The 71,697-nt window shown below is 49.1% G+C and overlaps 2 protein-coding genes across 3 annotated transcripts in view; both read right to left on the reverse strand.

Annotated features, from left to right (window-relative positions):
• Nucleotides 1–7,259, reverse strand: part of LOC119977879 (inosine-uridine preferring nucleoside hydrolase-like) — a 27,265-nt gene extending 20,006 nt beyond the window's left edge. The window contains exons 1-3 of the mRNA XM_038819139.1: nucleotides 7,223–7,259; nucleotides 3,257–3,447; nucleotides 1,341–1,520 (exon numbers count right to left, since the gene is read on the reverse strand). Of these exons, the coding sequence (XP_038675067.1) occupies nucleotides 1,341–1,520; nucleotides 3,257–3,439 (363 nt within the window). The 5' untranslated portion in view covers nucleotides 3,440–3,447; nucleotides 7,223–7,259. The remainder of the gene's footprint in view (nucleotides 1–1,340; nucleotides 1,521–3,256; nucleotides 3,448–7,222) is intronic.
• Nucleotides 7,260–20,998: 13,739 nt separating this feature from the next.
• Nucleotides 20,999–59,681, reverse strand: LOC119977547 (inosine-uridine preferring nucleoside hydrolase-like). 2 transcript variants are annotated; one of them, XM_038818601.1, is made up of 6 exons: nucleotides 59,422–59,681; nucleotides 50,049–50,245; nucleotides 38,912–39,091; nucleotides 37,399–37,510; nucleotides 30,297–30,433; nucleotides 20,999–23,242 (listed from the first exon to the last, which is right to left on the reverse strand). In XM_038818601.1, exons 2-6 carry the CDS (start codon nucleotides 50,229–50,231, stop codon nucleotides 22,895–22,897), a joined length of 960 nt encoding a protein of 319 aa, XP_038674529.1. In that variant the 5' UTR covers nucleotides 50,232–50,245; nucleotides 59,422–59,681; the 3' UTR covers nucleotides 20,999–22,894. The 2 variants fall into 2 exon arrangements, with proteins under 2 accessions (XP_038674529.1, XP_038674528.1); XM_038818600.1 differs by having other exon boundaries at nucleotides 59,052–59,677.
• Between the last annotated feature and the right edge of the window lie 12,016 nt (nucleotides 59,682–71,697).

Genomic DNA, 71,697 nt, shown 5'->3' on the forward strand with positions numbered 1-71,697 from the left:
CAACACGGTTTTGTGAAGGGTAGGTCATGTCTCACAAACCTTATTGAGTTTTTTGAGAAGGTGACCAAACAGGTGGATCAGGGTAAAGCTGTTGATGTGGTGTATATGGATTTCAGTAAGGCGTTTGATAAGGTTCCCCACGGTAGGCTATTGCAGAAAATAAGGAAGTATGGAATTGAAGGTGATTTAGCGGTTTGGATCAGTAATTGGCTAGCTGAAAGAAGACAGAGGGTGGTGGTTGATGGCAAATGTTCATCCTGGAGTTCAGTTACTAGTGGTGTACCGCAAGGATCTGTTTTGGGGCCACTGCTGTTTGTCATTTTTATAAATGACCTGGAAGAGGGTGTAGAAGGATGGGTTAGTAAATTTGCAGATGACACGAAGGTCGGTGGAGTTGTGGATAGTGCTGAAGGATGTTATAGGATACAGAGGGACATAGATAAGCTGCAGAGCTGGGCTGAGAGGTGGCAGATGGAGTTTAATGCGGAAAAGTGTGAGGTGGTTCACTTTGGAAGGAGTAACAGGAATGCAGAGTACTGGGCTAATGGCAAGATTCTTGGTAGTGTAGATGAACAGAGAGATCTCGGCATCCAGGTACATAAATCCTTGAAAGTTGCCACCCAGGTTAATAGGGCTGTTAAGAAGGCATATGGTGTGCTAGCCTTTATAAGCAGGGGGATTGAGTTTCGGAACCACAGGGTCATGCTGCAGCTGTACATAACTCTGGTGCGGCCACATCTGGAGTACTGCGTGCAGTTCTGGTCACCACATTATAGGAAGGATGTGGAAGCTTTGGAAAGGGTTCAGAGGAAATTTACTAGGATGTTGCCTGGTATGGAGGGAAGGTCTTACGAGGAAAGGCTCAGGGAATTGAGGTTGTTTTCGTTAGAGAGGAGAAGGCTGAGAGGTGACTTAATAGAGACATATAAGATAGTCAGAGGGTTAGATAGGGTGGACAGTGAGAGTCTTTTTCCTCGGATGGTGATGACCAACACGAGGGGACATAGCTTTAAATTGAGGGGTGAGAGATATAGGACAGATGTCAGAGGCAGTTTCTTTACTCAGAGAGTAGTAGGGGTGTGGAACGCCCTGCCTGCAACAGTAGTAGACTCGCCAACTTTAAGGGCATTTAAGTGGTCACTGGATAGACATATGGATGAAAATGGAATAGTGTAGGTCAGATAGGCTTCAGATGGTTTCACAGGTCGGCGCAACATCGAGGGCCGAAGGGCCCGTACTGCGCTGTAGTGTTCTATGTTCTATGTACCATTGTGCCTGCTGAATGATCTACTCCTGTTCCTCTATTCCACTAATTATTTCCTGTTAAACATACATCTCACCTGACCAGCTTGTTCATTGGCTATTCTTATCAAGGCATTCACTGCATGTTCAGCTTGTATGTGTTCCAACCCTGGAGCACTCGGGTCTGGAGCATCACCCAGACCATCCTCTCCATGGTAATGATCAGCATTTAGCTGACTTCCAAGAAGAGAGTTACCTTCACCTCGGAACACAGGAATCTGCAATTATAAGGAAAATAATTAATAGGTCTTATGGGAATGAACTGCAATGATTGCTATATGTAATGACATTGTATAAACACAGGGGGCAGAATATTTTAGATGGCGGGGTTTCTCACTCGTTCCCAAAGTATTGAAGGGGAATCCGTGTCCACTGCTCCCGGCTGGCCTGAAGGCATTTTATGCTCTACTGGGCATTAATTCCCTACGGTCAAGAGTTCTGCCTCCTTCTGGGGTGTAAGTCCTGGCCTGTAGTGGCCACAGTTGGGCTACAGGCAGTCCCTGAGGAAGAGGAATTTATGGATGCTAGACTTTAGGTAAGCCTGTGGCATCAGCAGAGCCTGGCTGGCAGGCCCATCCAAGGGAGTGAGGAGTGGAGAGGAGGGGGCAGGCAGGAGCTGGGATTGAAAGCCAGTGGAGGGAAGGGTGAAGGGGGAGTATGAATTTGTAGGGTGATGCCGCCGATGGGCACAGGGGAACCCCAAAAGGTGTTTCCTCCGCCAAATACCAGCCCCCAAAAAGCAACCGGGCTGTCCACCTGGCGTAGACCTTCCCCTACCACGAGTAATATAGCAGCGGCGGTGGGATGTTATATTTAAGCAGCCATTAATTGGCAACTTAAGAACGTCAATAGGACTAAAGGTGAGTGAATTACCTGATGCCTCCATCAACCCCCCCCCCCTCCCCCCCCACCCCGTAAGATGGGAGAGAGGTCAGGTGGGCAGGTGAATGGCATGCAAACCATGTGCTGTATTTTACAAGTCCCCTGCCTTCAAACCCACAGCCAGGGGATTGTAAAATTTCATCCATATACTCTGCTCTGTAGGGGATGTGCCATCAGGCAGAATTTCTGGTCACCAGGCTTGCCCGATGCTGACATTATCGCAAATTGCAGGTAGAAAGTCACTTTCAAAGAACAGATAGATGTCTGTACTGTCATTCACACTGCCTGACTATTGGTCTTTCCAGACTCTTGCTGCTATTTAGGGTGGGAGGAAGAAACAGGCCTTAGAAAGAAATCTCCTTCCCTCCTTTCTCCTCCAGTCGCCTTCCTAAAGTCAATCATTCACTCAGAGATTAACTGATAGTGAGAAATATATATCGGACCCCATCTTCTACATTGTGCAGTATTTTTTATGTTGGCCAGAGGAATGGCAGGATGATTGAGATTTTTAATGGGGCACATATTCTCACCGGTAATGCATCTTTTATTGAGGTCATGGTGGGAGGGGGTGTGTACAAGAAACATTGGCTTCATCAGAGTTTTTGACCCTTGGAATGTAGTTCTATATCAAATGATCACCCCTTACCTCTCTTCCCCTATTCCTATCATGATGTCTACACTGGTTCTGTCTTCCTAGGGCCCGATATTTCAATGCAATTTTTCATTTACATTGTTACACGAGGCAAGCAGAGAAAATCTTACTCTTTCGTACTGAATCTTTAATTCTGAATTTCTGATCGAACAAAAATATGTACACATTTGAAAAGTAAAAAGCATTTTAAAGTACTGTAATGCAGTCTGAACCTCGATCTTTTTAAAATAACGATTCATGAGGGTTGTCAAGATTTAGAAACAGCTGTTCCACAGTTTGTGAAATTCATGTGCATAATTGAATTATATTCAGATATTATGGAGACATTAGAATGAACCAATATGATGTATCTATTTCCCTTGGTAATTCTAGTAATAGTCAAAGAACTTGGCACCTTTATCCATAGCTTTCATCACGTACCTCTGTCCTCTGGCAAACCTTTAGCACCCGAAGTACATTTTTGCACACATTTTCAATTTTTGTGTTTCCATGAGTACATGTTATACCCAGAATCTGCACATTAGGAGCAGCAAGAGCCATCATCAACGCTTGGGCATCATCCACTCCACAGTCGAGATCTACAAGCAACAGTTTCTTTGCCATCTCAGAATCTGTGGCCATAAAAAAAGTATGGGATTGAGCATAAAATGGTACCTTGTGGCTGATTCGACCGTACATACATACGGACATATGAATTAGGATTGAGTATGATATCCAACCTCTCAAGTCTGTTCTGCCATTTAATAAGATCTGATTGATCTGATTGTGGCCTCAAGTCTTCTTTCCTGTTTGCCCTCTATATACTTTCACTTTCTGGTCAGTCAAGAATCTATCTAATTCAGCACTAGAAATGACCAATGACCCTGCTCCCACTAGTCTCTGAGGGAGAGAAATCCCCAGATCAACTACCCTTTGAGAGAAAAAATTATTTTCATCTCCATCTTAAATGGAGATTCCTTGGGCGGGATTCTCTGTTTCTGAGACTAAGTGTTGACGCCAACGCAGAATTCGTTGACTTTCACGATAGCCAAACCTGCGCCACACCTGGACCGATTCCTTTACTGTTAAGGTGCGAGCACCGGAGCCACGTGGAACACAATCGATTCCAATGAAAAATGGTGCAGGTTTCCCCAGGTCCGTGATTGACACTTGGGAAGCTGACGAGCTGCAGCCAATATACACATTACAATCCCCACACACACTTATCCCAGCCAACAAGATGGCACAGGTTGTGCTGGGGTGCGTCCATGCAGCTGATGGGTCAGCTGGGGCCAGGGGGCACCCGGGGGTGGCCTGGGAAGACACCTATACGACCCGTGGCACTAAGTTCACAGTGGGCTGGTAGCGATGTGCGCAGTTGCATGCTGCCTTACCGGCTGTGACAATAGTGTTCCGTGCCTGTCCACCCCGATACCGCAGCTCACCTCCTGGCTACCCCCTGCTACTCCCCACGGCCAGCAGCAAAAATGACAGCAAACCATGGTGATGTTGGACACTTTCCATACCCCCGCTCCCTCAGCAACCAAGACGCTGGTTTCAGGATTTTTAAAAGCACAAGTCAACCGCGCTGTTGGGAACTCGTCCCATTGGAGGCGGAGAATCGCGGAGGCCCCAGAGAACACCGGACGGCCCCCTCCTGCAGCACGATAGCACCGCGCCAGGGACCCGGGTTTGATTCATGACTGGGTCACTGTCTGTGCGGAGTTTGCACGTTCTCTCCGTATCTGCGTGGGTTTCTTCCGGTTGCTCCGGTTTCCTCCTACAAGTTCCAAAAGATGTGCTATTAGGTGAATTGGGCATTCAGAATTCTCCATCAGTGTACACGAACAAGCCCCATAGTGTGGTAACTAGGGGATTTTCACAGTAACTTCATTGCAGTGTAAATGTAAGCTTGCTTGTGACAATAATAAAGATTTTTATTATTATTAATGATATGCAAACAGTGTTTACTGTGCGTGCGTTACGGCACGCATTAAGGCAGCGATTTGGAGTCAAATTAGCGCCCACTGCGATTTTTGCGTCGGAATCTATTCTCTGCCCAATCACCTTTCCCAATTTTGGTGTCGGCCAATGGATAATCCCGCCCCTTATTTTTAAACAGGTCCTCTCGTTCTAGTATCTCTCATAAGGAAACATCCTTTCGCACTGTCAGGTACCCTCAGGATCTTATATGTTTCAAGAAGATCACCTCCCATTCTTCTAAACATTGGATACAACTGTAAACTGTCCAGTCTTTCCTCAGCCTTTCCCCTTCATCCCAGGAACCATTTGAGTGAACTGCTTCTAATGCGATCATACCTTTTCTTAAGTAAGGAGATCAAAATTGCACACAGTACTCCTGAGATGGTTTCACATAATGTTCTGGAGTTAATACTTCCACTTTGCTGAACATTAGTGAATGTAGGCAGCTGTAAATGTATGAACAGCAAACATTTTTATTTGCTGCTGACAGCAAAGTCCGGCCATTACATGTGTGAAAATTTGTTGCTGTAGTTTTATATTACTTGACCCTAATGTGCTTGGTTAGCTGAACAATAACGAGGCAGGTTGTACTGTTTCATTCCTTTGCTCTTCAGATCCAGTGTTTTCTAGACCTCACTCCCACTTTCCAATAGATTTGCTAATATGTACTTCTTCTTCTTTAAAATCAAGAATTCACTGCAAAAATGATCAAACGTAAAGCAAATAAACAAGAAACTCAGAACAAAATGTCTCAATATGAATCAGTTGGATGGGGTTGGGAAATGTGCCATTTCCATCTTTTTTAAAAACTTGCCTCTCAATAATCTCAACTGTAACAAGTAGGAGAAACTTGCCTTCAGTAGAAGTTGAAAATGGGCAAATGCAAATTGGCAGCCTGCTTTAAACTCTGGTAGGTTTTCTCTTCGAGAATGACAAACAGTTTGTTAGCATACCTGCAATTGACAGGTCGCTGAGTAATTTAATTTCTCGATGGAATCATTCAAACATTAAGCATCCAATTTAAATATTCAAGGCAGCTGTTTTTGACATTCCAGAAAGAGACCCTGAATTTAACAGTGGGACCAACAAATGCTTAGATAGACCACCCGCTGTCCCACTGAAAAATTGCTATGCTTTGCACCTCTGTGAACCCGAGGATCAACTCCATTTCTCTGCTCTTAGAACAAAGAACAAAGAAAAGTATAGCACAGGAACAGACCCTTAGGCCCTCCAAGCCCGTGCCGTCCATGCTGCCCGTCTAAACTAAAATCTTCTACACGTCCTGGGTCCGTATCCCTCTATTCTCATCCTATTCATGTATTTGTCAAGATACCCCTTAAATGTCACTATCGTCCCTGCTTCCACCACCTCCTCCAACAGCGAGTTCCAGGCACCCACTACCTTCTGTGTAAAAACCTTGCCTCGTACATCTCATCTAAACCTTGCCCCTCGCACCTTAAACCTATGCCCCCTAGTAATTGACCCCTCTACCCTGGGGAAAAGCCTCTGACTATCCACTCTGTCTATGCCCCTCATAATTTTGTAGACCTCTATCAGGTCGCCCCTCAACCTCCGTTGTTCCAGTGAGAACAAACCAAGTTTATTCAACCACTTTTCATAGCTAATGCCCTCCATACCAGTCAACATCCTAGTAAATCTCTTCTGCACCCTCTCTAAAGCCTCCACATCCTTCTGGTAGTGTGGCGACCAGAATTATACACGATACTCCAAGTGTGGCCTAACTAAGGTTCTATACAGCTGCAACATGACTTGCCAATTCTTATACTCAATGCCCCGGCCAGTGAAGGCAAGCATGCCGTATGCCTTCTTGACTACCTTCTCCACCTGTGTTGCCCCTTTCAGTGACCTGTGGTCCTGTACACCTAGATCTCTCTGACTTTCAATACTCTTAAGGGTTTTACCATTCACTGTATATTCCCTACCTGCATTAGACCTTCCAAAATGCATTACCTCACATTTGTCCGGATTAAACTCCATCTGCCATCTCTTCGCTCAAGTCTCCAAATGATCTAAATCCTGCTGTATCCTCTGACAGTCCTCATCGCTATCCACCAACCTTTGTGCCGTCTGCAAACTTAATAATCAGACTAGTTACATTTTCCTCCAAATCATTTATATGTACTACGAACAGCAAAGGTCCCAGCACTGATCCCTGCGAAACACCACGAGTCACAGCCCTCCTCTTCCAGCACAGCACAGCCTAACTCAGTCACCCGAGTCCCTGATTTTACTCTCTATAGGTGGTCAGGCGTTCAGCAATCAGATTGTTTCATCCAACAATGTACTTTCAATCTCCCTGACTGCCAGTTTACTTCTGTTATTTTACATTACATTGTAATCATTCAAAACAGTTGAGCCAAAATTATGAACCGTTTAAGAATGAGGCACCAACACAGCACAAACCTTATTTGGTAGAGACGGTTGTAAAGTTAGTGAGTCCAAACACAAGGTATCAAACAAAAGTGTTCTGTTGTTTTTTTTTGTCTCCTTAGAGATCAGCAGATACTTAACTTTCAACATTGCTCAATTGTTGATCTTGCACAAATATTTGCAATAGATTTCCTCACAAGGTAGGTGTGAACACATTTTTTCTGGGTATTATACTTTGATGGATTTATCCAGCAGTTTTGTACTTAACTAATTTAAAGCTTTGTAAAAAAAAATGTTTTCAAGGTTCCTCATGGCAGAGTAAAGTCACACGGGATCAGAGGTGAGCTGGCAAGGTGGATACAGAACTGGCTCGGTCATAGAAGACAGAGCGTAGCAGTGGAAGGGTGCTTTTCTGAATGGAGGGCTGTGACAAGTAATGTTCCACAGGGATCAGTGCTGGGACCAGTGCTGTTTGTAGTATATATAAATGATTTGGAGGAAAATGTAACTGGTCTGATTCGTAAGTTTGCGGATGACACAAAGGTTGGTGGAGTTGCAGATAGTGATGAGGATTGTCAGAGGATACAGCAGGATGTAGGTGGGTTGGAGAACTGGGTGGAGAAATGGCAGATGGAGTTTAACCCAGACAAATATGAGGTAATGCATTTTGGAAGGCCTAATACAGGTGGGAAGTATACAGTAAATGACAGAACCCTTAGGAGCATTGACAGGCAGATAGATCTGGGTGTACAGGCACACAGATCACTGAAAGTGGCATCGCAGGTGGATAAGGTAGTCAAGAAGGTATACTGCATGCTTGCCTTTATCGATCGGGACATTGAGTTTAACAATTGGCAAGTCATGCTGTAGCTGTCCAGAACCTTAGTTCGGCAACTTAGTTGGGAATATTGCATATAATTCTGGTTGCCACACTACCAGAAGGATGGCTTGCCACACTACCAGAAGGCTTTGGAGAGAGAACAGATGAGGTTTACCAGAATGTTGCCTGCTCTGGAGGCTATTAGCTATGAGGACATATTGGATAAACTCGGATTGTTTTCACTGGAGCAACGGAGGTTGAAGGGCGACCTGATAGAAATCTTCAAGATTATGAGTGGCATGGACAGAGTGAATAGTTAGAAGCATTTTCCCAGGGTGGAAACGTCAATTACATGGGAACTTAGGTTTAAGGTGCAAGGGGCAAACTTTAGAGAAGATGAGCGAGGCAAGTTTTTTTACACAGAGGGTGGTGAGTGTCTGGCACTCGTTCCGGGGGGAGGTGTGGAAGCAGGTACGATAGCGACGTTTAAGAAGCATCTTGACAAATACATGAGTAGGATAAGAATAGAGGGATACGGACCCCGGAAGTGCAGAAGGTTATGGTTTAGACAGGCATCATGATTGGTGCAGGCTTGGAGGTCATAAGGGCCTGTTCCAGTGCTGTACTGTTCTTTGTATGCTAATTGTTTCGGATTCCCTTTTGCATAAAAAAATCCAAGGGTAGCAAAATTCTAATTGCACTTCATGAAATTAGACAATGTGAGGGAATTGAATTTACTTTTTCGAATTTTGATGTTCACAAAGCTCATCTGGGACATAATTTTTCACACACGACCCTTCCTTGCTGAAGGAAAAAAATTCTTTATTTCTGGATGCTAACCATACTCTGACATGTAGGAAGGGAAATAATTAATCATTAAGTTTTAATTGTAGACCATCAATTAAAACAAAGGTTTTTGGGGGGAAAAAACATAAGCCTTCAAGTAGTGAAAGAAACACAATGGCCATCCATGAAAATTTAAATTTGACAGTCAAATGCTTGACTCTTGAGATTTGAGAGGCAAATATGAGAAAATGGAGGACAAATAAGATGGAGAACAAGATTACCCAACTTTTCCTCACCTGGTTTTATCATGGGTGCTGTCACAAGTTGATCTGAAACTAATTATTACACTGCATCCTTTCCCCAAACAGATTATTTAATTTACCCCAGGTAAAATGGTGTCAACTAGAAGGGACAATCAAATTAAAATTATTTGCAAATGTCATTCCTGTGGTCTGCCTCATTCTCACATGAAACTGAATATAAGATAGGCATCCAGCGTTGCTAGGCAGTGTCATAAAGACAGGAATATGTTTAAATGTCCACAATATAATAATCATGTTCCAGTGGGACATAAACACTGATATGAAAAATAACTTTGCTTTATCCCCTGATGTCCCATTTAATGAATTTTAAGCTTAGTAAGACTTGAGTTCTTCTCCTGTCACCTTCAGCTCTGTGCTCACTTCTTTGGCTCTGCATTCATGACTCTTCTCATATCCTCTGTCACTTTAACTTTTTTCAGTTTCTTAGCTCTAACAGTCTCCTCTTTACCCTGGACATACAATGTCTCTACACCTCTGATGTGCCATCAATTGTACGAGAGACGAGTTGCTTTACAAAAGTTAGGCTTTAATAAACTAGAACTTAGCCCTGCGGTCGTCTACAATAAAATGGACGACCGCCGGACGTTTGACTATTTATACCTCGGCAAGGAGGCGCGGTTAACTCAGCCTCTCGACCAATCGGTCGAGAGGCACATGACCGACCAGGGCCAATGGTAAGCCGGTGTTCTGCCCCAATGGCAGACAGGTATGCAAATCATATCACCACATTCACCCCTTGCGGAGAAAGAAGTCGGGGGGGGGGGTATGAACGAGAGCCGGGGTGGGGGGGGGGGAAGAGAACTGGGGGGAGAGAACTGGTGATATGAGTAGCAGCCAGGTGGACAAAAATTTTCTCTCCTTTCTTTTATCGAATTTGGGGGCTTCCCACTGGCCCAGACAATAAGCGATATTACACAAAAGTCCATGGAGCTGTCGAAATTTAGAACGATTCGATCAGTCTTTTTGTGGCCCGTGACGTTCTGGCAGACCGCCGCAGTGGAGGAGGTGACGTCAGGTCGGCCAATGGTGGTGGTTCCGCTGACGTCCTGGAGTCCGGGAGCGATGGTCCTTGAACAGTCTCCGTCACCCGAGCTGGCTGTGAAGACGCCATGGATGGGGAAGGGGGAACCTGAGTGGGGCGCTGGGGGGAAAAAAACAGGGGGGCGGTCTGTGGTGGAGGGGGGGAAGGCCGCACGCCTGTGGGTGCCAGGTCCCGGAGGGAGACGGTGTCCTGTCGACCGTCGGGGTACTCCACATACGCATACTGCGGGTTAGCGTGGAGTAACTGGACTTGTTCCACCAACGGGTCTGACTTGTGCACCCGCACATGCTTCCGGAGCAAGATGGGTCCGGGGGTGACCAGCCACGTCGGGAGAGGGGATCCGGAGGATGACTTCCTGGGGAAAACAAGAAGACGTTCATGAGGTGTCTGATTAGTTGCGGTACAGAGGAGTGAGCAGATTGAATGTAGGGCATCGGGGATCACCTCTTGCCATCGGGAAATAGGGAGATCTCTGGACCGGAGGGCCAGTAGTATGGTCTTCCAGATGGTACCATTCTCCGGCTCGACCTGTCCGTTACCCCGGGGGTTATAGCTGGTCGTCTTGCTAGAGGCAATGCCCCTGTTGAGCAGGAATTGACGCAGCTCGTCGCTCATAAAGGAGGACCCCCGATCACTGTGTATGTACGTGAGGTAGCCGAACAGGGAGAAGACGGAGAGGAGTGCCTTAATGACGGTCGATGTGGTCATGTCGGGGCAGGGAATGGCGAAGGGGAAGCGGGAGAATTCGTCAATTACCGCCAGGAAATAAATGTTGCGATTGTTAGAGGGAAGGGGCCCCTTGAAGTCAATGCTGAGACGTTCGAAGGGGCGGGATGCTTTGATCAGGTGTGCGAACTCGGGGCGGTAGAAGTGCGGTTTGCACTCTGCGCAGATGTGCGCAGATCAGGGTTACTGACCTGACTTCCGCGATGGAGAAAGGCAGGTTGCAGGCCTTAATGAAATGGTAGAGGCGGGTCACCCCTGGATGGCAGAGGTCCGCGTGGAGGGAGCGGAGGCAGTCTATCTGCGCGCTGGCGCAGGTACTCAGGACAGGGCATCAGGAGGTTCATTGAGCTTCCCAGGACGATACAAGATCCCATAGTTGTACGTGGACAACTCGATCCTCCACCGTAAGATCTTGTCATTCTTGATCTTGCCCCTTTGTGCATTATCAAACATGAAGGCTACTGACCGTTGGTCTGTGAGGAGGGTAAACCTCCTGCTGGCCAAATAGTGCCTCCAATGTCGCACCGCTTCGACTATGGCCTGGGCTTCCTTTTCCACAGAGGGGTGGCGGAGTTCGGAAGCCTGGAGAGTTCTGGAGAAGAAGGCCACGGGTCTGCCCGCATGGTTCAGGGTGGCCGCCAGAGCAACTTCTGATGCGTCGCTCTCGACCTGGAAGGGGAGGGACTCGTCGATGGCGCGCATCGTGGCCTTTGCGATGTCCGCTTTGATGTGGCTAAAGGCCTGGCAGGCCTCTGTCGACGGCGGGAAGATCGTGGTTTGAATGAGGGGACGGGCCTTGTTAGCGTAGTTGCGAACCCATTGGGCGTAGTATGCAAAGAACCCCAGGCAGCGTTTGAGGGATTTGGGGGTACTGGGGAGAGGGAGTTCCATTAGGGGGCGCATGCGTTCGGGGTCGGGGCCTATCACTCCTTTACGCACTACGTAGCCGAGGATGGCTATACGGTCGGTGCTAAACACGCACTTATCCTTATTGTATGTGAGGTTAAGGAGTTTTGCGGTTTGGAGGAATTGCTGGAGGTTGGCGTCATGGTCCTGCTGATCGTGGCCGCAGATGGTGACATTATCAAGATACGGGAAGGTAGCCTGTAATCCGTACTTGTCGACTATTCGGTCCATCTCCCGTTGGAAGACCGAGACCCCATTTGTGACACCAAATGGAACCCTAAGGAAGTGGTAGAGGCGCCATCTGCCTCAAACGCGGTGTATTTGCGGTCACTCACGCGGATGGGGAGCTGGTGATAAGCGGACTTAAGGTCCACAGTGGAGAAGACCTTGTATTTAGCGATATCGTTTACCATGGTGGAAATACGGGGGAGAGGATACGCGTCCAGTTGCGTAAACCGGTTGATGGTCTGGCTATAGTCGATGACCATCTGTTTTTTCTCCCCAGTCCGGACCACCAGCACTTAGGCTCGCCAGGAACCGTTGCTGGCCTCGATGACCCCTTCCGTCAGCAGCATCTGGACCTCGGACCTGATGAAGGACCGATCCTGGGCGCTGTACCGTCTGCTCCGGGTTCGCGATGGGTTTGCAATCGGGGGTCAGATTAGTAAACAAGGAGGGGGGGTCCACTTTGAGGGACGCGAGGCTGCAGACAGTGAGGGGGGGAATCGGGCCGCCGAATTGAAAGGTCAAGCTCTGCAGGTTGCATTGGAAGTCCAGTCCTAGGAGTGCCGGTGCGCAAAGGTCAGGGAGTGCAAGGAATTTATAATTTTTAAAAACCTTCCCTTGGGCCGTGAGGTCCGCGATGCAGCACCCGGTGATGTGGACGGAGTGCGAACCTGAGGCTAATCCGATTTTATGTTTTACCGGATGGACAGTGAGCGCGCAGCATCTTACCGTGGCAGGGTGAACGAAGCTTTCCGTGCTCCCGGAGTCCAGCAGGCAGCCCGTCTCGTGGCCGTTGAGGTCGTTGTCGTTTTGGCGAGTGTGCGTGGATGTGACTGGTCGAGCTCAATGGCCGCGAGCCGTGGAGAAAATCCGTATTCGTCGTCGCCATCCGAGTAGATGCTGGAAGAACCTTGCGTGCCAGTCCTGGAAGGCGGTGGCCAGGATCCGCACGTGGAGTCGGGATCCCAAGATGGCAGCGCCCAGGACCCGCACGTGGAGTCGGGGCCCCAAGATGGCAGCGCCCAGGACCCGCACGTAGAGTCGGCGTCCCAAGGTGGCGGCGCCCAGGACCCGCACGTGGAGTCGGCGCCCCAAGATGGTGGCGCCCAGGACCCGCACGTGGAGTCGGCGCCCCAAGATGGTGGCGCCCGTGGGGCCCTCGTGGTTGCTGGGCGCGGCGGGTAGGAAGGGACCGGGAGGGCCCGGAGAGGCGTGCAGGCCGGGCGCCAGGGCCCGGGGGGGGAAGACTTACGCGGCGGTCAGGAAGGGACCGGGAGGGCCCGGAGAAGCGAGCAGGCCAGGCGCGGGAGCCCGGGGGCGGGGGGGGGGGGGGGGGGGGGGGGAAGAGTTGCGTGGCGTCCAGAAGAACCGCAGCCACCGTTTTGGCCTGGCAGACCACGGAGAAGTGGCCCTTCTTCCCACAGCTCTTACAGAGGGCGGAGCGGGCTGGGCAGCGCGGGCGAGGGTGTTTCGCGAAGCCACAAAAGTAGCAGCAGGGCCCCGTGGACTTGTCGGGGCCGTCCCGCGGCACAGGCCTGAGGGAGGTGGGGAGCGGCGGATGGCGGTGGGGAAGCGTGCCAGGAGGCCTGGCTGGGGTCATAGGCGCGGGCGTTTTGATCGGCGACCTCCAGGGAGGAGGAGAGAGTCCGTGCCTCAGTTAAGCTGAGGTCGTCTTTCTCCAGCATCCGCTGGCGGATAGCGGGGGACTGCATTCCAGCCACGTAAGCGTCTCTGATCAGTAGCTCCGTAGCTGAGACTGCGACGCAGGAGCAATTCCTCCCCAGGATAGCGAGGGCCTGGTAAAATTGGTTTAGTGACTCACCGGGGAGCTGCCGTCTGGTGGCCAGCAGATGTCGGGCGAATACCCTGTTGACTGGTTTAATGAATTGTCCCTTTAGCTTTAGTATTGCTGAATCATAATCCGTTTCTTCTTTGATTATTGCGTAGGCGTCGATACCCACGCTGGAGTGGAGGACGTGCAGCTTCTGTGCCACGGTGGCGGGGGGGGGGGGGGGGGGGGGGGGTGGAGGGGTGGTTGTAGATGCCAGGTATCCTTCGAGGCATGTCAGCCAAAGTTGAAAAAGTTCTGCAGAGTTCAGAGTTTGCGGGCTGATGCGGAGGCATTCGGGCTTGAACCGGAACTCCATCTTCAAAATTGTAGTTTATTAAATTGATGTGCCATCAATTGTATGAGAGACGAGTTGCTTTACAAAAGTTAGGCTTTAATAAACTAGAACTTAGCCCTGCGGTCGTCTACAATAAAATGGGCGACCGCCGGACATTTGACTATTTATACCTCGGCAAGGAGGCGCGGTTAACTCAGCCTCTCGACCAATCGGTCGAGAGGCACATGACCGACCAGGGCCAATGGTAAGCCGGTGTTCTGCCCCAATGGCAGACAGATATGCAAATCATATCACCACAACCTCCATCCCCAGCCAGAGTGGATTGAGGGATCTTCCCTTCTCCCTTGAACAGCAGCTCAACCAGTTTGAAGAAAGGGGCAGCACATTGGCACAGTGGTTAGCACTATTGTCTCACAGCACCAGGAATCCGAGTTCAACTTCGGCCTTGGGTGATTGTGTGGAGTTTGCACATTCTCCCCATGTCTGCGTGGGTTTTCTCTGGGTGCTCCTGTTTTCACCCACTGTCCAAAGATGTGCAGGTTAGGTGTAACCCGCTCAGTAGACCCTTTTACCCATCTGTGATATTCCATCTCCAGACGAAGCACTCCCTCTGACCTCATCCTGTCTTGATCTTTTCATTGAAAACTGCCAGTGTGTCATTAATTGTCACAATTTCTCTGCTCCCTGCACTCACTCCCTAACCTGTCTCCCTTTGAACTTTCTGCACTCCGTTCTCTCAGGTCTAGCCCTGACATTATTAAACCTGCTGACAAACCTGCTCTTGTCTGACATGCCGACTTCTACCTAGCACAGGCTTAACTCTCCCACATTCTCTCCTATCTCCCCATGGACCTTGACCCCATTAACCCCTTGCTTCCAAGACAGTTACTGACCTCATCTCTGTGGTGATATGCATCACTGTATATACACAAGGGGTTAATGTAAATACACTACAACTAAGTAACCACTAGAGGGAGCACCAGAGATGTCATGACATGCAGACATATAGCCAATGGGTCATTACAACAGGACACAACCAATGGGTAATCAGGATTTCCAGAGATGGCATTACCACAAGGGGGCACTTCACAACCCATATAAAAGGACAGGGCGCACATGCTCTGCCTCTTTCCACAAACAGACATCTAGAGAGTACATCAGGATTGATCAACAGCATCATACCCAGCACGTGGCTTAGAGCAGACTGGTAAAGATAGACTGAGTTACTACACCTAGATTAGCAGAGAATCGAACTCATTTAAGAACTGTGTTAATAGTTCAATAAACAAGTTGAACTCATTTGATAGTCTGGAGCTTCCTTTGTCAAAGCATGCATCAAGGAAGCAGCTTATGCTACACGAAGCAGCATAACACAGCATGATACCAGAAGCAGCATAGCACAACAATCTCCTCCAGAGATGGTCCCTCCACACCACAGTGTCCCCCATTCCAAACAGCCCATTAAATAGCCTTTAAACAGAAGACCAACCAGTTTCTATTGACTACCAACCTTCCCCACCTGGCTGAATTGGTTCTCTCATTGAATAACTTACCTTTTAACTCATTTATTTGCTCCAAATAAAATATGTTGCTGTGGATATTCACATGCGTCATATCTATGCCTGTCTTTTTATGGGACATGTGTAATCTTCCTTCTTCCAGTCATACTCAGGCCCTCTCTCTCAACTCTTTCTCTGGTACATTGATGACTATATTGGAGCTGTTTTCTGTTCTTGTCCTAAATTGGAAAGCTTCATCAACTTTGCTTCCAATTTTCCCCTTTCTCTCACTCTCACATGTTCCCCAGACTCTCCCTTTGTTGATGTCTTTATCTCCATTTATGACGATAGGCTGTCAATAAGCTTTCATTATAAGCCCACTGACTTCCAAAGCTATTTCGACTACAATTCATCCTGCAGTACTGGGGGGCAGCGTCAGGGGGCAGTGCCTGGACAATGGCAATGTGCTGCCTGGGTATAACCTCCCCCCTGGGGGAATTCTCTACATGGGGAGATGACACAGCGGGGAGCCCATTAATGACATGTAAATGTATGTTAATGGCGTTCCCGTTAGTGCATGAGGGGATTCTAGTTACATCACTGGCAGGGGGAAGGAACAATCGAGTGGGAATATCGCACCAGCGTGAAAGCCGTTTTTGGAATTCCCCCTCAATTCTTCACCCTTCTGCCATTTCTGCGTGCCGAAAACAAAGGTGGAAAATCCCCCCCCCCCCAATGATTCTGCTGTTATTTTCATTATTTAAGTATTTCCATTTTGTTCTGATTCAGAAAATACAGGGAAAGTATATGAATCACAAATGATCCCCACAATGGTGTAGATTTAGATCAAGTAGGAAGAATTTAAAAAAAATTAAGTCAGACGTCCTCCAGTATAGACTTCCAGTTTTAATAGAGGTGATTTGAGGGAAATGACGACCAATCAACGGTCAGGAGACAGATGGGTCCGTGAAACTTTTTAAGGAGACTGCATATCTCTAATTATATAGGTCTTGTATTTTTAACTAAAGTTGACTGAATTGCCCAGGACTTGGCAATCCATCAGGCAAAAGAAGACAGGAAGGGCTGGATCCATTCAAAACAATTCTTGTGATTTATGAGGAACAGGAGGTTGAACAAGGTCCAGCAAGCTTATCCCTGTACCACCACCATGACCTCTGACTCCCCCATGATCTCAAGCCCCATTTCCCTGTGATCTTGATACCTCAATGATCTCCCACCCACAACTGATATTTAACTCTCTTGCAATCTCCAGTCTGTCACCCCGGAAACCTCTGCCGTGATTTTTAACTCCTAATCCTGGTATCACACCAAAATGTCCCACCGTTCACCAGCAATCTCAGACTTAACTGACAACTGTTCCAACAGCTTTCTACTAGTTAGGCAGCCAGCCTGTCAATCAACCTGGCTGGCTTAGATGCGGAGAAGGCCTTTGATAGGGTAGAGTGGGTACCTGTTCGCGGAGTTGGAGTGGTTCAGGATTGGGCCTAAGTTTGTGATGTGGGTTAAGGTATTGTACAAGGAATCAAAGGGCAGCATTCGGGCGAACACTGTAAGGTCTGATTATTTTTGTTTTCTAGGGAAAGGATCGAGGCAATGGTGTCCTATGTCCTCTCTCCTATTTGCGTTGGCGATTGATCCTTGAGGAAGTCAGGCAAATGGAAGGGGATAATGAGTGGGGCATGTTGGAGCAAAGGATATTGTTGTATGCTGATGACCTGTTGTTGTACATCACTGACCTAGCTCCCACAATGGGGGACATAATGGGGCTACTACAGTAGTTTGGGGCTTTCTCCGGATACAAATAGAATTTTGAGAAAAGTGAATGTTTTCCAGTCACTCCACCGAGGAAGGAAGATAACTTGGGGGTGTTACCATGCAGCCTGATGAGTTCTCATTTTAGATAATTTGGCTAGGGAAACTGAACTTTACGAGTTTGATAGGTAAGGTTAAGGCGGATCTGCAGAGTTGGGACAGTCTCCCCCTGTCTCTGGCTGAGCGAGTGCAGTCGGTAAAGATGAATATCCTGCCAAGCTTTGGTTTTTATTTCCGTGACATCTGGTGTTTCTGCCTGAGGCATTCTTTGTGGGGGCGGAACAGCTTATTTCATTGTTCATTTGGGCGGGTAAGGTGGCAAAGATTCGGAAGGTGGTTCTGCAGGGGGACCGGCAGTCAGGGGTTTTGTTGCTGCCAAACCTGATTTATTATGACTGGGTGAACACAGAGGAGGTATTGAGTTGCTTTGGGGGTCAGGAGGAAGTCTAGGCTAGATCGAGCCTAGGTCATGCAAAGGGACAGGGCTGTGGGCACTAGTGACTGCCCCGCCTCTGTTCTCTCCAGGAAGATTTTCAGGGAATCTGGTGGCGGTGGCCACATTAAAAATATGGAGGCAATCACGGCAGCATTTTAAATTGGGAACTGGGTCGAAGATGGCTCCAATTCGGGACAATCACCTGTTCGAGCCTGCAAGATTGGACACCAGGTTTTAAACATTGGGAGGATGGAGGGGTGGGTATAATGGGGGATTTATTGCTGGAGAGGCTGTTTGCGTGTTTGGAGGAGCTAGCGGAGAGATATGGTTTTGCACAGTCTGAAACATTTAGATACCTGCAGGTTAGGGATTTTGCTAAGAGGGTTTTTCCAACCTTTCTGGTGATGCCACCATTATCATTGTTGGAGAGGGTCCTGTCGTTGGTGGGGGTGGAGTAGGGGGAGTACTTCAGGAATTTCCAGGAGGATTCTGACGGAGGATGTTGCGCCGCTTGGGAGCTTAAGGTCAAATGTGAGGACGAGTTGGGAGGGGATGTAGAGGCGGGCGTGTGAAGCCCTACGCAGGGTGAATGCCACATCGTCCTGTGCGAGGCTCGGGCTGATACAGTTAAAAGTAGTTCATCGGGTACACTTAACAAGGGTAAGATGAGCCGGTTGTTTGAAGGGGTTGAGGATAGGTGTGAGAGGGGCCTAGCGAATCATGTGCATATGTTCTGATCATGTCCTAAGCTGGCAAACTTCTGGGGCTCTTTCTTCAGCACCGTGTCGATGATCTTACAAATGGTATTAGAGCCTGGTCACGTAAAGGCCATTTTCAGGGTGTCGGACCTATTATAAATGCCTCAAAGACTTCCTGCAGTTAAATCCTGCTGGAGATCTGGGAAATCCATATGGGAACTCTCCGCCTGTCAATATACACAACTGCAAGTAAATATCGAGACCAACGTACAACTTTTTTTTGTCAGTTTCCCACCCTATCTGGAAATGCCAGCCTAAAATTGAGGCTGGGTGGGAAAAGGCCCTTAAGTGGCTTATTAAGTGGTCTACTTAAGGGCCTTAATAGATGAAAGAGTGGGATTTCCATCCAAAGCTCTGCCCGTCCAAGCATGAAGTCGTCCAAGCATGAAGTTATGTCTGGATTTGCAGGTGGGTTTCCGGGGTTGAATCCTGTTCATTCAATTTTACTCTCCCCCTGTCGTCTCAGAACTGGCGACAGAAAGCGTAAGATTCTGCCCAATGATAAGTGTGGGCTGGAAATTTCAGCTAGAATGGCAACTTATAATTGATGGCATTAAGGCATTTCGGGGTTAAACAAGGCAACATAGACCAACCTTTGCCAAAATGGACAATTGAATATCAATGAATTAGGCAAGGCCAATTGTTTGATTTTTATTCAACCAGAATTAGCCACTGAACCTGGCCTGCACAACCCTGGAACCATTTGGGCCTGAATGGGTTTAAGAATATTGTCAGTTTTGTGGCTGTTTGTTTGTGGTTTGTAAACACGACACGCCACCCAGCAAGTTGCATTTCCAGTTGTTAAATTCGGTTACCAGAGTGACAATGTTTTAAAAGCCATCAAGAGCTCAATTGTGTTCTATGTAACAAGCTACTCAGTCCTAATTGGAAATGGTTTTGTCAGAAGTTTGGCAACAAAAATGTGTGATAACATCCATTAGGTCAATGTTACTTTAACATCCTCCATAGAATGACTTATTCTTGTATTGTTCAAATTTGGTGGTTAAATGAATCTATATTTGTGAATATGGGGTTAATTGTGTGTGTATAATTCAGCATTTGAATCAAGCAATTACTGTGGACGTTAACCATCACTGCTGCAATTGGGAATGTTTGTGGAACTTTGGACCAGATTGAACATGTCAGCTGGTAGACGTTGCTATTCAAATAGAACCTGACAACTCCTGCTTGATGAATGCAATGATATCCCCAGTTCTTATTATGGTGCTGTTTCAATTCATGGTGCTAGTAACTTTCTCAGGTAATTTCTAAATTCATGGATGACGTCAAATTGGGGCAGGGGATGAGGGGGGATAATAGTTAATATTAAGCACTGTGATAAATTACAGGAAGACATTAATAAGCCTGCAAATAAATGGCAAATAAAGTTCAACTCAGATTAATATGAGGCAGTATATTTTGATGGGAAGCATTGTGTCATGGGAGTGTCCCTTTAAGAAATGTTTTTGTCTTGTCACATGGCTTCAGTGATGTCATTGGGGGGTGGAACTGGGCTGTGGCTCTGGGAGTTGATTTTACTTTTGCTTTGAGTTTGACCTGGTTTTGTTCTGCACAGGTCGAAGTAAGGTTTTTTTCTCTATCTGCATTTTAAAAGCTGTTTCCAGACTGCTCGATAACTTGAAAAGAACAACTGTTTTCTGGAAGAAATTCAAACCTGCTGTTTTGGAAAGGAAACAGGAGCGTCCATACCAGGTCTTGAGTGCTGTGTGCTGGGCCAGCCCTTTGAAAAGGGTTTTCTGGTTTATGGGATCGTGTTGTTAAATTGGAACAGCTAAAGGGGAAATTTATTAAGGGTTATACATAATAATACTGTAGTTGTGTGGGGTATTTATGTTGGTTGTTGATAAAAAATACTGTGTGTGTTTATAAAAATGTTATCTAAATTCGTAGAATAAACTTTGTTTTTGATTAAAAGTGCTTAAGGCCTCTGTTGAATAACAGCTGAAAGGCAGACCCTGGCAGGCCCTTGTGCTCATCGTAACCAAAATCAATAAACAGGTGAACTCCATTATATACTTTGGAGTTTTCTGAACCCTGGTCCATAGCAATTGGGAGGTCACTTATTACTAGAATTTGCAAGTTCATGTGGAATAGAGGAACAAAGGGATCTCGGAGTACAAATACATCAATCATTAAAAGCTGTACCACAGGTCAGCAAGGCCATAAGAAAGCAAAACAAGCACTAGTTTTTAGTTCAAGAGAAATAGAATTGAGAAGTATGGAAATTTTGCCTTGGTTAGGCCACATTTAGAGTACTGTGTGTAGTGCTGGTCAGCATGTATTGAAAAGGATACACGGGAGCCATGGAGAAGGTGCTGAAAAGATTTACAAGGTTATGACACTAGAAATTAATGGGCATACATATCAGGAAAGGATTAACAGATTTAAAAAAACAGGAACTCAGCAATAGAACACCCAGGGCGGAAGAAGAGGATACCAAGGAGGGGAAAAAGATATACCAAGGAAGATGTATGTAAATAGGAAACTGTATGAATTGTAAATATCGGACTCAAAAGTTTCACTCTGTAAAATTGAAAAATGGCAATGGAAATATTTTTTTAAAAGTAATTTATCGTAACAAGTGCAAGAGACAAAATGCAGGTGCAGAAATACAAGCTCCTAAGTAGATTTTCAAGTTTTTGATAAATGTAAGAGACAGTAGTGTAGTGGTAATGTTGCTGGGCTAGTAATCAAGAGGCCCAGGTTAATGTTCTGGGTACGTGGGTTTAAATCCCACCATAGGAACTGGTGGAATTTGAATTCAATTGATAAATTTGGAACATAAAGTTAGTCTAAATAATGTTGACCATGACAACTATGATTGATTGTTGTTAACAATCCATCTGATTCACTAATGTCCTTTAGGGAAGGAAACTACCTTCCTCACCTGTCTAGCCCATATGTGACTCCAGATCCACAGCAATGTCTTAACTGCCCTCTGAAATTGCCATTAGTTCAGGGCAATTAGGGATGGACAATAAATGTTGATCTTGACAGTAATACTCACATTCTATGAAATAATAAAGAAAAGGAAATGCAAAAAAAAAAAAGGTCTCTAATCTAGTAACTAGAAGCTGCTCTTTTAAGTGGGTGTAGTTTAATTCCATTTCTGAAACATTCAAAGCACCTGGACTGTCAGAACTTGCACTGTATCTTTCAGCCAGATGGAGAGTCGGTATTGCAACGCTCTTACTACCAAATGCCCAGTATCGCATGTCACAGGTCGCATTGCTAACTATAAACAAAACTATGCACATGCATATTACCACAACGCCCATGTGACGTCCCACTTTTGGGGGGGGGGGGGACTGGGCTGCCATTGCATTTGCCTTTATCCGCTAATGAGATTAAAATGAATGCCCTTTCTGGGCGAGATCCTGATCACATCAGCTTGTGTAGGCCGGGAGAATGTCAAACTGTTTGGTGCCCAGTGCGATTCCTGTTTTAGGGCTCACCCGCTATCCTCCCAACATAGCAGAATCGATGCCAGGTGCAACATGGCCAGAGAATTTGTCTGTTTTCACCATTGACCAGAGCTCTGCCCTAGAAATGTAAAGGGTGTATTCATTTGGAATTTGATTGTCAGCTGCCACATGGGGCATTAGCCCCTCTTCGAAGATATTAAGGTCTCTGCTGGTTTCTGAAGGTTAGAAATACCTCTGGTTAGAGTCATGTCCAGTTAGGGTAAAGCTGTGGTTAATTTTGAAAGTAAAATAATAATTTTATGGTGTAGCCAGGTTGACGCGTTTAGGCTGTCTTCCTTCCTGATTTCTGGCTGGGACATAATTAAGGTGTCTATAAAGGCTTTGCTCTCATGGTGACTGGGTTTTCAGTTAACCTGCAGGCAGACCACATTGGCCTGGAACACTCCTTGTGACTATCCAGTGGTCCTGGCTAGAATGTACATGTAGAGATTCAACTAGGTTAGGATCAGATTTGGCTGTGAATACATAAGCAATAGTCTACTAATATTCAATATCCGCACTCAAAGATGAAAATTAATAGCTTGGATGAGAGACACGAGGACACTGAGTCCCACCCTATACCTTCAGGTGAAAATGAGAAGGGGAGGAGTAAAAATATGAAGAAATTAAGTAAACATTCTAATAAATCTATAAGAAACAGGAAAATTAACTTGTTACCAAAAGCAAACCATCATGACACACAAAATGTTCAAAAGCTGGTGTTCAGCTAATAAAATCTGTTATTTCAGAGCAGACATCATGAGCTTCTTAATCTTCACAAGATCACATTCTTTCATAATAAAAGCTTGATTTTCTTTTTGCAGCAGGTTAAGTGTATCCACGATCATCATCCCTCTGGTCAGTGATCCTTGCAACTCCACGCTCACTCCATGTCGTATATATTCAGTGACAACACTCTCATCAATAGCAGCCGCCATTGCAAAAGAATCACAAGACACAAAACCGGGTCCAAAGTACATCTCTTTCTTGTCTTGCTTGGCTTTGGAAAATTTTTCACTATGTGCAGTTATCTTCTTCATGAAGCAAGCTTTCCCAGTGGCTTGATTTACCCATTCTTTAAAAAATACCTGTAATGGACACAACAAAAGAACTTCAATTTTACACAACTTCTAAGTCATCATTATCAAAACCAAAAGAATAAGCCATCAAAGCTTTAAATTATTTGTAACACATGGAACCTCTAATTTTAAGAGTGACTGTCGAAATATACAGGCTTTACATTTAAAGCAAAATAGACTAATGATCTGCAAATACAGATCGACAATATTATACTGGAAATTTTTGGATTCATTTCTGTCATTTATAGCCTCATTTTAATTACTATTTCATGAATAACTTTTCCCCTACGTTTGTGGAATGGTTTAAGCTGCAAGTGTAATGACTGGATAAATACTTGATGAGAATAATATTACAGGGCTGTGGCAAAATGAACAAAGGAATGGGATTAATTGGATAGAGCAGGTGAAGGCACAATGGACCAAATGTGTCTCATGAATCACACAAAGTTAGTACAAAGGTACAGTAAATGATCAGCAATGAAAATGGAATGTTGCCATTTATTGGAAGAGGAATGGAATATAAAAGTAGGTTTTGCTGAACTGTACAGGAACTTTTCTATGGGGTTCTTTGGTGGCATGCTGGAGGATGAGTGCACTTTTTGTTTCCTCCTTACTGTTATTGTTTGCACTATGGAAGAGCGCGAGCGGTGGGGAAGGGTTATCAGTGGATGGTAGGTGCCATGGGCGGGGCTGCCAGGCTAGCTGGGTTCACAGGAGCGCAGCGGGGGGTGAGCAGGTGGTCAGAGTGTTAGAGGCAGATGGAATTGTTGTTTCGTTTTGGGGAGAACTGCTGATGGGGGTGTGGCTGTTGATGTGTAATAAGGAGGGAGTTGGTGACGGTGGTCATCCGAAGGCGGGTCTGGAGGGAGGCGGACCGGGGGCTGGCCCAGGAAGGATTACAGCAGATCGGCGGGGGTGGGGGGGTGGCCACATGGAACATGAGAGGGCTGAATGGGCCGGTCAAGCGGGTATCTGTGCACCCAAGGAGCGTGAAGGCAGATGTGGCATTTTTACAGGAAACACATTTGAAGATCGGGGATCAGACTAGGCTAAGGAAAGGGTGGGTAGGGCAAGTTTTTCCATTCAGGGTTGGATATGAAGACAAGGGGGTGGCGGTGCTGATAAATAAGTGGAGAGCGTTTGAGGCGGGGAATATAGAAGCAGACACAGGGTGAGGGACATTTTGTGATGGTGAGCATGTAATTGGACGGGATGTCAGTGGTCCTGGTGAACGTTTGTGCCCCAAATTGCGATGACGTCGAATTCATGAGGCAGGTGTTGGGGAAGATCCCAGACCTGGACTTGCACCAGTTGATTATGGAGTGGCGAGTTTAAAATGGTTATCGAGCCGAAATTGAACCGGTCGAGTCCACGGTCCTAGAGGGTGGCAGCAGTGGCGAAGGAGTTGGAAGGGTTCATGGAGCGTATGGGGCGGGGGTAGACCGATGGAGGCTGAGGATGAAAGAATTTTTGTGCTTCTCCCATGTGCACAGTGATTGGTTATTTTGTGGTGGATAAGACTTTGCTGGCGGGGGTGGCCGACTTGGGGCATTCGGCGATGTGGTCTCTGACCATATGGGGATCAGCACTTGTAATGGAGATTAGACGTGGGGTTGCAAGCAGATGAGGAGGTTTGCAAGCAGGTGAAGGCCGCCATTCGGGGGTATGTGGAGCTGAATGAGGTGAGGTTTCGGCCGCCACGTTATGGGAGACGCTTAAGGCAGTGGTCAGGGGGGAGTTTATAGCGATCAGGGCGCATAGGGATAGGACAGAGCGGGCAGAGATGGCTAGACTGGTGGAGGAGATTGTGCAGGTGGATAGGAGGTACTCATAGGCACCGGATGCAGGGCTGTTGAAGGAGTGGCTGAAGCTCCAGATGGATTTTGGGTTGATGTCCACAGGGAAGGCAGTGGGGCAGTTATGGAGGGCCAGGGAGGCAGTGTACGAAAATGGAGAGAAGGCGAATATGATGCTGGCCCATCAACTTAGGAGCAGGAGGCGGTGAGGTGATCGGAAAGGTGAGAATTTGAGGGGAAGGGTGGACTTGGACCAGGTGGGGGTGAATAGGTATTTGAGGAATTCTGTAAGAGATTTGGCGGAATTCTCCGAGCCTCCGCGCCGAAATCGTGATCAGCGCGGGGGCAGAGAATGGGTGTTGATACTGAAAACCAGCGCAACGCCGCCCCCGCGATTCTCCGGTCATAGAGAGCATCAACTCCATGCAGTCGGGGAAGGCTCTGGGACCCAATGAGTTCCCGGTGGACATCTACAAAATATTTGCACCGCCTCTCGCCCCGCACCTGCAGGAGATGTTCTCAGTCGCAAGCGAGGGCACCCTGGCACCATATCGCTGAAACCCAAAAAAGGTAAAGCCCAACAGAATGCAGGTCATACAGACCCATTTCGCTGCTCAATACGGACGGGAAAATACTCGCAAAAGTCGTGGCCAAGAGACTGGAGAACTGCACACTAGAGGTGGTCGCAGAGGACCAGATAAGCTTTGTTAAGGGTAGATAGCTAACTGCGAACATTGGACGGCTGCTGAATATGGTACTTTAAAAAATAAATTTAGAGCACCCAATTCATTTTTCCAATTAAGGGGCAATTTAGTGTGGCTAATCCACTCACCCTACACATCTTTGGGTTGTGGGAGCAAAACCCACGTCAATACGGCGAGCATGTCCAAACTCCACACGGACAGTGACCCAGAGCTGGGAACGAAGCTGGGACCTCGGCGCGTGATGCAGCAGTGCTAACCACTGCGCTGCCATGGTGCCTGATGAATGTGATACTGACCCCACCCGGGGAGAGAGCACCAGAGGTGATCGTCTCCCAGGAAGCAGAAAAGGTCTTTGGCAGAGTTGTGTGGAAGTACCTCATTGAGGTACTTGAGGGAATAAGGTGTGTTCACCTCATGGGTGAAACTCCTATACAGCACCGTCAAGGCGAGTGCTCAGACCAACACCACCAGCTCTGAATACTTCCAGTTGCACCAAGGCACCAGGCAGGGACGCCCGCTGTCCCCGCTCCTGTTCGCTTTGGCAATTTAGCCGTTGTGAGATGCGAGAGGATGGAGGGGAATCCAAAGAGGAGGCAGAGAGCACAGAATATGCAAATGTTCTGCTCCTCTACATCTCGGACCCGCAAACCGGTGTGAACAAAATCACAAAGCTTCTGGGAGAGTTTGGAGCCTTCCCAGGCAACAAACTCAAACTGGGCAAAAGTGACGTTTTCCCGGTGAACCCAAGGGGGGGGGGGGGGGGGGGGGGAGAGGGCAGAGCTGGAGGGTCTACCATTTAAAATAACCTAAAACAAATTCCACTACCTGGGAATCTTGATAGCCCACGACTGGACACGGATCCACAAGTGAAATCTGACCAGCCTGGCAGAAAGTTAAAAAGGACCTACAGAGATGGGAAGCACTCCTGCTTTCTCTGGACTTTTACACAGGGAACAGACTGGCAACTCTAGAAGAGCTGACAGAGAAACTGCAACTACCGAATGGACAGGAATTCAGACATCTGCAAATCAAACATTTTCTCTGCAAGGAGACGGCAAGGTACACAAGGATCGCGAGAGACACAATGTGGGAGGAGTTACTGGACACGGACAGTCTGGGAAAGGTGACCTGGTGGTACATATAGGGACGTCTTTTGGAAAGGACACCCTCCCCACTGGACAAAACAAGGGAAAAATGGGAGGACGAGATAGGGACGGACGCAGGGTGGGGAAGCACTGAACAGGGACAACTCCACCTCCTGCACAAGGCTAAGCCCCAGGCAGGTAAAAGTGGTGCACAGAGCACACCTGACAAGAACCCGAATGAACAAATTCTTCCAGGAGGTGGAGGACAAATGTAAACAGTGCCAGGGAGGCCCGGCCAACCACGCCCACATGTTTTGGGCATGTCCCAGACTTGTTGGGTTCTGGACAGCCTTCTTTGAGGCAATGTCCAAGATTGTGGGGGTGAGGGCCTTGCTCGAGAGTGAAAGTCTTCAGGGTATTGGACCAGCCAGAACTTCATATGGGGAAGACGGCTGACAGCACTTGTCTTTGCTTCCCTAATCGCTCGCCGAAGAATCCTGCTCGGCTGGCGATCAGCAGCACCACCCACAGCTGCAGACTGGCTGGCAGGCCTATCAGAATTTCTCTGCCTGGAGTAGATCAAGTGACCATCTGAGGATCCGAAGATGGCTTCCACCAAGCGTGGGGGCCATTCACCAACCTGTTCCAAGACCTGTTCAAAGCCAACAACTGATAGAACAGGGGGGAAGGGCAGGTGGATGATGCATGGGGACCACAGAAAGCAGACAGGAGCGAGAGTGGGGGTGAGGGGGAGGGGGGAGAGAGAGACTAGAGGAAACACCAAGGGAGAGACCAGAGAGAGACAGACACAGGGATCAGAGGGCCCAACATAAAGCCATAAGAAAAAGACAAAAAAAACCCACCTACAGTGAAAGAAAGGTGTTATACCGTCAATTCACTGTGAGACCGTGAGAACGCGTGAACATTAGGCTTTATTATCCATGAACTCGCCTGCCAGAGTTGGCAAATGAGTGCCACCCACAGGTGGCCGGACTATATATCGCCCCGGTGAGGGCGGAGCCAGAGGCGGAGCCCACCATCGTTCCTGTACAGTACCTGGAAGTAGCCCGTATCATCACTTCCAGGTCATGGGTCACATCATTACACAGACAGTACAGACAGCTCATGCATTAGGTGAAATACATTCACCGCAAAAGGGCCTGAGATAAGACTTGGAAACAGCAGAAGGGGGAAGGAGGATGGGGTGACAAAGTTGGGGGGGGGGAGGTGTGGAGGAGAGTGTCGAAAAGGAACAACATGTAAACTGTTACCATATCATCTATATATATATATGTACGGTGTAAAAATGTAAACTATAATTAAAAGATTTTTTAAAAAGATTTAGTATCAGGAAGAGCAAAGCACTGCTCACAATATGGAAATATTGATGACCTTTTATAATTGCTGTGATTTTTCTCAGGAAGAATGCGGAATATCTAATAAACAATTAAGAATACATAATTAGATTTGATCTAATTAAGTCGGTATTTCATGATGTTCCTGTAAGTTTAAAAACACTTTCACTTCAACTAGGGGCTTTTCACAGTAACTTCATTTGAAGCCTACTTGCGACAATAAGCGATTCTCATTTCATTTCATTTCACTTCCACTTACCGATTATTGAGGAACTAGAATAAAGGTTGAAAGTGAAAAGAATATAAAAAGATTAAGTAAAAGATCAGGAAGTCTTGGCTTGGTAACATCAAGCTTGGGATTTTAAATTATTCATGTTGCAAGAAAAAGGAAAGATAGCTCAGAAACCTATGTACAACTTCTTTAATGTCTTAAGAACAAAGAACAGTACAACACAGGAACAAGCCCTTCGGTCCTCCAAGCCCCCCTCCAAGCTCACCTAAACTAAAACCTTCTGCACTTCTGGATCCCTCTATTCCCATCCTATTCATGCATTCGTCAAGATGCCTCTTAAACATCGCTACTGTATTTGCTTCCTCAGAAAAGTGGGGGGGGGGGGGGGGGGGGGGGGGGGGGGGGGAGGAGATGCAATGGGCTATGCGCCAGGCTAATCCATGCCTCAATGTGACTATATGTAAATAAAGAACAAAGAACAGTGCAGTTCAGGAACAGGCCCTTGGGCCCTCCAAGCCTGCGCCGATCACGTGTCCTATCTAGACCAACCGTCTGTATCCTTCTATACCCCGTCTGTTCATGCGCCTATCAAGATAATTCTCAACGGTCGCTAACGCACTTCAACCCACCTCACTTGGCACTGCATTCCAGGTCACCACCACCCTCTGTGTAAAAAATCTTCCCCCCGCACATCTTCACTGAACCTATCCCCCCTCAACTTGAACTTGTGCCCCTTGCAATGGTCATTTCTGCCACGGAAAAAAGCCTCCAACTGTTCACCCTGTCTATACCCCTCATAATTTTATTAGTTTCTATCAGATCGCCCCTCAGCTTCCGTCTCTGTAGGGAGAACAATCCCAGTTTATTCAATCTCCTCATAGCTGATACCCTTCATACCAGGCAACACCCTGGTAAACATTTTCTGTACTCCCTCCAAAGCCTCCACATCCTTCTGGATTTTTCGACGGCCTCGGGCCATATGAGGTTTAACAGGGTAAAAGACTGTACTTTTATTGACTTGCCAGAGAGTGCAGCACTAAAATAAATACTGGAATATTTCCTATCCGTGATATTTTTATCAAAAATGAATGGTTCGATGTGGCAAAGTCCTTGTGCCATACTGCAAACTCCTGACACCATGTAGAATGTTATGGGATCCTCAAATTATTGACATCAAGGACTTCCAACAAAGTTAGTTTATTCCTAAGCTTGACAGCTACATCCATTACTTGTGCTCTGCCGAACATCCTCGGGATAACTCCTATGCTCCTGCCACGTGATCTCTTATGTATCCGCGTAATGACATTCTCGCGTGATCACTCAGCCTTATTTAATTAACTTCTCAGGATCAACCGTTAAAGCACTTCAAAAAACAAGGGCCACAAATTAAAGTTTGTTCGTTGTTGAAAAGTGCAGTGTCTCTCTGCAGGTTCATTGGACAAAAGGCACTAATCCTCCCTATTCTGATCCTTTGATGGTTTGCTTGGTAAAGGTACCAACTCCTGATTTGTGCGAAAACTCTCATAATTTAATAATAAACGGTTGTGGTTTATTTAAACATCTTGTTGATTCTCTTCTTGATGTAAGTGTTACTATTTGCTTGAATTCTTCCATACAACCTAACAGCACAATGAAACATTGCAATTCACCTCGAAGATCCCAGCAGTAAGTTGCTTGCTGTCATTGCCTTGTGGCAGCTTTACTTTGCTTTTCTTTTATGTAGAAAGATCATCGGGGAAACCAGTTTATTTTAAACTTCAACAGAGACCACACTTTGACTCTTTCACCTGACATCCATCTCATGCCCTGGAGCAATTTCTTTGATGTTCTAAATTAAAAGTGCATTCGCTGATCTTGACTTTGTGCTTAAAATGTATTTTCTACAGCTTACCCAAGGCAGAGCATGATGAAGACAATATTCCCAAGAGGCGATATAGGTGGGACACGCAAAATGATTCAGGACAATATAAGCTGCTTCAGGATCAGCCGCAAAGTTAAACTCAGAGCACATTGTCACATTCCCCCTGCCTGAAAAAGACAAAACCTTCAAATTAAATTCAATCCACCACAACTGTAAAAGCTGCCTAACCCAGATACAGTTAGCAGTCTGGTGAAAATAAGTGCTTAGTTTTTCTAGGAAAATATATAGGGAGTTATCAGCTACCCAATATTATAAAATGTGTATACTTTAAGCAATCAATTACATAATGATACACTTTGTCACACTTTGTCACATTTCAGAAATTCTGAAAATCTTTCCCTGGATAATACTTGTTGAAACAAACACTACTGGTGAGCTCAATTTAGCTTTCAAGGGTCTAATTTCACAGGACAGTGTGGCCGAGCCACATAGATTAGAACTGAAATGAGACTTCTAAACCCACCAAAGTTACCATTCTAGTACTCACTCACATTAATTGCTGCTGCAATAAGGAGGTCTGCCCTAGACTAAAGGGCAACATTCAGAGGAGTCATTCTGCTTCAGTCAGGTAAGACAACCCACTGATGCAAGAAGTGAAATATATTAATTTCTTTGTGTCCTGATATGAATACAAGTTGTATTAATTGAAACAAATGTCTGAAATAAAGCAGTGAATCATAGAATTTACAGTGCAGAAGGAGGACATTTTGCCCGTCAAGTCTGCGCCAGCTCTTGGAAAGAGCACCGTACTTGAACCCACACCTCCACCCCATCCACGTTAACTAGTAGCCCCACCTAACCTGCACATCTTTGGACTGTGGGAGGAAACCGGAGCACCCGGAGGAAACCCACGCAGACATGGGGAGAACGTGCAAACTCCATCAATTTGTATCAAGCCACTTCTCAAGGCTGCCTTGGGAGAATGAAATACACATGGAAAAGAATGAACATCTTGGGCTGGATTCTCCGATTTTGAGGCTATGTCCCCCACGCCAGCGTGGGAATGGTGGCTGTTTACGGCAGCAAAAATGGCGTAAATTGGCCACCAATCCTCCGTTTGGCTGGGAGCTAGCATCAAGGCAGCGTAGAGCACCCGGCTCTAGCTGCCGCCAATATGGCCCAGAGAATTGCCAGGTCCGTGGTCGCAACATGGCGCCAGACACTTGCGGACCTGGCCTGCGAAATAGTGCCCCCTTTGGCCGGCTCACGTGCCCCGGACCACCCCGCAACAGTGCCCCCAGTCGCAGGAAAAGTCGTTCCTGCCCGCGGATTGGCTATTCCCCCTGACAGCGGTGGCGCTAGGCTGAGTGCGCAGCCACCACGCCGAGTTCCCAATGGATGAGACCACGGCTTCGGGAACTCGGCCAGTTGGGGGCGGAGCATCGGGGGTGCGGGCCTCGGGCAACGTCCTGAGGCCGTTGATACATTGTTTTGGAGGAGGCAGAGCATCGCAAAGCAACGTCGCCCCCGATTTGGTCGTAAACTTTGATTCTCCAGCCGTTCGCCAAACGCGATTCCGGCGTCGGTGACCGGAGAATCCCGCCCGTTGTTCAAGATGCAAATGAATACTATTATCATTAAAACACAAAATACTGGATAATCACAGAAGGTCTGACAGCATAGAAAGCATCCTATCTGGCTACATCACAGTGAATGTACCACGCCTCCTGCAGCATATGAGGTAGATAACATTGGTCGAGTAGCACGAGTATGTACCATGTACCTGGTGGGTGATGTTCTCATGTCTAATGGTGGTACCCATGTTGATGATCTGGCACGTCTTGCAGAGGTACCTTGTGTTGCCCTATTAAATACTTTCTTTTATTTCCTTTTCTTTTCATGTACTTAATGATCTGTTGAGCTGCTCGCAGAAAAATAATTTTCTCTGTACCTTGGTACACGTGACAATAAACAAAATCCAGGTTGCCGTGGCAGGGCTGTGTAGTGTCGTGGTCGCTGTTCTCCTGAAGGATAGGTAGTTTGCTGCAAACAATGGTCTGTTTGAGGTTGCGCGGTTGTTTGAAGGCAAGTAGTGAGGGTGTGGGGATGGCCTTGGAAAGATGTTCGTCTTCATCGTGTTGAAGGCTGGGAAGAAGATGTCGTAGTTTCTCCGCTCTGGGGAAGTTCTGGACGACGAGGGGTACTCTGTCGGTTATGTCCCAGTTTTGTCTTCTGAGGTGGTCGGTGCGTTTTTTTGCTGTGGCGCGTTGGAACTGTCGATCGATAAGTTGAGCGCCATATCCCGTTCGTACGAAGGCGTCTTTCGGCGTCTGAGTAGATGTCTGTTACGCTCCTCTTCGTCTGAGAAGATCCTGTGTATACGGAGCGCTTGTCATAGGGGATGGCTGCTTTAATGTGTTTAGGGTGAAAGCTGGAGAAGTGGAGCATTGTGAGGTTATCCGTGGGCTTGCAGTAAAGCAAAGTGATGAAGTGACCGTCCTTGATGGAGATGAGTGTGACCAAGAATGCAACCGATTCTGGAGAGTAGTCCATGGTAAGTCTGATGGTGGGATGGAACTTATTGATGTAATTGTGTAGTCGTTTCAGTGGTTCTTTGCCATGGGACGAAAGGAGAAAAGTGTAATTGATGTATCTGGTGTATAACGTCGGTTGAAGGTCTTGTGCGATGAGGAGGTCTTGTTCGAACTTGTGCATGAAGATGTTGGCGTATTGAGGTGCAAATTTGGGCCCATGGCTGTTCCGGTATCTGGATGAAGAACTTGTTGTCGAAGGTGAAGACGTGTGATCCAGGATGAAGTGGATGAGTTGTAGAATTGCATCGCTCCAACCAACCGTCCTGGCTTGAGACAATTCACACCTCTTTAACCTGTGATTCTCCCTCTCTCCAGTTGCATCACCAGGACCTGTAAAGACTTAATTACCTGCAAAGACTCGCATTCCAAAGTATCATCTTGCATCAACACCGCAATTAAGTTACTGAGAAAAACCCCTAACCACCACATATCGGCACCAGTTCGGGTACACAGAGGGAGAATTAACTAATATGTCCAAATTACCTAACAGCACGTCTTTCGGGACTTGTGGGAGGAAACCGGAGCACCCGGAGGAAACCCACGCAGACACGGGGAGAACATGCAGACTCCGCACAGACAATGTCTCAAGTCCAGAATCGAACCTGGGACCCAGTGCTGTGAAGCAACCGTGCTTACCACTGTGCTACCATGCCGCCATAGTTGGCCCCTGAAGTGGGGACGGACCCATAGTCAAAAGGGAAAGAAAGACAACTTTAAAACTGACCCATCCTGAGGCTGCAATTTTCAGGTGCTGGGCCTTTACCTTCTTGATGGCCATGACTCTGGGAAGGGAAGCCTAAGCTAGTGGGATGAGTGGATGTTCAGTTAATGCGGTATGAAGGATCTAACAACATGCCTGTGAGTTCACAAGAGAATATGTGAACTCTAATAGAGAAGCATGACAGCAATGAAAAAACCTTAGCATATCAATTTAGCATATTGTATCATTGAGCCACTAGCATTTAACATTCCTTCAGTCTGACAGCTAAGCTAATTATGCCCACTAACTCACCACTAATGTGTGAGCGTCACTGATTACAGATCATCAGTTAACCCTGTGCTCGCTGACCTCCCCATTCTGCCAGTGCCATGGTATCCCAGCACCATTCTCTGAGAGGCGAGCACATACACCCTCCCCGACAGAGGGCAAGGGCAAACAGGCCCTCCCATGGGGAGGCAATGGCACAGTAATATTGTCGCTGGTCTGGTAATCCAGAGACCCAGGACAATGCTCTGGAAACCCGGGTTTGAATCCCACCATGGAAATAGTGAAATTTGAACTCAATAAAAATCTGGAATTAAAGTCTAATGATTACCATTAAACCATTGTTGATTGTCACAAAAGCCCATCCAGTTCATTAATTCCCTTTGGGGAAGGAAATCTGCCATCCTTACCTGATCTGCATTACATGTGAATCCAGATCCACAGGAATATGTTTTCTTTTAATTCATTTACGGGATGTGGGTGTCGCTGGTTTGGCCAGCATTTATTGCCGATTCCTGGTGGTCCTTCAAAGGGTGGTGGTGAGTTCTTGAACTGCTGCAATCCATTAGGTGTAGGTTTACCCACAGTGCTGTTAGGGGGGGCGGTGGTGAGTTCCAGGATGTTGCCCCAGTGACAGTGAAGGAGCGGCAATATATTTTCAAGAAAGGGTGGTGAGTGACTTGGAAGGGAACCTCCAGGTGATGGGATTCCCAGGTATCTGCTGCTCTTGTCCTTTTAAAAAAATCTTTATTGTCACAAGTAGGCATACATTAACATTGCAATGAACTTACTGTGAAAAGCCCCTAGTCGCCACATTCCGGCTCCTGTTCAGGTACACAGGGAGTATTCAGAATGTTCAAATTACCTAACAGCACGTCTTTTGGGACTGTGGGAGGAAACCGGAGCACCCGGAGGAAACCCACGCAGACACTGGGAGAACGTGCAGGCTCCACACAGACAGTGACCCAAGCCAGGAATCGAACCTGGGACCCTGGAGCTGTGAAGCAACAATGCTACCCACTGTACTACCGTGCTGCCCGGTAGATGGTAGTGGTCGTGGGTATGGAAGGTGTTGTCTAAAGAAGCTTGGTGAGTTACTGCAGTGCATCTTGGAGATGGTACACGTGGCTGCTACTGTTCATCAGGAGTGGAGAGTTCAAATGTTTATGGAAGGGGGAGCAATCAAGGGGGTTGCTTTGTCCTGGATGGTGTTGACCTTCTTGAGTATTGTTGGAGCTGTACTCATCCAGGCAAGTGAAGAGTATTCCATTACACTCCTGGCTTGTGCCTTGTACATGGTTGACAGGCCTTTGGGGCATCAGGAGGTGAGTTATTTGCGGTACCATTCCTAGCCTTTGACCTCCCCTGGTAGCCACAGTATTAATATGGCTAGTCCAGTTCAGTTTCTGATCAATGGCAACCCCCAGGATGTTGATTGTGGGGGATTCAGCGATGGTAATACCACTGAATGTCAAAGAGTGGTGGTTAGATCCTCTCTCGTAGGAGATGATCATTGCCTGGCACTTGTGCGGCACAAATGTAACTTGCCACTTGTCAGCCCAAGCCTGGATATTGTTCAGGTCTTGCTGTATTTGGACGCAGATTGCTTCATTATCTGAGGAGTCGCGAATGGTGCTGAACATTGTGCAGTCATCCACAAACACCTGACTGGATCATAGCAGAGTCACCTATGAAAGGACACCTGAGGCACATCACCTGACTGGATCATAGCAGAGTCCTGGCCTCCAGCAGTTCACCAAATGACAGTTGCCTGGACACCTTGCATCTGTCTGCAGTGGATCAGAGAGAGTGATGTGCTCGCCAGATTGCGACACCGAAAGCCTCTCTTATTACTAAGTCCCACCAAGGTGTGTGTCTCTGAGGTGGTGAACCATGTAGGTGAAAGCCATGATGCCTCTTCGATCTTAAAGTCTGAAAATTCATCCTCTCTGGTGTCTAGGGTGAACTCCTGTGCCTGGCTGATTGAGACACTGGGTTTGTCCCCTGATGAACTTGCAAGAGAAGGTAGATGTCATTATTAGATGGCAGGGCCCATCACAATAGACCAGGCAGGGCTCATGTTAGCTTGGCTTGATGGATGATGGTGTTCTAGGTCATCAATTGGTCTTATGGTGTCCACCTCGCCCTCGGCTCAGCAGTGGTAGTCATCCTCCTCAGCCAGTTGGAGGCACTCTCCTCAAATGAAGAGAGGACTTTAAACTCAGGCAGCCCTCCGCCTGTCTGGAATTTCTTCTTATTATGAGTCAGCTTGTCCTGCATGAAAACAGATGGAGCGATTGTAGGCAGGCCACTTGCCAGGGCAGATGGTAAGTATTCCTGGCATGTATGATTGCTGAGTTGGAGCAAGGAGGTGATGAGTGAGTGAAGAAGTGTTTGGGAGAGCAAGTGGCAGTTTTACTTGAGCTGGCAGTAAGTGATATGTGTGCGATAGTTGTGTGATTGTGTGAGTCGAGAGTGATGAGAGGGTTTCCTGGCAGAATGGAGGCGATCATTTATCCTATTACGGCTCTGGGAAATGGCGCTTACCATCGCTGCCAGCGCCTCACATGCGGGGTTAGTGACTTTGTTCAAGGGTCTCCTTCCAGTCTGCGGGAACAAAATGTGCCATGTTCCTGCATGGCATACAGCAGTCTGCTAAGACATGTCTTCGTGAATCTTGGGGCTGACTTCTCAGCAGTCATTCCCTGCCTGAGACCATGAAGATGTGGCTGGGAGAGCTGAGGTGGCCTTTAAATTGCATGCCCCACTGAGGGAAGTGCTCAGATGAAAGCAGGACAGGCACGGAGGCGACGTGAATCCTGTGCAAAATGTTTTTTTCCTAAGTGGCTAAAAATATGGCATGGAAACCCACCAATGCCACCTTTTCTGCACAAAAAGGCAGCAGGGTAGCATGGTGGTTAGCATAAATGCTTCACAGCTCCAGGGTCCCAGGTTCGATTCCCGGCTGGGTCACTGTCTGTGCGGAGTCTGCACGTCCTCTCCCTGTGTGCGTGGGTTTCCTCCGGGTGCTCCGGTTTCCTCCCACAGTCCAAAGATGTGCGGGTTAGGTGGATTGGCCATGCTAAATTGCCCGTAGTGTCCTAATAAAAGTAAGGTTAAGGGGGGGTTGTTGGGTTATGGGTATAGGGTGGATACGTGGGTTTGAGTGGGGTGATCATGGCTCGGCACAACATTGAGGGCTGAAGGGCCTGTTCTGTGCTGTACTGTTCTATGTTCTAAAACCACATCACCAAAACATGAAAAAATTCTGTCCCTACATTCTAATCTGAAAAATATTGTTTTCAGAGTTTCCCCAGTGACTCATTGGGGAAGTGCACACTTTACTAACTGATGTGCCATAAAACATGGATCTCAATTTACTCTCACCGTCAGCCAGCAAGGAACTGAACCTAGAACCACCGCCCCTCACCCCCAACATCCCAACCCTTTATCATTAGAAGTACATGCAATAAATATCAGGTGAGGACTGGGTCAAATACAAGTGTGAGGCCATCCAGCTGAGAGAATTTTGCAAATAAGTTCTCAGACATACTTTCCGTGTTTCCTCCCATGATGTACAGATGTTTTAACTTGAATGGAAAGGTGGGATCCATTTTAAATGCCAATGCAACATTGGTCAGGGGACCAATAGCCACAAGAGAAACCTGTGGAGTAACAAACAAGTGACTGAGAGATGTTAAAGTTATAGTAGGCTTATACAATTGTAAAATAGAAGTTATTATCATTCTTTATCCATTTTACACACTACGGTGAATTTTATATTTCTACTTGTCGTTCAAATTTCAGTTTGATGTTCAAACATGCTCGTTCTTATTAAACAAGCTTTAGGTGTCCTTGTCAGCTCACTGGATGCAACCCTTGGCAAAATCTGCTATCAATTGTTACATCCACAAAAAGCATAGATCAGGGCCAGGATTCTCCCCTACCCGGCGGGGCGGGGGGTCCCGGCGTGTTGGAGTGGCGTTAACGTCTCCGCACCTTTAGGGGCCAAGCCCTCACATTGAAGGGCTAGGCCCACACCGGAGTGGTTCCCACCCCGCCGGCTGGCATGGTTCCCACTCTGCCGGCTGGCGTGGACGGCCTTTGGTGCCACGCCAGCCGGGGCCGAAAGGACTTCGCCGGCCAGCGTAAGTCCGTGCATGCGCCGGAGCATCAGCAGCTGCTGACATCATGCTGGCGCATGTGCAGGGGAGGGGGTCTCTTTCGCCTCCGCCATGGTGAAGACCATGGCGAAGGCGGAAGAAAAAGAGTGTCCCCACGGCACAGGCCCACCCGTCGATCGGTGGGGCCCGATCGCGGGCCAGGTCCCTGGCGCCCGCCCGCGCCCCAATCCCGCCGATCAGGTAGGTGGTTTAATCCATGCCGGCGGGAGAGGCCTGTCAGCAGCGGGACTTCTGCCCATCGTGGGCCGGAGAATCGCCGCAGGGGGCCCGTCGACCGGGGCGGGAGCCCGCCGACCGGCGCGGCGCGATTCCCGCCCCCGCCGAATCTCGGGGGGCGGAGAATTCGGGACACGGCGAGGGCGGGATTGACGCCGGCCCCGGGCGATTCTCCGACCCGGCAGGGAGTCGGAGAATCCCGCCCCAGATGTGATTGGTAATGTAGAGTATTCAGTCCTATCCAGCCAGGGGCAGGAGGTTTTCTTATATCAGTATGAGCATCCATTTTAAACTTCCCATCTGAAAGGAATTGTAAGGTTAAATAGGGGGAAGCTAAATTTTTCAGCAGGAAAGTTCAGAACGTGTAAGGCATAATCTAAAAGTGGTGATGTCAGAAAGTATTCCTATGTCCGCAGCGTAGTGGAAATCTGAAAGTTTATTTCCAAATAAACTGTTCACATTAGGTTTACTGAAAATTTCAAAACTGAGACTGCGAGATTTTCTTTTCAGGCAAGGTTAAGGATTATGGAAGCAAGGATGTTAAGTAAGATACAGATCAGTAATGGTCTAATTGAATGAAGGAACAGATTCAGGGCTGAATGGCCTACTCCTGTTCTATATTCCACTGACGACGAACATTTTGTTTCCTGATCCTATACGTCTCACCTGACCAGCACATTCAGTGGCTATTCTGATCATGGCAGTAACTGCATGTTCCGCTTGTATGTGTTCCAGCCCTGGAGCATTAGGATCTGGAACATCACCCAGACCATCCTTCCCATGGTACTGACTGGCATTTAGCTGACCTTCAAGGAGAGACTTACTTGCACCCTGGAACACAGGAATCTGCAATTATAAGGATAAAAATAATTAACAGTACTTGTGAGGGATGAAATTCAATAATTGTAATGCCGTGGTATAAAGACATATGGGCGGGATTCTCTGTCCCGCTGCATCGGTATTCTGGTGCGACGCGCCCCTGCCGATTGCAGGATTCTCCATCTCGCCAGCTGGCCAAGGGATTCCCCATTGTGGGCAGCCCCACGCCGTCGGGAAATCCCCGGGCGTGTGTGCGTTGCCGGCAGAATGGAGAATCCCGACAGTGGAGAATCCAGCCCATGGATTTTGGAATTTATTAAAGTTCTCTGCCACTGGACATGCCATTGGGGAAAATTTCTGGCCATCGAGCTGACCCATCACTCATCCCAAATTCAAAGTCACTTGCATAGAAGAGGTGAATGACCGTACCCTCTTTCACACTGCCTTTGTGTGGTGAATGAGATTCACACGGTATTATAGTTACCAATGTCACTCTGTTCTAAGTATATATATGTATCAATATTGTAAGTGCAGTTGCACTACCTGACCACCAGGGGGAGTAGCTCTGGGAGTACTTGAGAGTTTGTACTGGGCTCCTCCCTTGGCTCCGCCCAGAACTCCTCCCCCTGGAGCTGCTGTATAAAGATCCGTGCCACAGAGTCAGCCAGCCAGTTCACCAAAAGTTCAACAGCTAACAGGCTGGCTCTGTTGTAAGTATATTAAAACCGCTATTCTAATCAATTTAATATACTTACGAAACAGTCGAAGTAAATCATGGAAGCAGCCCTCAAGCCCGGATGCCTAGAACTCAACCCGCAGGATGCAGAGGCGAAGGAAATTTTTTCCCATTGGCTGAGATGTTTTAAGGCCTACCTGGCAGAAGCCAGCACCCCTGGAACAACGGAGGAACAAAAACTCAGCCTACTGCACGCGAGGGTAAGCCACAGAATCTCCACACAGCTAAATCCGGCCGGTTCTTACACCGCAGCGCTGGCGATATTGGACAAAATGTACGTTAGGCCCATTAACAAGGTTTATGCACGCCACGTGTTTAGGACTTGCCGTCAGCGGCCTAAACGCTAGCCGAGTTTGTACGGGAACTGAACAATCTTTCCAATGACTTTAATTATCAAGCCGTTACCGCGGCTGAACATAGGGAACTTGCTGTCCAGGACGTTTTCGTAGCGGGCCTTAGATCTAACTATGTGCGCCAAAGACTGCTAGAAAAGGGGGCCCAGGACTTAGATACTACTGTGGAGGCTACTACCATTATTGAAGTCTCCTTCCGCAGCCTCACGTCATTTCCCGCGGACCCCGCGACCCCATCGTGGACCCCCGACCAACAATCCCCCCAGGCCTGTGCCGCATTGGCCCCCCAGCTACCACGCTGCCAAAGCCAGTTACTCTGCTGCCCCAGCCAGTTACTCTGCTGCTCCAGCCAGCTACTCAGCTGCCCCAGCCTGCCATTTCTGTGGCCAAAGCCAGCACCCGCGGCAGCACTGCCCAGCCCGATCTGCGACCTGCAGCAGCTGCGGGAAGAAAGGCCACTATGCCAGAGTGTACCTTGCAAAAAGGGCCCCAGTCTCTAACTCCCCAGTAGAGAGAACAAATCGCTCCCAACACCAGCGGGCCTGCGGGGCCCGAAACGCTGCGGCCTACGCCCCGACTCCGCCCCCTCCCGCCACGTGCGATCCATGGGGGCCACCATCTTGGCAAACCCCCACCATGCGGCTGGCCACGTGCAACTCATGGGGGCCGCCATCTTCCTCGCCGCTCACCACGTGCGATCCACGGGCCCCATCTGCATCGGCATGCTCAGACAGCTCATCTGAAGACTACGACTTCCCCGGGCACTCATCACGCGGCCCGCAACTCAGCGCAGCGATCCTGCATCAAGCTCGCCAGAACGTACCGGCATCTACTCGATCGGACGCCCACTCGGAAGACTTTGACTTTCCCGGGCACTCATCACGTGGCACGCAACTCAACGCGGTCACCCTAGATCAATCCCGCCCCAAGCACCTACGAAGTTCGATGGCGGAGGTCCAGATCAACGGGTACAGCACGCCATGCCTCTTTGACTCCGGGAGCACCGAGAGCTTTATACACCCAGAGCTGGTTAGACGTTGTTCGCTTCCTATTTTTCCTGTGAGCCAAACTATCGCCCTCGCTTCGGGCTCCCACTCAGTCCAAATCCAAGGACGCACCGTCGCTACGCTCGCAATTCAAGGCGCTAGTTATTCAAAATTTAAACTTCATGTCCTGCCTGACCTCTGCGCGCCACTCTTATTAGGCCTGGATTTCCAGTGCAACCTCAAGAGCCTCACCCTCAGCTTCGGCGGGCACCTGCCCCCACTCACTATCTGCAGCCTAGCCACGCTGCCCATCGCCCCCCCCCCCCCTCCTCTCTTCGCCAATCTCACTCCAGATTGCAAACCAGTAGCTACTCGCAGCAGGCGATACAGCCTACAGGATAGGGTCTTTATCCGATCGGAGGTCCGACGGCTGCTCAGTGAGGGGATCCTAGAGGCCAGTAATAGTCCCTGGAGAGCTCAGGTGGTGGTCGTCAAGACCGGGGAAAAATTTTGCATGGTCGTCGACTATAGTCAGACCATAAATCGCTTTACGCTCCTAGACGCGTATCCCCTCCCCAGAATTACAGACATGGTTAACCAGATCGCCCAATATCGGCTATTTTCCACGGTGGATCTGAAGTCTGCATACCACCAGCTCCCAATCCGCCCGGAGGACAGCCGCTACACGGCGTTCAAGGCCGATGGCCGCCTCTTCCATTTCCTCCGGGTTCCCTTCGGCGTCACTAACGGGGTTTCGGTGTTCCAACGAGCAATGGACCGAATGGTAGACCAGTACAGGCTGCGGGCCACGTTTCCGTATCTGAACAATGTTACCATCTGTGGCTATGACCAGCAGGACCACGACGCCAACCTCCACCGTTTTCTCCAGACGGCACAGAAATTAAACCTCACTTATAACAAGGAGAAATGCGTTTTCCGCACAAAAAGACTGGCCATCCTCGGCTACGTCATGGAGAACGGAGTCCTGGGCCCAGACCCGGATCGCATGTGCCCCCTCTTAGAACTCCCCCTCCCTCATTGCCCCAAGGCCCTCAAACGGTGCTTGGGGTTCTTTTCATACTACGCCCAGTGGGTCCCTCAATATGCAGACAAAGCCCGCCCACTCTTTAAGGCCACACGATTTCCCCTGTCTGCTGAGGCGCGCCAGGCCTTCAGCTGCATCAAGGAGGACATCACCAAAGCAGCCATGCGGGCGGTGGATGAACCCACTCCCTTTCAGGTTGAGAGCGACACCTCAGAGGTAGCTCTAGCAGCCACTTTAAATCAGGCAGGGAGGCCCGTTGCATTTTTCTCCCGTACCCTATCGGCTTCAGAACTCCGACACTCCTCTGTCGAGAAGGAAGCACAAGCCATCGTGGAGGCTGTTTGTCACTGGAGGCACTACCTCGCAGGTAGGAGGTTCATCCTCATCACCGACCAACGATCGGTTGCCTTTATGTTTGACAACTCGCAAAGGGGCAAAATAAAAAATGATAAAATCCTTCGGTGGAGGATCGAACTCTCCACCTATAGTTACGATATTAAATATCGACCGGGGAAGCTCAACGAGCCCTCAGATGCCCTATCGCACGGGACATGCGCTAGCGCGCAGATCAGCTGTCTGAAAGCCATCCACGTTGACCTCTGCCATCCAGGGGTCACCCGGCTCGCCCACTACATCAGAGCCCGAAACCTGCCTTTCTCCAACGAGGAGGTAAAAGCGGTCACCAGGGACTGCCCGATCTGTGCGGAGTGCAAACCGCACTTCTATAGACCAGACAGGGCCCACCTGGTCAAGGCTTCTAGGCCCTTTGAATGCCTTGCGATCGATTTCAAAGGGCCACTCCCCTCCACTAACAAGAACATTTATTTCCTCAACATCATCGATGAGTTCTCCCGATTCCCTTTTGCCATTCCGTGCCCCGACATGACCTCCCACACAGTCATTAGGGCCCTGCATAGTGTCTTCACCCTGTTCGGTTTCCGTGCACAGCGACCGGGGTTCGTCCTTTATGAGCGACGAGCTGCGTCAGTACCTGCTCGACAAGGGCATCGCCTCGAGCAGGACTACCAGCTACAACCCCAGGGGGAACGGGCAGGTGGAGAGGGAGAACGCGACGGTCTGGAAGACCGTCCTACTGACCCTCCGGTCTAGAAACCTCCAAGTCTCCCAATAGCAAGAAGTTCTCCCAGACGCGCTCCACTCAATTAGATCCCTCCTCTGTACAGCTACAAATCAAACCCCTCACGAGCGGCTCTTCATTTTTTCTCGGGGCACTACCACGGGGGTCTCACTTCTGGCTGGCTGAGGACACCAGGCCCTATCCTCCTGAGGAAGCACGTCAGGGGGCACAAAACTGACCCCTTTGTTGAAAAGGTGCGCCTCCTCCATTCCAACCCCCGGTATGCATTCGTTGAGTTCCTGGACGGTCGCCAGGACACAATATCCCTTCGGGATCTGGCACCAGCTGGATCCAGCCCCCCCTACCCCCACTGAGGAACCCCTTACCCCGTTCCCTATGCTGCCGCCCCTCGCGCCCCCGATTCCGCAAGCTCGCCCCACCGGTTCTACGCGCCAGCACCAGCCCGCCCCCAACACCTCCGGTCGAGCCAGAGGTGCATGAAGTTTGGACGAGACCCGCCCCGGAGTCTGCCATCGTACCCCAGCTTTCAACACCCACCCAGCCATCGCAAGAGGCTGCAACCCCGGTGCTCCGCAGATCGAAACGAACAATTCGTCCACTGGACAGACTAACTCTGTGAGCCACCATCCCCGCCGGACTCAATTTTTTTCACAGGGGATGAATGTGGTGAATGAGATACACACGGTATTATAGTTACCAATGTCACTCTGTTCTAAGTATATATATGTGTCTATATTGTAAGTGCAGTTGCACTACCTGACCACCAGGGGAAGTAGCTCTGGGAGTACTCGAGAGTTTGTACTGGGCTCCTCCCTTGGCTCCGCCCAGAACTCCTCCCCCTGGAGCTGCTGTATAAAGATCCGTGCCACAGAGTCAGCCAGCCAGTTCACCGAAAGTTCAACAGCTAACAGACTGGCTCTGTTGTAAGTATATTAAAACCGCTATTCTAATCCTACAAGCACGTGTCCATGGAATTGATGGTTCCATCACTTTGTATCTGCCCATCCAAGTGGCTTGATACTCTCTAGTTTGGGAGAAGAGGAAGGGACATTTTTAAAAATCTCCTTTCTCCTGGTGTTGCTTTGCAAACAACAATCAGTGATCAACTGGTAGTAGTAAGCCATATTAAATCCCAGCTTCTGTAACATCCAAGCATTCTTTATATTGGCCACAGCAAAATTGTAGCTGTAAGATGTTTAATTGTGAACATCATCCCATCAATTCTGTATATTTTACTGTTGTCAGGACGGCAGTGACTTGCACAAGGAGCATCCAGTTCACCAAATAGAATTTTGAACATCAGAACCTGGGGCCACTTCAAACTGACCACCTCTCACATCACCCCTCCCCCCACCATCGCCACTTCTCTTCCACATCACCCCCTCTCCCCACCATCTCTTCCACGTCACCCCCTCTCCCCACCATCTCTTCCACATCACCCCCTCTCCCCACCATCTCTTCCACATCACCCCCTCTCCCCACCATCGCCGCTTCTCTTCCACATCACCCCCTCTCCCCACCATTGCCGCTTCTCTTCCACTACACCCACTCTCCCCACCATCTCTTCCACATCACCCCCTCTCCCCACCATCTCTTCCACATCACCCCCTCTCCCCACCATCTCTTCCACATTACCCCTGCTCACATCACATGACATCCAAATTGTTCTAACTTCCTAAAACCAAGAATCTGGGGACAATTTTCTTTGAGCCCATTTACATTGTTACACAAAGTCGACAGAGCAATGTTTCCTCCTTTGTTATGAGCCCTTAATTTTACAAGTCTAATCAGACAGAATATGTATGCACGTCAAACTGAATCTGGTACATTTTTAAAAACGAAAACTCATGAGATGGTGAGGCCTTCAAAATAAACATGAGAGCAGGAAAATATTGAAAGTTAAATAATCTGATAAAATTCACACAGTTACTCGACTATGTATGAAATTCAAATATATAATTTAACTATCAGAAGTCAGGGTTGCATTAGATTGTACCAATAAGATGTTGCTATTTCCTCTGGGAATGCAATAAATATGGGAGTGCTTGGGTGTAGAAATACTTCACCACATTAGTTTTATATCAAGACACTAGCTGGATAAATACTTCCTGCATAGGGTGGTGGTCATGCTAATCCTGAAGGGGAAGGACCTGTTGGAGTGTGGGTCATATAGGACCAGATGACTGTTAAACACGGATGTGAACGTGTTGGCCAAGATAGTGGCAGGGAGGATGGAAGGATACGTTCTGGAGGGTGGTCGCAGTGGACCAAACGGGTTTTGTAAAGGGCAGGCAGCTTTCCAGTAACATTAGACGGTTATTAAACATGATCATAACCCCGTCGAGGGGCGGGTACCGAAGGTAATGGTCTTTATGGACGTGGATAAGGCCTTCGACCGGGTGGAGTGGTGGTTCCTGTTTGAAATTCTGGGAAGGTTTGGGCTGAAGTTTGTGGCTTGGGTGTGTCTGTTTTATGTGGCCCCGGTGGCACGTGTACGGACAAACAAGGTGAGTTCACAGAGCTTCGGGTCGCAAAGGGGAACAAGACAGGGGTGTCCGCTGTCGCCGCTGTTGTTCGCGCTGGTGAAAGAGCCCTTGGCGATAGCCCTCAGGGGGTCAGTAGAGTGGCAGAGGTTTGTGAGGGGGAGTAGGGAACACCGGGTGTCACTGTACACATACATCCTGCTGCTGTTCGCATCGGACCCATTGGAGAGGATGGGGAGAATTATGAACATACTAGAGAGGTTCAGGCCTTCTCAGGCTATAAGTTGAATGTCAGAAAGAGTGAAGTGTTTCTGGGGAGCCAATCCTGGGGCGTTTCCATTGAGGGTAGCCAGGGACAGGTGCAGGTATTTGGGAGTTCAGGTGACGGGGGAGTGGGCGATGATGCGCAAGTGGAACCTGACAAAGCAAATAAGCCAATGTACAAAAAAAATATGTAAAAATTTTAAAAAGACAAGCCTAAAGGCATATATCTGAATGCATGGAGCATTCTCAATACGTTCTCTTATAATCATGGAATTTACAGTGCAGAAGAAGGCCATCAGGTCCATCAAGTCTGCACGACCTTGGAAAGAGCACCCTACTTAAACCCACATCTCCACCCCATCCCTGTAATCCAGCAACCCTATCTAACTTTTGGACACTATGGGGCAATTTAGCATGGCCAATCCGTCTAACCTGCATGTCTTTGGACTGTAGGAGGAAATAGGAGCACTTGGAGAAAATTCACACACAGGGGGAAAATGCAAACTCCATACAGACAGTCACCCAAGGCCAGAATTGAGCCAAGGTCCCGGGAGCTATGAGGCAGCAATGTTAACTACTTTACCACCGTGCTGCCCACAAGGTAGACAAATTAACAGTGGAAATTGATATAAACGGGCATATGTTTGAGGTTATGAAGACATGGCTGCAGGGTGACCAAGGCTGGGAACTGAATATTCAAGGATACTTAATATTTGGGAAGGATAGGCAAAAAGGAAAAGGAGGTATGGGTGGCATTGTTAGTTAATGATGAAATCAATGCAATTGGCTCAGGGGATCTAGATGTAGAATCAAAGTGGTTGAAACTAAGAAGCAACAAGGGTCGGAAACCATTAGTGGGAGTTGTACAGGCCTCCAAACAGTAGTGGTTAGATAGGGATGGCATAAACAGAAAATCAGAGATTCATGTAACAAGGAATCATGGGTGACTTTAATCTCAATATAGATTGGGCAAAACCAAATGAACAATATTACTATGGTGGATGAATTCCTGGAGTGTGTACGGGATGGTCATTTGGACCAATATGTTGAGAAACCAACTAGGGAACAATGCAATTCTAGATTTTGCATTATGCAATAATAATCATTAATAATCCAGTTGTGCATGAGAAACAGTAACCATCACACGATAGAATTCTTCATTTGGATGTAAAGTGAAGAAGTCTAATCTGAAACTCGGCTCCTAAACCTAGTCCCCCCCCCCCCCCCACCACCCATGGTGAGTTGATGTGTGTCCATGCTGGGGATTTCTTTCCATGAATTCTGTTTCACTCTGGTTAGGAGCATACACGTTCCAGGACACCAGTAACCATAACACACTGTCTCCCTGTGTCCGTAACCGGGTTTGTGCCGTGAAGGCTGTCCTCTTGTTTAGCTGTATGACTACCCGCTCACCTTTGTCCCGGAACACGATTGGTGCGATTGACCCACCCAACTTTTTCTTATCCACAGTTGGTCCTTCTCCCTCAGGTGTCCCCCCTCAGGTGTGACTTTTCGGATGGGCGAAGATTTTGGATATTTTCACTGGGCCATTAAGCCACTGAGGTTCCAGGTGACTATCTTTATGGGGGGGGGGTTCTGTTCCCCCCCGCCCGCCCCCTCTCCTGCTGGGTCAACCAAGGAGACTATTCGGTCACTCTGGTCGGTTGGCACTTTCTCCAGGTCTCTGATTACCACCTCTTGTGCCTCCAACCGTTGCTCTATCTTTTCTGGCGCCACCTTGAAGGCAGCCAGGGCATCCACGACCGCCACCTTCACTGTTACCACCTTTTTGCACTTGATGCCGTCGCTGTGCTTTTGTAGCTCTTGAGTCAGGAGGTCCATCCACTCGCTTCTCGGTGGGTGGTCCGGCGTGAGCACCAGCGACCCAACCTTCTCAGGTGGGGCCGGCTCCAACTTCTCCCACGTGCTCGCCAATGTCCTGTTCTTCCTCTGTGGGCTTTTTCAGCACATAACTAATATAACAGAGAAGGGTGAACCAATGGATGTTGTATATTTGAATTTTGAGAAAGCTTTTGACAAAGTCCCACGTAAGAGGGTAGTGTGCAAAATCAAAGCACAAGGGATGGGGTAATATATTGGCCTGGACTGAGAATTTGTTCGCAGACAGGAAACAGAGAGTAAGAATAATGCATCTTTTTCGAAGTGAAAACTGTTGACTCGTGCGGTCCCGCAGGGATCAAAGAAGAATACAGCACAGGAACAGGCCCTTTGGCCCTCCAAGCCTGTACCGGTCATGATACCAACCTTCATCACTTCCTTGTGCCATATCCCTCTAGACTCATACAATCCATGTGTTTGTCAAGATGCCTTTTGAACGCCGCTAATGTATCTGCTTCCACAACCTCCCCTGGCACGCGTTCCAGGCACTCACCACCCTCTGCATAAAAATACCTGCCTCGCACACCTCCTCTAAACGTTGCCCCACAGACCTTAAACATATGCCCCCTGGTGACTGATCCCTCCATCCTCAGAAAGAGTGCCTGCCCATCCACTCTACCCATGCCCCTCATAATCTTGTAGACCTCTATCAGGTCACCCCTCAACCTCTGTCTTTCTAATGAAAACAGTCCGAGTCTATTCAGCCTCTCCGCATAGCTAACACCCTCCAGACCAGGCAACATCCTGGTAAACCTCCTCTGCATCCTCTCCAAAGCCTTCACCTCCTTCTGGTAGTGCGGCGACCAGTGCTTGGGACTCAGCTATTCCCAGAATACATCAATGATTTGGATGAGGGAACCAAATGAAATAGTTCCCAGTTTGCTGGTGACATGAAACTTGGTGGAAATGTGAGTGGTGAGGAGGATGTTAAAAGGCTTCAGACATTCAGACATTCAGTTGTGTAAGTGGGCAAATACTTGGTAGCTACAGTAAATACGAAGTTATCCACTTTGGACAGAAACAAAATAGCAGAGTATTATTTAAATGGCGATAGATTGGTAAATGTTGACTTACAAAGGGACCTTTGTACACTAGTCACTGAAAGCAGGCTTGTAGGTATATCAAGCAGTAAGGAAGGCAAATGGTTTGTTGGCCTTCATTGCAAGAGAAATTGAGTTCAGGAGCAAGGATGATGTACTATAGCTACAGAGCCTTGGTGAGATATCACATCTGGAGCTCTGTGTGCAGCTTTTGTCTCCTTATCTAGGTAAGGATATACTTGCCATGGAGGGAGTGCAGCAAAGGTTCACCAGACCGATTCCTGGGATGGCAGGATTGTCTTATGAGGAGAGGTTAAGTCGACTGAGCCTGTATTCATTGGAATTTAAAAGAATGAGAGGAGAGCTAATTGGAAAGTATGACATTCTGACAGGGTTGGACAGAATGGATGCAGGGATGCAGGTTTCCTCTGGTAGGGGTGTCTAGACAAGGGGTCACAGTCTCAGGATACAGGGTAGGCTATTCAGGACTGAGATGAGGAGTCTTCACTCAGGGTGAACAGAATGCTATGGGAGCCAAATCACTGAACACATTTAAGAAGGAGGTGGACAGGTTTCTAGACTCTAAAGGCGTCACAGGGTATTTGGAGTGTGCAGGAGTATGGTATTGAGATAGAAGATCAGCCATGATAACATTGAATGAAGGAACAGGCTCAAAGGGCTGAAGGGCCTACTCCTGTTCCTATTTTCTAAGTTTCGAAGATATTACACACAAGGGCTGGTGGAAGTTTGGAGCACTCTTCACAAATGGCAACTTATGCAAGATCATTGCAAATGTTAATGCTGAGATTGGTAATTTTTTGTCAACCAAAGTTATGGATATGGGGCAACGGCAAATATACAAAATTAGGACACAGATCAGCAATGAACTCATTGCATTGTGGAACAGGCTCGAGGGACTAAATGGCCGACTCCAGTTTTTATGTTTCACAAAAGCATAACCTTTTTGTCATAGATCTAAATTTTATACAGTCGAATACATTTTTTTTCTAAAAACCACAAATGAAGAGGATTCTAATCACTGTAAAATGTTATCTTTACCCATAATTTTCATCACCTACCTCTGTGCACTGGCAAACCTCTAACACCCGAAGTACATTTTTGCACACATTTTCAACTGTTGTGTTTCCATGAGTACATGTTATACCCAGGATTTGCACATTAGGAGCAGCAAGAGCCATCATCAACGCTTGGGCATCATCCACCCCACAGTCAAGATCCACAAGCAACAGTTTCTTTGCCATTTCAGAACCTCCCCCTGAAAAAAGTGGAAGATTGGGTTTAAAACAGTATCTATTGGCTGATATTTTGAGTTCATGTTTCTGGTGGCAGGCACTGAGCACTGGTCAATGAATGAGTAGCTATGGGGACGGGGGTGGAATTGAAGATGGCGGGGTAGGGTGTGGCCGGGCGAAAGCGCGGGCTTTCCCCTGTTTCCCGCGCGCGGGACGGAGGAAGGGGGAGGAGAGAAGAGTGGGGTGTGGCCAGCAATGGCGGCTTTTCCCGCGCTGAAGCGGGGGGCAGAGGGGGAGGGCAAGGGGGGGGGAGGCCCCTCCCCCCCCACATCGGGAGGAGTCGGAGTGTGGCAGGGGCAGCCGGGTCAGCGAAAACCAGCTGACTCTCGGGAGTACGATGGTGGATACACCGCGGCTAGGAGGGGTCCTAGCCGGGGGGGGGGGGGGGGGGGGGGGGGGGGGGGGGGGTTAGGGGGGGATACCGGGTTGCTGCTGGAAAGGCCGAGGACGGGAAGGGAAGAACGGGAGGAGAGGGGGGGGGGGGCATCGCCATGGGGAACGGGTCAGAAGGGGAGGGTCGACCCGGGGCGAACAGGGGACAGGACATGGCTAATAGACAGGGGAAAGGGACGGGTCGCTCTGCGACCCGGTTGATTACTTGGAACGTGAGGGGGCTGAATGGGCCGGTCAAGAGATCAAGGGTTTTTTCACACCTAAAGGGACTGCAGGCGGATGTGGCAATGTTGCAGGAGACTCACTTGAGAGTAGTAGACCAGGTACGCCTGAGAAGGGGGTGGGTGGGACAGGTGTTCCACTCAGGCTTGGACGCAAAGAACCGGGGGGTGGCGATTTTGGTGGGAAAGAGGGTGTCGTTCGTGGCGGCGCAGGTGGTAGCAGATAAGGAGGGTAGGTACGTGATGGTGAAGGGTAGGCTGCAGGGAGAGAATGTGGTGCTGGTGAATGTGTATGCCCCGAATTGGGATGACGCGGGTTTTATGAGGCGCCTGTTGGGCCTCATTCCGGGTCTGGAGGCAGGGGGCCTGATCATGGGGGGGGACTTCAATACAGTGCTCGACCCTGGGCTGGACAGATCGAGTTCCAGGACGAATAGGAGGCCGGCAGCGGCAGAGGTGCTAAGGGGGTTCATGGAGCAGATGGGGGGGGTAGACCCTTGGAGATTTGGCAGGCCAAGGGCGAGGGAGTATTCTTTTTTCTCCCACGTCCACAGGGTGTACTCCAGAATAGACTTTTTTGTTCTGAGCAGGGGGCTGATTTCGAGAGTGCAGGACACGGAGTACTCGGCCATTGCGATTTCGGACCATGCACCACACTGGGTAGAGGTAGAACTGGGGGAAGCACGGGACCAGCGCCCGCTGTGGCGCCTGGATGTGGGGCTGCTGGCGGACGATGAGGTGTGCGGAAGGGTCCGGAAGGGCATTGAGAGATATCTGGGCACGAACGACACGGGCGAGGTGAAGGTGGGGGTAGTCTGGGAGGCCCTGAAAGCAGTGATCAGAGGAGAGCTGATCTCCATAAGGGCACACAGAGAAAGGAAGGAGAGGCAGGAGAGGGAGAGACTGGTGGGGGAACTTATAGAAGTGGACAGGAGATATGCGGAGACACCAGAGGAGGGGCTGTTGAGGGAGCGGCGCAGTTTACAGGCCCAGTTTGACCTACTGACCACTAGGAAGGCGGAGACGCAATGGAGAAGGGCACAGGGCGCGGTCTATGAGTACGGGGAAAAGGCGAGCAGGATGCTAGCACACCAGCTGCGCAAGCGAGATGCAGCCAGAGAGATTGGGGGAGTGAGAGAGAAGGGAGGGAACGTAGTGCAGAAGGGGCAAGAGGTGAACGGGGTCTTCAGGGATTTCTACAGGGAATTGTACCGGTCTGAGCCGCCCAGGAGGAGGGGGGGAATGGAGAACTTCCTCGATAGATTGAGGTTCCCAAAGGTCCAGGAGGAACGGGTGGAGGGGCTGGGGGCGCCGATAGAGCTGCAGGAGCTAGTTAAAGGGATAGGCCAGATGCAGGCGGGGAAGGCGCCGGGGCCGGATGGGTTCCCGGTGGAATTTTATAAGAAGTATGTGGACTTGGTGGGTCCAGTGCTGGTGCGAGCCTTCAATGAGGCGCGAGAGGGGGGGGGTTCTGCCCCCGACAATGTCACAGGCCCTGATCTCCTTGATCCTGAAGCGGGACAAAGACCCTGTACAGTGCGGGTCCTACAGGCCTATCTCCCTCTTGAATGTAGATGCCAAACTGTTGGCAAAGGTCCTGGCAACCAGAATAGAGGATTGTGTGCCAGGGGTAATCCATGAGGACCAGACGGGGTTCGTAAAGGGACGACAACTTAACACAAATGTCCGGAGACTGTTGAATGTGATTATGATGCCAGCAGTGGAGGGGGAGGCTGAGATAGTGGTAGCACTGGATGCGGAGAAGGCATTCGATAGGGTGGAGTGGGAATACCTGTGGGAGACGCTGGAACGGTTTGGGTTTGGGGAGGGATTTATCAAGTGGGTGAAGCTGCTGTATTCGGCCCCGATGGCGAGTGTGGTTACAAACGGGAGGAGGTCAGAGTATTTTGGGCTCCATCGAGGTACCAGGCAGGGATGCCCCCTATCCCCCTTACTATTTGCATTAGCGATCGAACCGTTGGCGATGGCACTGAGGGGTTCAGGGGGGTGGAGAGGACTGACAAGGGGAGGGGAGGAACATCGGGTATCACTCTATGCGGATGATTTGTTGTTATATGTGGCGGACCCGGAAGGGGGAATGCCGGAGGTAATGGAAATACTAGCGGAGTTTGGGGACTTTTCGGGATATAAATTAAATGTGGGTAAAAGTGAGGTCTTTGTGATACACCCGGGAGATCAGGGGGAGGGAATTGGGCGGCTCCCCTTTAAGAGAGCAGTAAAGAGCTTCAGGTACTTGGGGGTGCAGGTGGCAAGGAACTGGGGGGACCCTCCACAAGCTGAACTTTTCAAGGCTGGTGGAGCAGATGGAGGAGGAGTTCAAGAGGTGGGACATGGTACCGCTGTCGCTAGCAGGGAGGGTGCAGTCAGTCAAAATGACGGTCCTCCCGAGGTTCTTGTTTCTGTTCCAGTGCTTGCCCATCTTTCTCCCCAGGGCCTTCTTCAAGAAGGTAACTAGCAGCATTATGGGCTATGTGTGGGCACATGGCACCCCTAGAGTGAGAAGGATTTTCTTGGAACGGAGTAGGGACAGTGGAGGATTAGCGCTACCCAATCTTTCCGGATACTACTGGGCGGCGAACGCATCGATGGTGCGCAAGTGGGTGATGGAGGGGGAGGGGGCAGCTTGGAAACGTATGGAGAGGGCGTCCTGCGGCAATACAAGCCTGGGGGCGCTGGTAACGGCACCATGGCCGCTCCCCCCCACAAGGTATACCACGAGTCCGGTAGTGGCGGCCACCCTTAAAATCTGGGGGCAGTGGAGGCGACACAGGGGGGAAGTGGGGGGTCTGATGGCGGCGCCACTGAGAGGGAACCACAGATTTGTCCCGGGGAACACTGGCGGGGGATTCCAGAGCTGGCACAGGGCGGGCATCAGGCAACTGAGGGACATGTTCATAGAGGGGAGGTTTGCGAGCCTGGGAGAGCTGGAGGAGAAATTTGAGCTCCCCCCGGGGAACACGTTTAGATACCTGCAGGTGAAGGCATTTGCCAGACGACAGGTGGAAGGATTTCCCTTGCTTCCCGATAGAGGGGTGAGTGATAGGGTGCTGTCAGGGGCCTGGGTCGGAGAAGGGAAGGTCTCGGACATCTACAAAATAATGCAGGAGGTGGAGGAGGTACCGATAGAGGAGCTGAAAGACAAGTGGGAAGCGGAGCTGGGAGAGCAGATAGAAGATGGGACATGGGCGGATGCCTTAGAGAGGGTCAATTCGTCGTCGTCGTGCGCAAGGTTGGGCCTCATCCAATTTAAGGTGCTGCACAGAGCCCATATGACGGGGACTAGGATGAGTCGGTTCTTCGGGGGTGAGGACAGGTGTGTTAGGTGTTCGGGAGGCCCTGCGAACCATGTACATATGTTCTGGATGTGCCCGGCACTGGAAGAGTTCTGGGAGGGGGTGGCGGGGACGGTATCGAGAGTGGTGGGAACCAGGGTCAAACCAGGGTGGGGGCTGGCGATTTTTGGGGTTGGGGTGGAGCCAGGAGTACAGGAGGCAGGGGAGGCCGGAATATTGGCCTTTGCGTCCTTGGTAGCTCGGAGAAGGATCTTGATTCAGTGGAGGGACACAAGGCCACCAAGTGTTAATACCTGGTTAAACGACATGGCAAGCTTCATCCAATTGGAAAGAATCAAATTCGCCCTGAGAGGGTCGGTACAGGGGTTCTTCCGGCGGTGGCAGCCCTTCCTTGACTTTCTGGATCAGAGATAGGAACTGGAGACCGAAACAGCAGCAACCCGGGGAGAAAGGGGGGGGGGGGGGGGGGAAGGGAGGGGGGGGGATAGCAACGAAGGGAGCACGTCAGCGGGGGGTCGCGGGCAATGACTGCCCGAGGCCATCGGCAGAAAGGGAAAAACGGTTTGGTTGCTAGACTAGTAGCGCGGGGGGGGGGGGGGGGGGGGGGGGGGGGTGGGGGGGGGTGCGCGCGGGGGAGGGCGTGGGGAGGATTTTCCAGGGGGGATTTGTTGTGTTATAATTTACAATGTAGTAGGGGTAAATGTTTGTATCGAAAAATTTCAATAAAAATTATTTTAAAAAAAAAAATGAATGAGTAGCTATAAATGTAATAAATGGTAAAACTGTTCATTTCCCGTTCACTGCAAATCCGAGGTGTTATGTGAACACAAAGTTGATATTATAGTTTCATATTACTCAGTGCATTGGTCCTGATTAACTGAACAACAACAAGAACCAAGCTCCTAATAATTTTAAAGTACAGGATTTATTAGGTACACTTTTGGCCAGTTTTTCAGTGCAGTGGCAAATGTTACCATAAATTGACCCTTGAAATCACTCCGGGCATCTGCTTTTTTGGCAAGGCAAGACCAGCATTTTTTTAAAAAATAAATTTAGAGTACCCAATTATTTTTTCCAATTATGGGGCAATTTAGCATGGCCAATCCACCTAACCTGCACATCTTTGGGTTGTGGGGGTGAAACCCACGCAGACACGGGGAGAATGTGCAAACTCCACACGGACAGTGACCCAGGGCCGGGATTCGAACCCGGGTCCTCAGCGCCGTAGGCAGCAATGCTAACCACTGTGCCACCGTGCAGCCCCAAGACCAGCATTTATTGCCAATCCTTAATTGCAATTATTTAACATTTCAGATGTTGATTTAGCTCAGTTGGCTGGACAGCTGCTTTGTGATGTGAAACAAGGCCAACAGCGTTGGTTCAATTCCCTGAGGTTATTCTCAACCGGGCATGAGGTGTGGTGATCCTCATCATCAGTTAGCTCTCCTCAACGGGAAAGGCAGCCAGCTCATGGTCATCTGCGACTGTGGCAACTTTTACTTAATTAGTCACCATCACCGTGATGAGCTTTATATTCCAGATTTGTTAACTGAATTGAAATTCCACCAGCTGCTGTGATGGATTTTCAACCCACCTGCCCAGAGCATTTGCTGCATCTCTGAATTACTAGTGCACTTTACCACTGCAGCTGCGCCTCTGAAAGCAAGTTAATTTGTGCCACAACACGGGGGAAAGGAATGTTCTTCTGACGGGGGAGGGACTTTTGCTGCAGGACAACAGGGAGGTCGGGGACGGAGGCTGCCTGGGGGCGGGCCTGCTGAGGCGTGGGGCGCGGGCTGGAGACTGGCCCAAGAAAGGTGATGGCTGATCAGCGGAGGGGGGGCGAGAAGCCCCCCCAACCAGACTGATCACGTGAAATGTAAGAGGGCTAAATGGGCTGGTTAAGAGGGAACGCGTGTTCGCGCATTCGAGGGGACTGAAGGCGGACGTGTTGTAGGATACGAACCTTAGAGTAACTGACCAGGTCAGGCGAAGGAAGTATTGGGTCGGACAGGTTTTCCACTCGGGGCTGGACTCTAAGACTAGAGGAGTCGCGATCCTGATTAATAAGCGAGTGTTATTCAAGGTGGGAAGAATACGTGCGGATGTGGGGGGTTGGTACATTATGGCCAGTGGGAAGCTGGAGGGGCTGCCGGTGGTACTCGTGAATGTGTATGTGCCAAATTGGGATGATGTGGAGTTCATAAGGAGGATGTTGGGTGTAATGAACTCCAATTGGCTTTATTCGTTGGCCAATTGGAGTATGAGCTCCCTCAATGATAGCTCATTGAGGGGGCCCATATAATCACCTGTGTAGGCTTTGTGAGCCAGTCTTAAGTTGACTGGACTGCTAGCAGCACTGTTTGTAGCTGCTCCTGTAATATCGTTATTGTAAATAAATATTGGTGTGGTGACGGAACTCCTGCCTCCTGTGGATTACTACATTGGGGAAGATCCCAGACCTGGATCTGCATAAGCTGGTCAAGGGGGGGGGGGACTTCAACACAGTCATTAACCCAGGGCTAGACCGGTCTAGCTCAAGGACAGGCAGGGTGCCGACAATGGCAAAGGAGCTAAAGGGGTTTATGGAGCAGATGGGGGGGGGGGTGGACCCATGGAGATTTGGGCGGCCGAGAGTAATGGAGTTTTCCTTCTACTCGCACGTGCATAATGTGTATTCCTGGATTTACTTTTTAAAATCCTGAATAGGGCTTTACTGACCGGGGTAGTGGACACTGAGTATTCAGCAATCACAATCTCGGATCATGCCCTGCACTGGGTTGACCTACTGGTGGGCAAGGAGGGTAGCCAGTTCCTGCACTGGAGGATGGACGTGGGACTTTAAGCTGATGAGGAGGTGTGTGGGCGGCTGCCAAAATGTATCCAGAACTATCTGGAAGTCAACAACACGGGGGAAGTTTCGGCTGCAGTGGTCTGAGAGGCGCTGAAGGCGGTGGTTAGATGGGAGCTGATCTCGAAACTGGCCCACAAAGAGAAGTCAGAGCAGAGACGGACCGACTGATAAAGGAAATACTACAGGTTGACAGGAGGTATGCGGAGATGCAAGAGGCAGGACTTCTAAGGGAACAACGGAGGCTACAGGCGGAGATCAGCTTTTTAACTACAAGGAAGGCAGTGGGGCAGCTGAGGAAGGCAAAGGGGAGTGATCTATGAATATGGGGAGAAGGCCAGTAGAATGCTTGCACAGCATCTTAGAAAGCGGGAGGCGGCCAGGGAGATTGGGAAAGTAAGGGCCAGGGATGGGAACCTGGTCGGAGATGCAGCTGGGGTCAATAAGGCATTCGAGGAATTCTACAGCAGGCTGTATGAGTCGGACCCTCCAGCTGGGCCGGAGAGAATGAGGCAATTCCTAGGGAGGCTTAAGTTCCCAAAGGTTGACGAAGAGTTGGTGGAAGGGCAAGAGGCCCCGAGCGGGTTGGAAGAGATAGCAGAAGGGCTAAAGGCCATGCTGTCGGGTAAAGCCCCGGGACCGGATGGGTAACCCGTGGAGTTTTACAAAACGTTCTCTGGGATACGTCAATAAAATGTTTATATTTTAAAAATTGGGGCAGCACGGTGGCCTAGTGGTTAGCACAACCGCCTCACGGCGCTGAGGTCCCAGGTTTGATCCCGGCTCTGGGTCACTGTCCGTGTGGAGTTTGCACATTCTCCCCGTGTCTGCGTGGGTTTCGCCCCCACAACCCAAAAATGTGCAGAGTAGGTGGATTGGCCACTCTAAATTGCCCCTTAATAGAAAAAATAATTGGGTAATCTAAATTTATTAAAAAAAAAATTTTTTAAATTGTGCAACAACACTAGGGGGAGCCCTTCCTGCATTTCCGCAGAATTCTGAATCATCTGTGACTCTTTAAAGTGAAAGATGCTTTTAAGTTTTCAGTGCAGCTCTGCTCCCTGTTGCTGAATAATGCATTTTTAAAAATTGATGCCTTATAACCGTCTCCTGTAGAACACATATTTTGGAGCTTTATTTATGATGGAGAGTTGTATTTACACTCACCTGATGAAGGAGCTGCGCTCCCAAAGCTAGTGATACCAAACAAACCTGTTGGACTTTAACCTGGTGTTGTGAGACTTCTTACTGTGCTCACCCCAGTCCAACGCCCACATCTTCACATCAGTTTTATTGAAGGAAGAGCTTTGCAAAGTATTAAATGAAGCTGCACTATTTTTCAAATAGTTAATTGGGTAGTGAATACAAGATGCCTGGGATTGAGAGCAAGACATTTTCCCCCAGTAATCGTTTAAAAATTTAAGTAAACTAAGACATAAGACATAGGAGCAGAATTAGGCCACTCGACCCATCGAGTCTGCTCCACCATTCAATCATGGCTTATATTTTTCTCATCCCCATTCTCCTGCCTTCTCCCCATAACCCTGATCCTTTTAATCAAGAACCTGTCTATCTCTGTTTTAAAGACGCTCAGTGATTTGGCCTCCACAGCCTTCTGCGGCAAAAAGTTCCACAGATTCACCACCCTCTGGCTGAAGAAATTCCCCCTCATCTCTGTTTTAAAGGATTGTCCCTTTAGCCTGAGCTTGTGTCCTCTGCTTCTAGTTTTTCCTACAAGTGGAAACATTCTCTCCACATCCACTCTCTCCAGGCCTCCCAGTATCCTGTAAGTTTCAATAGGACCCCCCCCCCCCCCCCCCCCCCATCCTTCTAAACTCCAAGTAGCACAGACCCACAGTCCTCAACCGTTCCTCATCGGACAAGCTCTTCATTCCGGGGCTCATTCTTGTGAACCTCTTCTGGACCCTTTCCAAGGACACCACATCCGTCAAAAATAAATCTAATAAAATATGTAAGAAAAAAAAATCACCTCGAGTTTTTTTGTAACGTTAAATATTGTGATTACGAATCCCTTATCCAGCAACCGAACTCGCCTGACCAAGTCTAACTGCACTGCAGTAATAAGATTGCGTTTCTTCGGGAGGTCACGGAGTTCCGCGATCCAGCGGGTACAGTCATTATTTTGAAGAGTAATGACAGTGAAACCTGGGTCTCGGCTGCAGCAACAGCTCCAGCCCCCGCCGGAAAGGCGGACAGTAACCAGTGTGAGGAGGAGTCAGTCGCAATGAAGAGATAGATGTGTTGGTTGGCCCGGCTTCTGTGGAGGCGCGGGGAGACACACGCGGCTTAACGGACCGTTTGCAGCCAGGACATTTGGTCACCGCCTGGATAGAAACTACCTGAGCTGTGACGAGCAGCGAAGGCCGATTCTTTTCTGCTCTCCCAGCACAGCCCGAGGTCCAGGAGGTGGAGCCAGCCCAGCCTCCGATTTTACACCCGGGAGGACAGGGGCTGGGCAATCGGATATCTGCATTTCAGCGCCTATTTCCACTCTGATGCTATTTATTGCACTCCACACTGTAAATCACCAACGGTAGGCAATTATGCTGCATTCTGCAATAACAGTGCGGAGGCACCAACAGCGCAGTACTTCAATAGAGAGGATAGTAAAGTTGATTATTGTAAATATTATACAATATCAATCCAAAGTGTCTTGCTGTTCTTTGTTTCCTTGGGGATTTTTAAACGTTGCTCAACCATTGCACAGGGCCAACCGTTAATCTATAATACTTTCTATAATACTCTATAATCTATAATACTCTTTATAATACTTTACCCCAGTCCAACGCCGGCATCTCCACATCATCAAATTATTAAACAAGTTTAATACTTATAATAATCAACTTATTAAATGTAGCCCGATTTCTTTCTGTTTCCACTGCACACGAAAAACAAAGAGTAACCAAATTCTAGCTGCATATATATCATGAAATTAAACGGGAATTGAACATTTATTTTAAGGATTTTGACGAACACATAGCTCACCTGGAACACAATTTATAGAGTCATAGAGGTTTACAGGATGGAAACAGGCCCTTCGGCCCAACTAGTCCATGCTTAGTGTTTATCACTAAGCTAGTCCCAATTGGCTGCATTTGGCCCATATCTCTCTATACCCATCTTACCCATATAACTGTCTAAATGCTTTTTAAAAGAAAAAATTATACCCGCCTCTATTATTGCCTCTGGCAGCTTGTCCCACACTCACCACCCTCTGTGTGGAAAAATTGCCCCTCTGGACCCTTTTGTATCTCTCCTCTCTCACCTTAAACCTGTGCCTCTAGTTTTAAACTCTTCCTACCTTTGGCGAAAGAAGTTGACTATCTACCTTATCTATGCCCCTCATTATTTTATAGACCTTGTATGGATCGCCCTAAGTCTCCGATGCTACAGGGAAAAAAGTCTATCCAGCCTCTTATAACTCAAACCATTAAATCCCGGTAGCATCCTAGTAAATCTTTTCTGCACTCTTTCTAGTTTAATAATATCCTTTCTATAGGGTGACCAGAACTGTACGCAGTTTTCCAAGTGTGGCCTTACTAATGTCTTGTACAACTTCAACAAGACGTCCCAACTTCTGTATTCAATGTTCTGATCAATGAAACGAGGCATGCCGAATGCCTTCTTCACCACCCTATCTATCTGTGATTCCGCTTTAAAGCAGCTATGAACCTGTACCCCTAGATCTCTTTATTCTATAACTCTCCCCAACTCCCTACCATTAACTGAGTTGGTCCTGCCCTGATTTGATCTACCAAAATGCATCACCTCACATTTATCCAAATTAAACTCCATCTGCCATTCATCAGCCCATTGCCCCAATTGGTCAAGATCCTGTTGCAGTCCTCGATAACCTTCTTCATTGCCCACTATGCCACCAATCCTGATGCCATCTGCAGACTTACTAACCATGCCTCCTAAATTCTCATCCAAATCATTAATATAAATGACAAATAACAATGAACCCAGCACTGGTCTCTGAGGCACACCGCTTGTCACAGGCCTCCAGGTTTGAAAACAACCCTCCATAACTACCCTTGGTCTTCTGTCGTCAAGCCAATTCTGGATCCAATTAGCTACCTCACCCTGGATCCGATGAGATTTAACCTTATGCAGAACCTACTATGAGGTACCTTGTCAAAGGCCTTGATAAAGTCCATGTAGACAACTTGGACTGTACTGCCCTCATCTACCTTCTTGGTTACCCCTTCAAAAAACTCAGTCAAATTCATGATACATGATTTTCCACTCACAAAGCCATGCTGACTGTCTCTAATCAATCCTTGCATCTCTAAATGCCTGTAGATCCTGTCTCTCAGACTACCTTCCAACAACTTACCCACCACAGACGCTAGGCTCACCGGTCTGTAGTTCCCAGGCTTTTCCCTGCGACCCTTCTTAAACAAAGGCACTAACAACTGAGCATCGCCCAGTCACAGCGGGCTATAGCTGAGATCGTAGGTGACATTGCCCAGGCACTAGTCAACATGACATAGATCCAGAGGGAGGTGGTCCAGTCCAGTGGGAGATGGCACAGTCACTGGCCGATGTGGCACACACCCACAATCTGGTGGCATAGTCACAGTGTGATGTGGCACAGTCCCAGGCGGAGGCTGTCCACTCTATGTGCTTCATGGCCGCGTGCCTGCAGTGCCTGGAAGAGATGGGAGTGGGCCTCCAGGACTTGCAGCGCCAGGTGGCACGGGATCCTCAAGGGGCTAGCTCCGCTCGCACCCCTGTCCCAAGGAGTAGCCTGGAGGCTACCGTGCATTCTGAGGGAGGAGGAGGTGATGGGGCCCGAACCGGTGTCTCCTGCAGGGGAAATGCTGGAAGACCACAGCACCTCGGACTCACCGCGCCCTCCCCCCCTACTGTCCCTGGACAGCGGGCAGAATAGGGGAGCACCATGTCACCTGGGACACCCAAGCAGCAACCAGGCTCATCCAGGCCTGGTCACCCAAGAAGACGGCCGCCAAAGGGGATCCAGGTCATAGGATGGGAATTACAGCAGGCTGCCTCCACTCCTGATGTACCGTCTGGGGATCCACCTAGATTTAGCGTTAGGGCCATGAGGCCAGAAATGTAGACATAGGGGCTAGGGCACAAATCTGTATATATGTTTTCACATTAAATACCTATGCACAATGTTACAACCTGCCTCGGTGCTCTGTCAGAAGGGTGTGAGGGATAGTCTGGTCTGGGCTGGCCAGAGTGGGGAGGGGGGGAATGGGCAGACGTTCTGGGTGGGCTTGGCTCAAGCACAGCAGTTCAGTCAGCATTCAACCCTCTAGTATTCACCACCCTCCGCCTCCCACATACCCACCGCCTCACCTCCGCCACCCCGGGGATTTGATTGGACCGTGTGATGGAATGGCCAGCTCGCATGCAGGGATCACCAGTGGACGGTGGAAAGTGTTACTGTGGGCAGGAGTAAGTCGTTGTCAAAAGATGTGGAGCACCAGAGCTCATTGTTGAGCAGGTTTTCATCACCCTCTATATCTGGTTGCTGCCAACCCAGGGCAGCACCCCGTAGAGTGCGTCAGGTATATATCAAGATGGTGCGGGGGGGGGGGGGGGGATGTGGTGTCCATGCCCCTGGCCAATCCTGGAGGCAATCAGAGCATCCCGCGCACTTCGGATCTGGTGCACATGTTGCGCAGCCCCCCCATGCCTGCCCGCATCACCCTCGTCGGGCGTGGATTTGCTTTCATCCTCCGCCTCCAGCATGTCACCCATCTTTCTTTTTAAATTTAGAGTATCAAATTCATTTTTTCCAATTTTCGTGCCTGTTCGGGGAGCCTGGTATGGGAATTGAACCGTGCTGCTGGCCTGCCTTGGTCTGCTTTAAAATCCAGCAATTTAGCCCTGTGCTAAACAGCTGGCTTGTAATGCAGAACAAGACCAGCAGCACGGTTCAATTCCCGTACCAGCCTCCCCGAACAGGCACCGGAATGTGGCGACTAGGGGCTTTTCACAGTAACTTCATTGAAGCCTACTTGTGACAATAAGCGATTATTATTATTATTACCTTGACGGCCACTGGGAGCGGACATCCTCCCCCATTCCCCCGCAGTGCCAGGTGTGCCATGATCTGGCAGATACGTCGCACTTTTCCAATGCTCAGCCGGATTCTTCAATAGATTGACCGGTCTGGCAGTTGCGTAAATGGCAGGTGCTGCCGGTACATGCGAGGCCTAATGTGTCACCTCCATTGCACCTCCTCCTCCTCCCAGGCTGTTGGGCAGCCGGTTCTCCATCCTCAGAGGGTTCTCCTGTTCTTCTGGGGTAGGCTCTGCTGCTGCAGCTTCCTCCTCCTCGAGCAGCTGCAGCTCATACAGCCTCAGGGCACCCCGCAGGGCTGCGGCAACCAGGAGGAAGGCAGCCATAGCTGGTTGAATTCCAATATGCATTGTCTGCAGGGGGTGAAAGGCCATCGTGTTAGCATGGTGCGTACCCCCGTGCCCAACCAGGTCCAATGGGTTACATACAGCCACTGTCATTCCACCCATCCCCGCACCCCTGGCCCTGTCGATGCCCAGCACCATGGGGGCGTCTGTCCCTGCTGCCAGTGGTACTGTTGGCTGTCGCTGCCCATGGGGCTACTGTAGGGGCTACTGTGGGCATTGCCCTTGGGCAGGCCATGTGATGTTCTGCATGCGGGTGGCAGCCAATTGGGGGGCTGGTTTGGCGGAGGGTGGGTGCGGAGGTGGTGGGGTGGGGGCACCCATATGGCCGGTGTCACTCTGCTGAACCAGGGACCAAGTTGGGGTGCGCAGCGAGATGGCTGCCTTGCAGGCTGCGACAATGGCGATCTGTGCCTGGCTACCGCCCCAGTCCTGTGGGGGGTCACCTCAGACCCACGCCCCCCCCCCCCCCCCCCCCCCCCCCCACCCCAGCCAGCCCATCCAGTGTCAGGACCAGCAGGCACAGTCACGCCTCTGCGTGCCCTACCTCCCCTCTCTCCCCCTCATCAGCCACAGCGGCTGTTTCTCAATTTTTAAAAGCACAAGTGAACCTCGCCATCAGGAATTCCCCCCAGTGGAGGCGGAGAATCGCAGAGGATCCGGAGAATGCCGAGTCAGGCCCGCTAATGATATGCAAACTGTGTTTACTGTACATGCAGAGTGGAACGCATCAACACCGTTGTCGAGGCACCTGAGAATTGCGATTTGGTGTGAACCCAGTGCCCGCCACGATTTCTGCGTCGCATCCAATTCTTCGCCCAATCGCGTTTTGCGCTTCCAGCACCGGCCGAAGTAGAACCTGACATGAGCTTTCATGTTGTACCACAAGCACCAGTGTGCATCCTTGAAAATTGGAAGTAGGACACTTAAATGCTTACGGTTGGAAAGCAATCTAATCCTCAACAATATTCATGAACAAAGGACAATTCAGAGGCATGGGACTAGATTTCCAAATTTTACTCGCCTGGTTTTGGGCTGGGAAGTATCACAAGTTGTTCTGTGACACATTACTCTGCATTCTTCCCACAAATGTATCCTTGTTGATTTTCCCCAAAGGTCGACAGCAAGCTACATTTAAATGTCAATTGTCTTATTTTTCACACAATGCTGAGTGGAAGATATGCATCCAGCATTGCTAGGCAGGGATACAAAGGCAGGAATATTTTAAAATTTCCTTTGCAGATATTGCATGAAAACTCAAATGGATTATCAGCACCAATACGAATTGGCTGGACAGAAATACCTGTGTCTGTGCTGTACATTGTATGTAAACTGTGTTTTGCAAACAATTTTCTCAGCTTTTTGGTGGTTTCCTAACTCGAGGCCTCAATAGGAGCCATAAAAGGTTAGGACTACCCCCAAGTTAGATCAACCTGGGGAAGTAGACAGTAATATTGCATGTGCATCCATCTTGGCGGAGATGTGGTCAGATCGGCACCTTCAATTCATTCAACAAAATAACTCACAAGCCAAATTTGATGTCTATTTAGGTTGCATTATAACCTTTATTACAGACTGCCCGTAGTCCAGGTGAACACAGTATCTCAACACACCCTTTCAACATTTGCAGGGACCAGCACAGATGTGTACATCTTCCAGGGTGCAGAGCAAATATAATAAGGTAAGTCACAGGGCAGTGGCAAAGAGGAGCAAATAATGGTGCCAAAAAAGGAGTTCACGCGATCAAGGATTCTGCCAGTTTGGGTAATGCAGCTATCCCCTCAGCCTGGGAACCAATTTATGGAATCTTCACTGTACCACCTCCCATATAAGGATACCCTTCCTTAAATTTGAAGGCCAAAACTATGCACAGTATTCCAGGTGTGGTCTCAACAATATCCTGTACAATTGTAGCAAGACTTAATTTTTCCTATCTCCTTGCGATAAAGGCCAACATGTCATCTGCCTTCCTAATTGACTGCTGTGCATCTATGCTAGCTTTCTATATTCTTTATACAAGCATGCCCAAGTCAATTACAAGTTTCACATCTTTTTAAAAAGCTAGTGCAGGTAATAAAAATTTGGCTGCATAGTCATGTTCTTGTTCATCTTACACTTTAAGAATCAAATACTGTGACTTCCGATGGCGGCCATGGTGTGAGTGGTAACACATTTGGTGGCTCCCGCTCGTGGCGGACTTTTTGGACTTTTCCCTGGCTAATGGCGGAACTGTGTGATTGTAAATGGTGCAGGAGGGGTGGAAGGAGAGAGAGAGTATCTCACCCGTGTATGGATTCATGGACCAGAAGTGGTCGAAAAAGGAGGGAACAATTGCTGAAAGTGTGTGTGAAAGTTAGTGTGGAGCCTGCGACACAGGGGAAGATGGCGGAGGGTCAGGGTCCGAGCTTGCCAGCCCAGTGGTCGCCAGATCAGCTAGTGAGCTTCCTCCATGAGAAATTTGCCCAGCAGAGGAAGGAGAATTTGGAGGACCTGGCCAGGGTGGTGGATACGATAAAGGCAGGGATTGACCGCATGGAGATGAGGTTGGAGGCCCAGGGCCAGGCGATCCAGAAGGTGGGGGAGGTGGTGGGGGAGCATGAGAAGCAGCTCACCTCGATGGTTGCGAAGATGGGGTTGATGAGAGATCAACAGAGGAGGCTGCAGGAGAAGGTAGAGGACCTGGAGAATAGGTCTCGCAGGCAGATCTTGAGGATCGTGGGCCTGCCGGTGGGCAGTAAGGGAGTGGATGTCAGTACATATGTAGCATGGATGTTGGAGAAGCTGCTGGGTGAATGAGCATTTGCTCGGCCCTTGGAGATGGACCGGGCGCACAGGGCGTTCCCGTACCAGCGTCCCCGGACAGGTGCCGGAATGTGGCGACTAGGGGCTTTTCACAGTAACTTCATTGAAGCCTACTCGTGACAATAAGCGATTTTTATTTTTATTTTCATTATGAGGAAGCCGCAAGAGAACGAGCCGCCGGGGGTGATGGTGATGCAACTGCACCGGTTCCTGGATAAAGAATGGATTTTGAGGTGGGCCAGGCAGACGAGGTGCTGTACTTTGGAAGGCAGCAAGCTGCGTGTCTATCAGGACCTAGGTGCAGAGCTGGCCAAAAAGAGGGCGAGCTTCCAGACTGGTACAAAAGGTCACACGGGATCAGGGGTGAGCTGGCAAGGTGAATACAGAACTGGCTAGGTCATAGAAGGCAGAGAGTAGCAATGGAAGGGTGCTTTTCTGATTACAGGGCTGTGCCTAGTGGTGTTCCGCACGGATCAGAGCTGGGACCTTTGCTGTTCATAGTATATATAAATGATTTGGAGGCAAATGTAACTGTTGTCACTGGCGGGAAGATGCTGACGGTAGAGATGACGGTTTTCCCGAGGTGTTTGTTCGTATTTCAGTGCCTGCCTATTTTTATCCCTAAGGCTTTCTTTAAGAGGGTGAATGCGGTGACCTCTGGGTTTGTGTGGGGGGTTTCGGGGGTGGCAACGAGCTGGGTTCAAGCGGTTTGGGGACCTGTTTATTGACTGCAGCTTTCTGTGCTTGGAGGATTTGGAGACGGAGTTTGACCTGCCCGGGGGCAATAGATTCCGCTACCTGCAGGTGAGTGACTTTGCATGGAGGCAGGTCTCGACCTTTCCTCACCTAATACCCCAGGGGATTCAGGACAAGGTAGTGTCGAAAACAGGAGTGAGGGAGGGGACTGTCTTGGAAATTTAAAAAGAGCTCTTGGAATGGGAGGGAGCCCCGATAGGGGAAGTGAGGTGAAAATGGGAGGAAGAATTGGGCAAGGAGTTAGAGGCCGTGTTGTGGGAAGATGCCCCGAGTAGAGTCAACACGCCCTCATTGTGTTACTGGGCTTTGCCTGATACAATTTAAGGTAGTCCACAGGTCGCATATGTCTATGGTCCGGATGAGTAGGTTCTTTGAAGGGGCGGAGGATAGATGTGGGCGGTGGGTGGCAGGACCCGCAAATCATGTCCACATGTTTTGGGCATGTCTGAGGCTGAGGGGGTTTTGGCAAGGATTTGCCGATGACATGTCAACGGTATTGAAGGCATGGGTGATTTTTGGTGTGTCGGAAGACCCGGGAGTCCAGGGGGCGAGAGAGGCCGATGTTTCGGCTTTTGCCTCCCCGGTAGCCCAGAGACGGATCTTATTGGCGTGGAGGGACTCGGAGCCCCCAAAACCGGGGGTATGGGTCAGTGACATGGCCGGGTTTCTCAGGCTTGAGAAGATCAAGTTTGCCCTGAGAGGATCGATGCTAGCGTTTGCCCGGAGGTGGCAGCCATTTATCAACTTCCTTGGGAAAAATGTAGCTGTCAGCAGATATAAGGGGGAGGGGGGAAAGAGGGAGGCATGGGGGTCTGGTTGAGGTGGGAATAGTTGGTGGGAAAGGGGGACTGGGGAACTGTGTATGGAAGCCATGTTGGCTGGTTTGGTTGTTGGTTAGGTGGGTGTTATTTGTTCTGTTGTTTTTTCCTCTTGAAAATTGTCAAAATGCCTTAAAATATTTTCAAGAAAAAAAGAATGAAATAGTGTGATTAAGCTGCTTTCAGTACATTGCCAACAGTAAGGTAACTGTAACAAGTAAAAATAATTGCCGACAGTCACTTGGTATAATTTCTTGTTAGATGTCATGGAACATCCTAAACTGGAATGAACATTTGTATAACTGATTGAATCATTTTAAAGTATCATTCACCTTGGAAGGAGATTCTGCTCAGCTCCTCGGTATATTGATAACAGTGATCCTGCTGCTGTTCTCATGATGTAAATGTCTCCCTCTTGTTCTGATTCAGAAAATACCTTTGAAGGCATACCTCTGTATGCCTCTGGTTTTACTTGCAGTTAACTAAAGTTGACTAATTTCCACTGTACTTGAGTATCACACCAGTAAGAGGCAAGAAAAATCAGATCCATTTGGTTAATGTATTTACATTCGTTTTTTCCAGGCCCAAACTTAGCCCATTAACACACTGCAAACTCCAACCTCCATCAACCACAATTTTCAAGCCCTGATGCCTCTGTAATCTCCTACCCCAAGCCCTACAATCTCCAAATACCCATCCCCTGCAATCTGTTATTCACTCCCCACTACCCCTGCAATCTCTGACCCCGTTCCTCAATCTCCAACCCACACCACCCCAATATCCAACTCCCATATCCCCTGCAATCTGTTATTCACTCCCCACTACCCCTGCAATCTCTGACCCCGTTCCTCAATCTCCAACCCACACGACCCCAATATACAACTCCCATATCCCCTGCAATCTCTGGCCCTGTCCCTCGATCTCCAACCCACACTACCCCAATATCCAACTCCCTTATCCCCTGCAATTTGTTATTCACTCCCCACTACCCCTGCAATCCCTGAACCTGTTCCTCAATCTCCAACCCACACCACCCCAATATCCAACTCCCATATCCCCTGCAATCTGTTATTCACTCCCCACTACCCCTGCAATCTCTGACCCCGTTCCTCAATCTCCAACCCACACGACCCCAATATACAACTCCCATATCCCCTGCAATCTCTGACCCTGTCCCTCGATCTCCAACCCACACTACCCCAATATCCAACTCCCTTATCCCCTGCAATTTGTTATTCACTCCCCACTACCCCTGCAATCTCTGACCCCGTTCCTCAATCTCCAACCCACACGACCCCAATATCCAACTCCCTTATCCCCTGCAACCTGTTATTCACTCCCCACTACCCCTGCAATCCCTGAACCTGTTCCTCGATCTCCAACCCACACGACCCCAACTCCCATATCCCCTGCAATCTAGGATCTCTGTCCTCCAGCACCCGATATGCCGGGCTGCTGACCCCAATATCCAGCTCCAGCCCCCACAATCTCTGACCTACCTAGTGAGCATTCCTCAGCTGCATTGCCACCACTCAGGCAGCCAGCCTATCAATCAACTTGTCTGTCGGGCCGGAAACCTACAGAAACATTTAAAAGTTGTCCTGCTGCGGGCAATAAAAATGAAATGAAATGAAAATCGCTTATTGTCACGAGTAGGCTTCAATGAAGTTACTGTGAAAAGCCCCTAGTCGCCACATTCCGGCGCCTGTTCGGGGAGGCTGGTACGGGAATTGAACCGTGCTGCTGGCCTGCCTTGGGCTGCTTTAAAAGCCAGCGATTTAGCCCAGTGTGCTAAACCAGTGCCATGAAGTTACTGTGAAAAGCCCCTAGTCGCCACATTCCGGCGCCTGTTCGGGGAGGCTGGTACGGGAATTGAACCGTGCTGCTGGCCTGCCTTGGTCTGCTTTAAAAGCCAGCGATTTAGCCCAGTGTACTAAACCAGCCCCTTTGCAGGGAAACCTGTATGCAAACCCTCCCGTGCTCTACTAATGGCCTCAAATAAATATTTGTGGACAACGTACAAATCAGTAGTTTCAAAACCTGAAAAAAATACATAATTTGCTTGCAAATTAGATTTTCAATCAGTTTCCTTTCACCTCCAGTTATAATGGGTAGGAAAATATGCACAGGGTCATATTTTTACCTCGGTCTAGGCTTAAAGAACTCGCCCACTACATCAAAGCCCGAAATATGCCTTTCTCCACCGAGGAGGTAAAAGCCATCACCAGGGATTGCCCGATCTGCGCGGAGTGCAAACTGCACTTCTATAGAGCAGACAGGGCCCACCTGGTAAAGGCCTCCTGGCCCTTTGAACGCCTGAGCATCGATTTCAAAGGGCCACTCCCCTCGACCAATCGAAATGTGTACTTCCTCAACGCCATAGACGAATTCTCCCGTTTCCTGTTTGCTATCTCATGCCCCGATATGACCTCCCATACAATCATCAGAGCCCTGCACAGTGTCTTCACCCTGTTCGGCTTCTGCAGCTACGTACACAGCAACATGGGTTCGTCCGTCATGAGCGACGAGCTGGGTCAGTACCTGCTCGACAAGGGCATCGCCTCGAGCAGGACTACCAGCTATAACCCCAGGGGGAACGGGCAGGTGGAGAGGGAGAACGCGGCGGTCTGGAAGACCTTCCTACTGACCCTACGGTCCAGGAATCTCCCGACCTCCCACTGGCAGGAGGTCCTCCCTGACGCGCTCCATGCAATTAGGTCCCTCGTGCACTGCCACTAACCAGACCCCTCACGAGCGATTATTTGTTTTCCCTAGGGGCACTACCACGGGGGCTTCGCTCCCATCTTGGTTGAGGACACCGGGCCCGGTTCCCCTCCGGAAGCACGCCCGGACACATAAAACGGACCCACTAATAGAAAGGGTACTACTGCTACACTCAAACCCACACTGCGCCTTTATAGAACACAACAACGGCCGTCAGGACAACCTTTCTCTCCGGGACCTGCCGCTTACAAGATCCACCACCACCACTACCACCGAGGTACCCCTCACACGACACCCCTCCCGACCCCCCCACGCCCTGCGCTCCCACGCCTACAGGGTTCCTGCGCCCCCCTTCGCCCGTCGCACCGGTCAGGAACGAAGCTCTGAACAAACCACCCCCGGGGTCCACCCTCAGATCCACACCGCCTGTCATCACACAGTCATCCGAAGAGGCTGCAGCCCCAGTGCTCCGCCGATCCCAGCGGACGACTCGGCCACCGGACCGGCTCAACCTGTAGTCCCGTCACCCCCGCCGGACTTGATTTTTTTACAGGGGGTGAATGTGGTGAATGTACATTACGTAATTCACACTGTATAGCATTTTGTCCTTGTGGGCTCTGTCTGTGAGCCGTTGCACGGCTCTGCCCACAGGGGGAGATGAGGAGCTTATACAGGGCTCCACCCTTGGCTCCGCCCATGGCCCCTCCCACTACCGGAAGTATAAAGTGCTGCAGCCTTGTGAGTCTGCCCTCAGTTCTTCTGGTCGCAGGCAGGCTCAGTTGTAAGTCCATTAAAGCCACAGTTTACTTCCTATCGTGCCTCGAGTGAATTGATGGTCACATCAGTACAATGACATGTTGAACGTGTAAACCGTTAAAATAATTTTCAAGTACACTAAGATATGGCAAATTCCCTAATAGTTGGGTTGGCGCAGCAGTCTGTAATTAAACCAAGAGTAGTGGGCCTGGCTGTAAGTCTTATTGTGATCATATTACTTGTTGACAAACTACAGGGTACAGTGAGGCTGAGATTAACAATTAGGTTAAACACGGACAGTACTGAAAAGATGGTAACATCTTTGGAGCCAAACAAGAGTTAGTGAACTGGATTG

This window comes from Scyliorhinus canicula, chromosome 14, assembly GCF_902713615.1.
Source record: "Scyliorhinus canicula chromosome 14, sScyCan1.1, whole genome shotgun sequence".
Classification (NCBI taxonomy): Eukaryota; Metazoa; Chordata; class Chondrichthyes; order Carcharhiniformes; family Scyliorhinidae; genus Scyliorhinus; species Scyliorhinus canicula.

Excerpts from the sequence above, each read along its gene's own strand:
- LOC119977547 (XM_038818601.1), bottom strand. The coding sequence starts at position 50,231 with ATGGCAAAGAAACTGTTGCTTGTGGATCTTGACTGTGGGGTGGATGAT. Across the intron at positions 30,434-37,398 it reads CATGGGAGGAAACACGGAAA|GCAGGGGGAATGTGACAATG; the intron begins GTATGTCTGAGA and ends TGTCTTTTTCAG. Across the intron at positions 23,243-30,296 it reads TTCATCATGCTCTGCCTTGG|GTATTTTTTAAAGAATGGGT; the intron begins GTAAGCTGTAGA and ends TGTCCATTACAG.